Source organism: Balaenoptera acutorostrata, chromosome 14, assembly GCF_949987535.1.
Source record: "Balaenoptera acutorostrata chromosome 14, mBalAcu1.1, whole genome shotgun sequence".
NCBI lineage: Eukaryota > Metazoa > Chordata > Mammalia > Artiodactyla > Balaenopteridae > Balaenoptera > Balaenoptera acutorostrata.
In genome coordinates, this window is record NC_080077.1 from 816968 (window position 1) to 889056 (window position 72089).

Below are 72089 nucleotides of genomic sequence, written 5' to 3' on the forward strand. Positions count from 1 at the left end.
CTCCTTGTTCTGGTGGAAATGGCAACGCGAGAACAGAAAGTGAGACGGGAGCGCATCTCAGCACATTCACACAGCACACCCAGCACACGTGCAGCCGCAGAGGGGCTCGAGAAGGAGGATTCAAGACAAGTCGTACTCGGTGTGTGCAGGTCAGAGCAAGCCTGTCCTTCCTCTTTCTTTTGCCCCAACTCGACTCGAGTCCGCACTCAGCCCCTTGGAAGATTGTCCCCTTACCCCATGGATTGCTTTCCACAATTTACACCCTCAGCAAGTGTTTTTTGAATGATGGACATTCAGTTGGATTCAGCATTAGTAAATGCTCTGTGTCAAGCGTTGCTGTGTGATGATGTCACCCTGTAGCTTTTTGACCCAAATCTCCTTCCTGGGAGTCACCCCTCACATACTGATGTGTTGTCACTGGTTTTCCTGCTTCATCTGCCCTTGGGTCATTGGTGGGTTGGCAAACACTGGCCCTTTCAGTGTCTCCCTGCTCTCAGCCCCTCCAGCCGCTCAGCATCGACAATACCCCTTTCATCCCAGAAGGTCATCTCTGTGCCAAACACGCAGGAGGCCCGGACGTGGCATCGTTCTCTATCTGTCAGAGGACATCCACGTACCCAGAGAAATATTCCTTTTCTTCTGACAGAGAAGCGGGCAGGGTGAACCCTCCAACTTGGCGTGATACAGCTGTGAGGGGTCATGGGAACGGGCAAGGAACGTGTGTATCTCACAACCTGCTTTTTGCCACTCACAAGCTTTGAGACGTTCCATGAGGTAATACCCCTGCCTTAACTGCAGCTGTGCACATTCCTGTGTTGTGGGAACAGAGTCAAGACGTTTTGAGACACTGAAAGGCATTCTCTGTCTCTCGAGGTGGAAGGCAAGTAGGGAAGTACATGGAGACTTCTGGTGTCCTAGGAAATGGAGCTGGGAGCCTTTCAGACTTGTTTAGCAGAACAGAGTGGATTTTGAGGTCAAGAAAATGATCTTGTGTTTTGCCAGAAAAATCTCAATTACATGTGAGGAACCACCTTTTTCTTGCTCTAATGGAATTTTTTCAAGATGAAGTTAGTGATGAAACTGGCTAATTTGCATATTTGCAGGGAATAAAAATTGAGTCAAGAATTTTTCATTGGGTGGTTCACTTTAGCAACTTTAAAAAAAACTTCACTTAAAAGGAATCCAATGCTTCTTTCTTGTGATTATAGAAAGCTTTATTATTAAAAAGTTCTACCACTCTCTATCACATCTGGTTTTTTTGCATGAATTGACTTTTTTTTTTTTAACATCTGTATTGGTCTATATTGGTCAGTCTATTTATCTCTTGTAAAAATAAAATACAGTGTGTGTGTGTGAAAAAAATAAAATAAAATGTTCAAAAAAAAAAAAAGAATATGGACATTCGCCTACATAAAGCCCAAACTAGTATCCCTCCCAAGCAGTTTAACAATGATAGAGTAATTTAGTCAACATAGAGTTCCTATTCAAATTTCCCAAAACTTCCCCAAATACACTTTACAGATTTTTGTTTCTGGCCCAGGATCCAATCAAGGATCATTTACTACATTTGATTGTCATGAGTCTTTAACTTCTTTTAATCTAGAAAATTCCCACCAACACTTTTTGTCTTTTATGACAGTGATATTTTGAAGAGACCAGGTCAATTGTCTTGTAGAATGCCCCACATTTTGATTTATCCAAATGTTTCCTAATGATTACATGCATGTTAAATATTGTTTTATAAGAATTCTATAAATGTGCACTTCTTAGAGTGTTTCAGAAAACATGTAATGTCAGTTTGTCCCATGATGGGTATCCTAGTTTGAAGACTGAATTAAGATGGTGTTTTCTAGCTCTCTTTGTTGTAGAGGTATTTTTATCCATTGTAAGTAATAGCAACTGTGGCTTCATACTGTGAGACCGTATTAATGTCCTGTCCTCCTAAAACATTTCACCTAGTGGTTTTAGCATCTGTGGATGATTCTCACCTAATCAATAGTTGTATTAGTGGTTGCAAAGGTCATTGGTAGATTTCTAATTGTATTGTTACATACAAATGTATTAGCTAGTGTTTTTCTACAAGAAACAGCTTTCCCTTATGTCCTTTTTGTTTTTGAGTATTACTGTGGACTCAGTGATTTTTTTTTTATGCAATATAATATGAACCATTATCATTAATATGTATTTTGGGTTTTTTTAGTATCCAGTTTCCTTTTATCCTTTTTTTTTTAAACATCTTTATTGGAGTATAATTGCTTTACAATGGTGTGTTAGTTTCTGCTTTATAACAAAGTGAATCAGTTATACATATACATATGTCCCCATATCTCTTCCCTCTTGAATCTCCCTCCCTCCCACCCTCCCTATCCCACCCCTCTAGGTGGTCACAAAGCACAGAGCTGATCTCCCTGTGCTATGCGGCTGCTTCCCACTAGCTATCTATTTTACGTTTGGTAGTGTATATATGTCCATGCCACTCTCTCACTTTGTCACATCTTACCCTTCCCCCTCTCCATATCCTCAAGTCCATTCTCTAGTAGGTCTGTGTCTTTATTCCCGTCTTGCCCCTAGGTTCTTCATGAACTTTTTTCTTTTTTTTCCCTTAGATTCCATATATATGTGTTAGCATACTGTATTTGTTTTTCTCTTTCTGACTTACTTCACTCTGTATGACAGACTCTGGGTCCATCCACCTCACTACAGATAACTCAATTTCATTTCTTTTTATGGCTGAGTAATATTCCACTGTATACATGTGCCACATCTTCTTTATCCATTCATCCAATGATGGACACTTAGGTTGCTTCCATGTCCTGGCTATTGTAAATAGAGCTGCAATGAACATTTTGGTACATGACTCTTTTTGAATTATGGTTTTCTCAGGGTATATGCCCAGTAGTGGGACTGCTGGGTCATATGGTAGTTCTATTTTTAGTTTTTTAAGGAACCTCCATACTGTTCTCCATAGTGGCTGTATCAATTTACATTCCCACCAACAGTGCAAGAGTGTTCCCTTTTCTCCACACCCTCTCCAGCATTTATTGTTTCTAGATTTTTTGATGATGGCCATTCTGACCAGTGTGAGATGATATTTCATTGTAGTTTAGATTTGCATTTCTCTAATGATTAATGATGTTGAGCATTCTTTCATGTGTTTGCTGGCAATCTGTATATCTTCTTTGGAGAAATGTCTATTTAGGTCTTCTGCCCATTTTTGGACTGGGTTGTTTGTTTTTTTGTTATTGAGCTGCATGAGCTGCTTGTAAATTTTGGAGATTAATCCTTTGTCAGTTGCTTCATTTGCAAATATTTTCTCCCATTCTGAGGGTTGTCTTTTCGTCTTGTTTATGGTTTCCTTTGCTGTGCAAAAGCTTTTAAGTTTCTTTAGGTCCCATTTGTTTATTTCTTTTTTATTTCCATTTCTCTAGGAGGTGGGTCACAAAGGATCTTGCTGTGATTTATGTCATAAAGTGTTCCGCCTATGTTTTCCTCTAAGAGTTTGATAGTGTTTGGCCTTACATTTAGGTCTTTAATCCATTTTGAGTTTATTTTTGTGTATGGTGTTAGGGAGTGTTCTAATTTCATACTTTTACATGTACCTGTCCAGTTTTCCCAGCACCACTTTTTGAAGAGGCTGTCTTTTCTCCACTGTATATGCTTGCCTCCTTTATCAAAGATAAGGTGACCATATGTGTGTGGGTTTATTTCTGGGCTTTCTATCCTGTTCCATTGATCTATATTTCTGTTTTTGTGCCAGTACCATACTGTGTTGATTACTGTAACTTTGTAGTATAGTCTGAAGTCAGGGAGCCAGATTCCCCCAGCTCCATTTTTCGTTCTCAAGATTGCTTTGGCTATTCGGGGTCTTTTGTGTTTCCATACAAATTGTGAAATTTTTTGTTCTAGTTCTGTGAAAAATGCCAGTGGTAGTTTGATAGGGATTGCATTGAATCTGTAGATTGCTTTGGGTAGTAGAGTCATTTTCACAATGTTGATTCTTCCAATCCAGGAACATGGTATATCTCTCCATCTATTTGTATTATCTTTAATTTCTTTCATCAGTGTCTTATAATTTTCTGCATACAGGTCTTTTGTCTCCTTAGGTAGGTTTATTCCTAGATATTTTATTCTTTTTGTTGCAGTGGTAAATGGGAGTGTTTTCTTAATTTCACTTTCAGATTTTTCATCATCAGTGTATAGAAATGCAAGAGATTTCTGTGCATTAATTTTGTATCCTGCTACTTTACCAAATTCATTGATTAGCTTTAGTAGTTTTCTGGTAGCATCTTTAGGATTCTCTATGTATAGTATCATGTCATCTGCAAACAGTGACAGCTTTACTTCTACTTTTCCCATTTGGATTCCTTTTATTTCTTTTTCTTCTCTGATTGCTGTGGCTAAAACTTCCAAAACTATGTTGAATAATAGTGGTGACAGTGGGCAACCTTGTCTTGTTCCTGATGTTAGTGGAAATGGTTTCAGTTTTTCACCATTGAGAGCGATGTTGGCTGTGGGTTTGCCATATATGCCCTTTATTATGTTGAGGAAAGTTCCCTCTATGCCTACTTTCTGCAGGGCTTTTATCATACATGGGTGTTGAATTTTGTCGAAAGCTTTCTCTGCATCTATTGAGATGATCATATGGTTTTTCTCCTTCAATTTGTTAATATGGTGTATCACATTGATTGATTTGCGTATATTGAAGAATCCTTGCATTCCTGGAATAAACCCCACTTGATCATGGTGTATGATCCTTTTAATGTGCTGTTGGATTCTGTTTGCTAGTATTTGGTTGAGGATTTTTGCATCTATGTTCATCAGTGATATTGGCCTATAGTTTTCTTTCTTTATGACATCTTTGTCTGGTTTTGGTATCAGGGTGATGGTGGCCTTGTAGAATTAGTTGGGGAGTGTTCCTCCTTCTGCAATATTTTGGAAGAGTTTGAGAAGGATAGGTGTTAGCTCTTCTCTAAATGTTTGATAGAATTCGCCTGTGAAGCCATCTGGTCCTGGGCTTTTGTTTGTTGGAAGATTTTTAATCACAGTTTCAATTTCATTACTTGTGATTGGTCTGTTCATATTTTCTATTTCTTCCTGGTTCAGTCTCGGCAGGTTGTGCATTTCTAAGAATTTGTCCATTTCTTCCAGGTTGTCCATTTTATTGGCATAGAGTTGCTTGTAGTAATCTCTCATGATTGTTTGTATTTCTGCAGTGTCAGTTGTTACTTCTCCTTTTTCATTTCTAATTCTATTGATTTGAGTCTTCTCCCTTTTTTTCTTGATGAGTCTGGCTAATGGTTTATCAATTTTGTTTATCTTCTCAAAGAACCAGCTTTTAGTATTATTGATCTTTGCTATTGTTTCCTTCATATCTTTTTCATTTACTTCTGACCTGATCTTTATGATTTCTTTCCTTCTGCTAACTTTGGGGTTTTTTTGTTCCTCTTTCTCTAATTGCTTTTGCAAGGTTAGGTTGTTTATTCGAGATGTTTCCTGTTTCTTGAGGTAGGCTTGTATTGCTATAAACTTCCCTCTTAGCACTGCTTTTGCTGCGTCCCATAGGTTTTGGGTCGTCGTGTCTCCATTGTCATTTGTTTCTAGGTATTTTTTGATTTCCCCTTTGATTTCTTCAGTGATCACTTCGTTATTAAGTAGTGTATTGTGTAGCCTCCATGTGTTTGTATTTTTTACAGATCTTTTCCTGTAATTGATATCTAGTCTCATAGCGTTGTGGTCGGAAAAGATACTTGATACGATTTCAATTTTCTTAAATTTACCAAGGCTTGATTTGTGACCCAAGATATGATCTATCCTGGAGAGTGTTCCATGAGCACTTGAGAAGAATGTGTATTCTGTTGTTTTTGGGTGGAATGTCCTATAAATATCAACTAAGTCCATCTTGTTTAATGTATCATTTAAAGCTCGTGTTTCTTTATTTATTTTCATTTTGGATGATCTGTCCATTGGTGAAAGTGGGGTGTTAAAGTCCCCTACTATGATTGTGTTACTGTCGATTTCCCCTTTTATGGCTGTTAGTATTTGCCTTATGTATTGAGGCGCTCCTATGTTGGGTGCATAAATATTTACAATTGTTATATCTTCTTCTTGAATCGATCCCTTGATCATTATATAGTGTCCTTCTTTGTCTCTTGTAATAGACTTTATTTTAAAGTCTATTTTGTCTGATACGAGAATTGCTACTCCAGCTTTCTTTTGATTTCCATTTGCATGGAATAGCTTTTTCCATCCCCTCACTTTCAGTCTGTATGTGTCCCTAGGTCTGAAGTGGGTTTCTTGTAGACAGCATATATACGGGTCTTGTTTTTGTATCCATTCAGCCCGTCTGTGTCTTTTGGTGGGATCATTTAATCCATTTACATTTAAGGTAGTTATCGATATGTATGTTCCTATTCCCATTTTCTTAAATGTTTTGGGTTTGTTATTGTAGGTGTTTTCCTTCTCTTGTGTTTCTTGCCTAGAGAAGTTCCTTTAGCATTTGTTGTAAAGCTGGTTTGGTGGTGCTGAACTCTCTTAGCTTTTGCTTGTCTGTAAAGGTTTTAATTTCTCCATCAAATCTGAATGAGATCCTTGTTAATTAGAGTAATCTTGGTTGTAGGTTTTTCTCCTTCATCACTTTAAATATGTCCTGCCACTCCCTTCTGGCTTGCAGAGTTTCTGCTGAAAGATCAGCTGTTAACCTTATGGGGATTCCCTTGTGTGTTATTTGTTTTTTTTCCCTTGCTGCTTTTAATACGTTTTCTTTATATTTAATTTTTGATAGTTTGATTAATATGTGTCTTGGTGTGTTCCTCCTTGGATTTATCCTGTATGGGACTCTCTGTGCTTCCAGGACTTGATTAACTATTTCCTTTCCCATATTAGGGAAGTTTTCAACTATAATCTCTTCAAATATTTTCTTAGTCTCTTTCTTTTTCTCTTCTTCTTCTGGGACCCCTATAATTTGAATGTTGGTGTGTTTAATGTTGTCCCAGAGGTCTCTGAGACTGTCCTCAGTTCTTTTCATTCTTTTTTCTTTATTCTGCTCTGCGGTTGTTATTTCCACTATTTTATCTTCCAGGTCACTTATCCATTCTTCTACCTCAGTTATTCTGCTATTGATCCCGTCTAGATTATTTTTAATTTCATTTATTGTGTTTTTCATTGTTGCTTGGTTCCTCTTTAGTTCTTCTAGGTCCTTGTTAAATGTTTACTGCATTTTGTCTATTCTATTTCCAAGATTTTGGATCATCTTTACTATCATTATTCTGAATTGTTTTTCAGGTAGACTGCCTGTTTCCTCTTCATTTGTTAGGTCTGATGTGTTTTTACCTTGCTCCTTCATCTGCTGTGTGTATTTCTGTCTTCTCATTTTGCTTATCTTACTGTGTTTGGGGTTTCCTTTTCGGAGGCTGCAGGTTCGTAGTTCCCGTTGTTTTTGGTATCTGTCCCCAGTGGCTAAGGTTGGTTCAGTGGGTTGTGTAGGCTTCCTGGTGGAGGGGACTAGTGCCTGTGTTCTGGTGGATGAGGCTGGATCTTGTCTTTCTGGTGGGCAGGTCCACGTCTGGTGGTGTGTTTTGGGGTGTCTGTGGCCTTATTATGATATTAGGCAACCTCTCTGCTAATGGATGGGGCTGTGTTCCTGTCTTGCTAGTTGTTTGGCATAGGATGTCCAGCACTATAGCTTGCTGGTCATTGAGTGAAGCTGGGTCTTGGTGTTGAGATGGAGATCTCTGGGAGATTTTCGTCATTTGGTATTACGTGGAGCTGGGAGGTCTCTTGTGGACCAGTGTCCTGAAGTTGGCTCTCCCACCTCAGAGGCACAACGCTGACTCCTGGCTGGAGCACCAAGAGTCTTTCATCCACACGTCTCAGAATAAAAGGGAGAAAAAATAGAAAGAAAAAAAGAAAGAGGATAAAATAAAATAAAGTTAGGGGGGCTTCCCTGGTGGCGCAGTGGTTAAGAATCCGCCTGCCAATGCAGGGGACACGGGTTCGAGCCCTGGTCTGGGAAGATCCCACATGCCACGGAGCAGCTGGGCCCGTGAGCCACAATTACTGAGCCTGCGCGTCTGGAGCCTGTGCTCCGCAACAAGAGAGGCCACGGTAGTGAGAGGCCCGCGCACCGCGATGAAGAGTGGCCCCCGCTTGCCACAACTGGAGAAAGCCCTCGCACAGGAACTAAGACCCAACACAGCCATAAATAAAAATAAATAAATAAAAAAAAAAATAAAAATTAAAAAAAAAAATAAAGTAAGATCAAATAAAATAAAGTTATTAAAATAAAAACTAATTATTAAGAAAAAAAGAAAAAATTTTTCCAAGCTAAAAAAAAAAAAAAATGGACGGAGAGAACCCTAAGACAACTGGTGAAAGCAAAGCTATACAGACAAAATCTCACACAGAAGCATACACATACACACTCACAAAAAGAGGAAAAGGGGAAAAAATAATATACCTTGCTCCCAAAGTCCACCTCCTCAATTTGGGATGATTGGTTGTCTATTCAGGTATTCCACAGTTGCAGGGTACATCAAGTTGATAGTGGAGATTTAATCCGCTGCTCCTGAGGCCGCTGGGAGAGATTTCCCTTTCTCTTCTTTGTTCACACAGCTCCCGGGGTTCAGCTTTGGATTTGGACCCGCCTCTGCGTGTAGGTCGCCTGAGGGCGTCTGTTCCCCACCCAGACAGGACGGGGTTAAAGGAGCAGCTGCTTCGGGGGCTCTGGCTCACTCAGGCGGGGGGAGGGAGCGGTACGGAGGAGGCGGGGCGCGCCTGCGGCGTCAGAGGCGTCGTGACATTGCACCAGCCTGAGGCGCTCCGTGCGTTCTCCCGGGGAAGTTGTCCCGGGATCACGGGAGCCTGGTGGTGGTGGGCTGCACAGGCTCCCGGGAGGGGCGGTGTGGAGAGTGAGCTGTGCTCGCACACAGGCTTCCTGGTGGCGGCAGCAGCAGCCTTAGCGTCTCATGCCCGTCTCTGGGGTCCGCGCTGATAGCCGCGGCTTGCGCCTGTCTTTGGGCCTCCTTTAAGAGGTGGTCTTAATCCCCTCTCCTCGCGCACCAGGAAACAAAGAGGCAAGAAAAAGTCTCTTGCCTCTTCGGCAGCTGCAGACTTTTTCCTGGACTCCCTCCCGGCTAGCCATGGCACACTAACCCCTTCAGGCTGTGTTCACGCCGCCAACCCCAGTCCTCTCCCTGCGATCCGACTGAAGCCGGAGCCTCAGCTCCCAGCCCCACCTGCCCCGGCGGGGGAGCAGACAAGCCTCTCGGGCTGCTGAGTGCTGGTTGGCGCCGATCCTCTGTGCGGGAATCTCTCCGCTTTGTCCTCCGCACCCCTGTTGCTGTGCCCTCCTCCGCGGCCCCGAAGCTTCCCCCCTCCGCCACCCACAGTCTCCGCCCGCGAAGGGGCTCCTAGTGTGTGGACACCTTTCCTCCTTCACAGCTCCCTCCCGCTGGTGCAGGTCCCGTCCCTATTCTTTTGTCTGTTATTTCTTTTTTCTTTTGCCCTCCCCAGGTACGTGGGGAGTTTCTTGCCTTTTGCGAGGTCTGATGTCTTCTGCCAGCGTTCAGTGGGTGTTCTATAGGAGCAGTTCCACGTGTAGATGTATTTCTGATGTATCTGTGGGGAGGAAGGTGACCTCCGCGTCTTACTCTTCCGCCATCTTCTCCTTTCTTGTATGTTTTTTTTGATGTTCAGATCCCAAGTTGACCAGTAGGAGCCCTGTCAAGGCATCTCTTGTCCCTTTTGGTGTGACATAATGGAGTGTTTAAAATTTTAATGTAAAACTTTATTTGTTTTAAAACACTAAGATATACATTTTATTATACTAGTGACAAAAACTTGTCTGTTCCTTTCATATTTCCTCTAATAACTTAGAAATGATCATTTTAAGCCTATTTCTCCATTTTTTGCAATAGAATGAATAGAGTGAAAAAAATTGTTGAATCACTTCATGAGTGATGAACTACACCCAAGAAACTGAACATAAAACACCTGTATCACAGCTGTTCTCAGCTGCATTTGTGTCATCACTGATCGTTCTGAGGAAAACAAAAAAAACCCTGCAACCTTTTAATGAGGGTTAATTATAGAGCAAAAATTTCACAGAGTTCTCAGGAAGCTTACTAGTGTTCTTGAGTAGTATTAGTGATGGGTAATGATGATTTATCACTGTGCCTAGTTGCTGATAAAGCAATTCTCAGTAAAGTCTTCACAATTTGTTAAAAAAAAAAACTTTATTGGAGTATAATTGCTTTACAATGGTGTGTTAGTTTCTGCTTTATAACAAAGTGAATCAGCTATACATATACATATGTCCCCATATCTTTTCCCTCTTGAATCTCCCTCCCTCCCATCCTCCCTATCCCACCTCTCTAGGTGGTCACAAAGCACTGAGCTGATCTCCCTGTGCTATGCAGCTGCTTCCCACTAGCTAGCTGTTTTACATTTGGTAGTGTATATATGTCAATGCCACTTTCTCACTTCATCCCAGCTTATCCTTCCCGCTCCCCATGTCCTCAAGTCCATTCTCTACATCAGTGTCTTTATTCCTGTCCTGCCCCTAAGTTCTTCAGAACTTTTTGTTTTTTTAGATTCCATATATACATATATATGTGTTAGCATACGGTATTTGTTTTTCTCTTTCTGACTTACTTCAATCTCTATGACAGACTCTAGGTCCATCCAGCAGAACATCTAGTTTATCACCTGTTGAGCTCAGAGGCCCTTTTGCTTTGCTTTGGGTGAAGCCTGTCTGTCTGTAGAAGCAGGTTCCCACGGTCGCATCCCTGTGCATCCCCTGACTTCCGTCAGTTCTGCTCTTCTCCCTTGTTGACCCTGAGTTACGTTTCCCACAATAACTTTCAGTTCCAGGTATTCACCCAATTTTCCTTTCCCAAGTTTCATAAGGCAGGCTCTCGGAGTTTATGAGAACTTTGAGCCCATCCATATCAAGTCAAATGCTGTCTCCCTCCCAAGCCCTGGGGTCTAGAACCTGTCACTCTCATTGTGCCTTGTTCTTGCCTCCCAGCTGAGTATGTTCATGTCTGCTGACCTGCCTGGTTTCAGGGGGATCAAAGGCAACGACCTGTCTTAAGGTGTGGTCTCTCTCCCTGTCAGTGCTTTGCGAGGGGGGAGGGGCAGGCACCATTCATTCATGGGCTCACCATCCGCAAGTATTTCCTGAGTGCCTCCTGTGTGCTCTGTTCTAAGTGCTGCGAGTTCAACAGTGAACAGAACTCATGGAGAGAGAACATTAAACAAGACAAGTAAATGTGAAGTTAGGAGTCTTCGGAGAAAAGACAGGAGAAGGGGTCTACTCAGGGTTACTAGGCAAGCTTCACAGGCAGGGGCATCTGAAGAGCTGAGGGTGGGCTGTTGGGACGTCTGGGGGGAGAGCAGAGGAATTGGGTGCAGAGGTCCTGAGGCAGGACCTCGCTCAGTGTGGTCAGTGAGCAGCCGGAAGGCCCCGGGGCTGGAGCGGAGAGGGGGGAGGGGTGGTGATGGCCTCAGAGAAGACCTGTCGGCAAGGGAGTGGCACAGACTTATGATGAGGCCTCTGAGAGGACATTGGGTGACATGGGAGACCCTTGAGGGTTTAGAGCAGAGAAGTGATGCAATTTGACTTAGTTTTCCAAAACCTTACCCTGATGCTAAGGGCTCAGACAACCAGGAGGTCATAGGGCACAGTCCCCTCACTTCTGCAACTTCAGGGGCCTGCAAACCTCCATCACGTTTGGCAGTGAGTCCCAGAAGGACTCACTGAGAATTGTATACTCACGGTTGTGGTTTAATTCAAGGAAAAGGCACAGACTAAAGTCAGTCAAGGGTAGATGTGTGTAGCACAGGGTCTGGGAGATGCACCACAAGTGGGGCCTCTGATGGCCCTCTCTCTGTGGAGTCAGGACTCTGCCGGCATGTGTGTGATGGCCAGTCAACCAGAAGTCACCCCAGCCTCGGTGTGCGGAATTGTTACTGGGGCTTTATTATGTAGGCATGAGTAACTGCCCTCGTGGCTTATCTGTCCATAAGTTCCCTGCCCCTGAAGGCTCCAGGGCCCACACCCTACATCACATTGTTGCTGCCCGACCGGCCCAAGGCTCCAGACAAACACAGATCCCTCCCAGGAGCTGAGGACCAAGACCAGACCTCTTTGGGGACAAAGTTAGATTCTTTACTGTTCATCTGTCTACTGTGTTAATTAGTGACCACTGAGTCTCAGGGAGTGCTGTCAGCTTTGACCCAAATATATCTTCTCAACCAGAGCAAGAACTGTAAACATAATTAATATTTCAACCTCTTGAAGAAAAGTGGATTCTTATACATCAATAATATGACTGTATACTCTGATTGGAGAAACACTAAGCAAAGCGTTGAAGGTTTAGGCAGTTCCTAAAGAATTAATTTTAACTCAGGCTTTGGCAGTATTATCACTTAGGAAAAATATTAATTCTCTTGATGCCCCATCACTTCTTTGGTTCAGGGGAAGATACAGAGGAACGTTTGTGTGATTGATCATTCAGTGAGTGGACACCCGCCTGCACTCACCACATTGTGTGTCTTCCAAACGCTTGGGTTATAAATAGCAGATATTTGCAAACTATTGGAGTTGCTGGGGCACCAAAGCCTTCAAAAGACCTTCAAACATTGCTGATGTCCAGGAGCTCACAGACCAGGGAGGACTTCTAAGAACAAAGCTGGAAGAAGCGTTTTTCATTGTTGTTGAGCATCAGCTGTGAGTGATGGGTGTTTCTGGAGAAGTCTCCTGTCCCAGGACACAGAGGGTAATTGTGAGGGAGAGAAGCACAGGGGGGCCCTGTGTACTAGGGAGAGTCATTGGAGGGACCCCCATGAAGAAGAGGTTAAGCATGCACATACTGAGAACTCAGAACTGGCCATAGGCCGTGGTGTACACTGAGTGGGGACCTCAGATGGTGAAAAGGGGACTCTTGCCTGGTAGAGTCCAGAGGATAAGAGTTTGCTGGGTTCATCCTGAAATGAGAGCTAAAACAAAAGTCATAGGTACTATAAAAGTTGTGGCGACTTCTGCTGAGGTAGTTCACAAATCGGTTTTCCTGAGAGGAACACGTGGATGATTTGGAACAGTGCGTTAAGAGCAATCTTCCTTTCCCTTAGAAGCTGAACAGTAAGAACTCCCCTCCTCTCTTCCTTTTCCCTCCCGTGGTTGCTCTTTCTTGCCTAATTTCCTAGTTTATTGTATTTCACACCGAATCTTAAAAAACTGTTGAACAATAAAACGACCAACCAAGCTGGCTGAGGTTGTCCTCTGTCCTCCTGCAGGTGGGACGGCTGACTCAGCCACTCCCAGGTGTCCTCGGACGAGCTGCTGTTGATGAAAGCAGAGGGCGATCCATGTGCAGTGCTGGAGAGGATGAGATATTTATGGTGGGGATTCCACACCAGATGGAAGAATTGGGAATGATCCCTCACTTTCCTGGGAAAGCAAGCCCACAATCTCTAAATCCCATAACCTGAGCACAAATGGCTCTTGGCTCACGGACCCCAGCCGGGCCTTCCCACCTCCCCTGTGTGGGGACGGATGGTCAGGAGGAGAGTCCGGCCGTGACTCACGTGTGACAGTAGTGCTCAGTCATGCCTCGGAAAGCTGCAGCCTTTGGGACCGCACTCAAATCCCTGCTAGGGATCTTTAGAGCAAAACCATATTGCTAGAAGGGGTTCCTCTGTGGGCCATGAATTATGAGGCTTGTCGTACGAAACAGTCCTCAGGGGCACCGACTTGGTTGGTTCTAATTTGTCCTGTACTTTTACAGCTGGTTTGTTTCCTGGACTTCCAAGATTTACAGATTGCAAGTATGCTTGTGAAGTGGTGGAATGTACTTGCACATTTGTTTCTAACTACTGATTGTCGGGGGATAGTAGAATTCAAATATTTGCATAAACTTTGGAAACCAAGGGTCAGTTTGGTGAACATTTCTAGGTGTTATTCCCATAAGACTTGAAAGTTGAGCACATCCATGGTTTTCTTCCCTGATTTCTTGTTATCACATTCCTATGTACGTGTGAGGATAAAATGGTTTCCAATAAGTGTTTCTCGGTACCTACTAATTATGTCTGATGTTAGCAGTTCGGTTGATTTGTTCAGTTTTAAATTATTTTGTATTTTCTAAACAGCTAAACAGTTTTTTTTTCTCTTGTAAAGTATTTATAGGTACTTTTACATGTGATAATATGCCATATTTTCTTCCAACAGCCTGGACCCCAGGCCTGTTCTTTGCTAAAACAACACAAGGTTTAATCCTATTAATCCATGGCATCATGACAAGAAAAATGCCATATGTGTACTTTTATTTTCCTCAAGCATTCTAGATATTTTACAGATGGTGGCAAAGGAGTGTATTAGCTCTTTGGAAGCAGAGCTTAGAGTCAGTGTGATTTTATTAGAGTTAGCAACGGAGGAAACAAGGAAATCATTCCCTAAACACAATGTCAGTCACCATTTCTCATGCAAAAATCATTTAGGTTGTTCTTTTGTCAAAGTTACATCTGTATCGAATGATTTATTTATACTTGTTCATACAATTTTTATAATCTTTTCCAGGGAAGAGGAAACTTGGGGCTTGAGTTATATCTATAATATTTTATTTTTCAATAATAAAACCCCAAAGCAATATTATAAAATGACATTCAGTGGAGGTGGGTGGAATGGTGGGTACATAGGTTTTTGTTATATTTATTCTTATTAAATTTATGTTTAGATTATTTGCAGGATGGCTTCTGGCTTATGCATGTTTGTAGAGGCAGAAATTTTCTATACTTTCTAATCTGTTCATAATCAACTATAAATATAATCTTGGCTTTACTGTGAGCAGTTAGCATGTTTTTGGATACAGAAAAGCCAACTGAAAATGACTTAAAGAAAATATCAAAGTCACTATTTCACATGACCAGAAGCCCAGTGGTAGAGTGGCTTTAAGTTGAGTTGACAGAGCTGCCAGCCACCTGATTACTGCCCGCGGTCTTTCCAGCTTCCTGCTCGGCCGTTACCAGCCTGCCTTCGTGTCCTTCATCTCCCACGGCCACAAATTGCAGTTTCTGGCATCACATGCCAGCATGAGAGCAGGAAGGTGTGAGAGCACGCAGCACGGGGGCTTGCAGCCACGACAAGATACGGGCCTGAGAATACTGAGCAGAGGAGAAAAAAGTGTTTCTTTCTGTTTGTGTTTCTCCCCTGAAGCCCCCCAGCGGGACTTCTCCCTCATGACTCATTGGCTGAACTTGGGCCACAGGCTCCTGCCCACAACAGCGATTGCCAGGGGAGAGAGATTCTGGCTGGCAGAGCCTCACCGTGTGCCCCTGAGGCTGGGGCGTGAGGCTGCCACCTCTGCGGTGTGGGCAGAAGGGAGAAGGGAAGACATAAACCTGATGATCTCTCTGTGGTCCAGAAGAACCGGGGGTGGGGAGGGTCTTGGCGGGCTGCCAGCAGCACTCCCCACCTTTGCTGTGCTGGCTCCGCACAGGGCAGAAGGCAGGCGGCTGCGGGCCTCCAGAGTTAAGACCTCTGTCCACCCTTCCTCCCAGTGACTCAAGGCGCACGTGGCCCTGCCTGAATGTGGAGCCCATATGTAAGCATGTCCTCTGGGGGACTTAGAACATTCGAACTCATGAAATCAGAAATGAAAGGCACAAGGCTTGTAATTCCATTTATTTACTTTCCATGGGCTTTTGTAACTGTTTAATAGTCATCCTGTGTATTTTAAAATATTAAGTTTGTGTCTTTTTGGCTCTTAGTCCTTTCATTCTAGGTCAAGGGATATTCCAGGCAGGTGCTTGTTGCATTTGTAATTAGGTTGGGGTGTGTGGGTACCAGATGTTGGGAAAGTGAAAATTTTCTGTGTGCATGGCCGACCCAGTATGCTGGAAGTACCTCCTTTTACCCAGGTTGGGAAGACGTTTCCTCTCCTGGCTCCGCTGCCCACTGCACATCCCAAATTGAGAGCGTCCTGCACTGATGGGGTGACTTTGCTCCTCATGGCATCTGAACTGCCATTTATAGTCACCGAACATTTAAAGACGACCTCTTACATATGGTTGTCACACACCCTCCTAAGTGAGCTGGGTGGGTTCTATTCCGCTCATTGCATAGATGAGAGAGTCTCCTGAGAAGGGGAGAGAGTCACCCAAGGTTGCAGAGCTAGGATGTGGTCCAGGGAGGAATTTTACTCAGAATTTCTCTTTGTGCCTTGATCCTTCAACTCCAAACACTTAGGTACGTGATTCTCGTTTTGCATTATTTGAAAGAAGAGAGGAAGGGGAGGTTTCAACAAGAATGGTGAAAGGGGTTACTTGCTAAATTAAGCAATGGCCTGGGTGCAATTAGGAAAGAGAACGGGCTGAGGTGCTTTCAGTTTGCACCAGCTCATTGTCTGCCCTGTGGGGTGAATGTAACACTTATGAACTTAAACTTTGGGACCAGATGGACTTGTGTTGAATGTCTGCTTCTGTCGTTTGCCTGATGTGCAACCTTGAAAACCTTCTTAAGAACGTTTCAAAGTTTATGACTAGCCCCAAATTCTTCATTTACTAAGTGGGAACAATAAGGCTTATCTGGTAGATTGTAAGGATTAAATAAAATAAACAGGTAATGATCTAGCATAGCACCTAAAACACAGGAAACAGCCAAAGATGGTGGTAGGTAATTACTCCTACTAAAGGAGGGACTAGGCAGTAAATGCAGAACTACCTAGTTACGCTGCTTCCAAATCTGCACGAAGGTCAATGGCAAAACCAAAAGCACTTTATGAAGAACTGTTACTACTTATGGTTCCTTCACTTTGTGACACTCTCAGGGCCAAGTCCAGTGTTTTGCGGGTCTGTCCTGCTGCCTTTCCTCAAAAACTCTCATGAGTAGAGAAAACTGATGCCTGTTGATCCTTTCACTGTGTCTAAATGTTTGTGTGTGTGCATCTTGGGCCAAGCATGCCTTGTCCCCAAGCCTCCTTAACATAAAGGGAGAGCTATTTCTCTTAACATATCGACAGAGCCCTGGATGGCAAAATGACTGGAGTGGAAGAGAGGCACCCAAGGTTAGTCTTTGTTGACATGTGGATTAGGCATCGGCTGTGGATTCCTTAGGGAGGAATCCTAAGCACACATTTTTCTATTTTTTTAACATCTTTATTGGAGTATAATTGCTTTACAGTGTTGTGTTAGTTTCTGCTGTATAACGAAGTGAATCAGCTATTTGTATACATATATCCCCATATCGCCTCCCTCTTGCGTCTCCTCCCACCCTCGCTATCCCACCCCTCTAGGTGGTCACAAAGCACCGAGCTGATCTCCCTGTGCTATGCGGCTGCTTCCCACTAGCTATCTGTTTTACATTTGGTAGTGTATATATGTCCATGCCACTCTCTCACTTCATCCCAGCTTACCCTTCCCCCTCCCCGTGTCCTCAAGTCCATTCTCTACATCAATGTCTTTATTCCTGTCCTGCCCCTAAGTTCTTCAGAACCTTTTTTTTTTTTTTTTAGATTCCATATATATGTGTTAGCATACGGTATTTGTTTTTCTCTTTCTCACTTACTTCACTCTGTATTACAGACTCTAGGTCCATCCACCTCTCTACAAATAACTCAATTTCGTTTCTTTTTATGGCTGAGTAATATTCCATTGTGTATATGTGCCACATCTTCTTTATCCATTCATCTGTCGATGGACATTTAGGTTGCTTCCATGTTCTGGCTATTGTAAATAGTGCTGCAGTGAACATTTTGGTACACAACTCTTTTTGAATTACGGTTTTCTCAGGGTATATGCCCAGTAGTGGGATTGCTGGGTCGTTTGGTAGTTCTAGTTTTTTTTAAGGAACCTCCGTACTGTTCTCCATAGTGGCTGTATCAATTTACATTACCACACATTTATTAACAGTGCCAGCAGGGGTTCACTGAGATGTAAATCAGCAGGCAGATGCCTGTGCCTGGCATGGACACCACCCTGGGGACCATGGGTTCCCTGGGAGAAAGAAGTTTTAGAAGTAACAGGGAAGATCACATATAATCGGGACAAAGGGCATCCTGATGTCCGTAAGTGGCCTGATTAATTTTTATAACATTATACTTTCTGGCACAAAACTAAGAGAGAAAAGGAGATTCTAAAATTGGTGCCAACAAACCACTAATTCAAGTTACTCAGTGGTGTATTCCTGCCTACAGGGTTTGTTTATTTTGTGCTCTGTGGACTTTATTTACTTCCAACTCAATGCATCCTGTTACTTTCTCTTTCCTGAATAGAAAATTCTCTTTCCCTGAGTTTCTAAACTTAGTTATTTTAATAATATATACACAGAAAGAAATACCAAAGTTTAATTTGTAAGTTTTTCCTCTATATCAGAAATACTGAATATCTAAGAACATAGATTTTCAGTCAGATTTTTCTGTATCTATTTTTATTATTTCTTAATTTCCAGAGTGCATTTTATAATCTTGAGACATAAACTCAACTTCAAATATTTATCTTCTAAGGGCTCTTTCAACCTAGAGACTTAGAATGGCACTGCCTGTTCAGAATTCATTCTCCTGAACGTGATCTTATTAGTAGTCATTAGGCAGTGATGGTCGCCCAAGTGAATTATAAGATTATTTTTTCTATTTCTGTTAAAATGCCGTTGGGATTGTGATAGGGATTTCATTGAATTCGTAGATCATTTTCGGTTGTATGGACATTTAAAACTACGAATTCTTCCAATCCATGTAAGTGGGACGTATTTCCATTTATTTTTGTCTGCTTTAATTTCTTCCATCAATGTTTTATAATTTTCAGCGTGTAAGTCTTTTGTCTCCTTGCTTCAGTTGATTTCGGGTATTTTATTCTTTTTGAAGCTATTATTAATGGAATTGTTTTCTTAATTTCCTCTTTAGCTAGTTCATTGTTGGTGTATAGAAATGCAACTGATTTTTGCATGTTAATTTTGTATCCTGCAACTATGTAGAATTCATTTATTAGTTATAACAGTTTGTGTGTGTGTGTGTGTAGTATTTGTAGTTTTCTACATATAAGAGATGTCATATACAAATGCAGATGATTTTACTTCTTCTTTTCTGATTTGGATGCCTTTTATTTCTTTTTCTTACCTAATTGCTCTGGCCAGGGCTTCCAGTACTGTGTTTAGTATAAGTGGTGAGGGTGGGCATACTTGCCTTGATCTTAAAGGAAAAGCTTTCAGTTTTTTTACCATTGAGTATGATGTTAGCTGTGGGATTTTCACATATGTCCTTTATTATATTAAGGTAAGTTTCTTCTATATTTAATTTGTCGAGAGTTGTTAATCATGAAAGCATTTTGAATTTTTTTAAATGCTTTTTCTACATCTATTGAGATGATCATGTGATTTTTATTCTGTTAATGTTGTGTATCATGTTTATTGATTTGTGGATGTTGAACCATCCTTGCATCCCAGGAATAAATTTCACTTGATCCTTTTAATCTGCTGTTGGATTTGGTTTGCTAACATTTTGTTGAGGATTTTTGCATTGATGTTCGTCATGGATGTTGGCCTGTAGCTTTCTTTTCTTGTGGTGTCATTGTCTGGCTTTGGTGTCAGTGTGATGCTGGTCTTATAAAATTAGTTTGTAAGTGTTCTTTCTGTTTTTTGAGAAAGTCTAAGGATTGCTATTAATTTTTCTTTAAAGGCTTGTAGAGTTCATCTGTGAAGACATCTAGTTCTGGGTTTTTCTTTGCTTGGAGGTTTTTGATTGCTGATTCAATCTTCTTATTTGTTATCAGTCTTTTCAGGATTTCTATTTCTTTTTTTAAAAAATATTTATTTATTTATTTATTTATTTTTATGGCTGCACCGGGTCTTATTTGTGGCATATGGGATCTTCGTTGCGGCATGCGGGAACTTTCATTGTGGCGCATGGGCTCTTTGTTGTGGTGTGCGGGCTTCTCTAGTTGTGGCGCACAGTTTTTCTATTCTCTAGTTGTGGCGCATGGGCGCCAGAGCAGGTGGGCTCTGTAGTTTGTGGCATGCGAGCTCAGTAGTTGTGGCATGCAGGCTTAATTGCCCCGCAGCATGTGGGATCTTAATTCCCCGACCAGGGATCGAACCTGCGTCCCTTGCATTGGAAGGTGGATTCTTTACCACTGGACCACCAGGGAAGTCCCTTTCTGTTTCTTTTTGATTCAGCTTTGGTGGCTGTATGTTTATATAAATTTATCTATTTCTTCTAACTTGTCTAATTCATTGGCATATAATTGTTCATAATAGTCCCTTATGATCTTTTTTATTTCTGTGGCATCAGTTGTAATGTCTCCTCTTCCATTTTTGGATTTTATTATTTGAGTTTTCTCTCTTTTATCCTTGGTTAGCCTCACTAAGAGTTGGCTGATTTTATTTAGTTTTTCAAAAGACAACTCATTTCATCAATTTCTTCTATTGTTTTTCTACTCTCTATTTTATTTATTTCTGCTGTAGTCATTATATTTCCTTCCTTCTACTAGCTTTGGGCTTTGTTCTTCTATTTCTAGTTCTTTGATATGTAAAGTGAGGTTATTTATTTGAGATCTTTCTTCTTTTTAAATGTAGTCATCTATCTTACACACTTCCTGTTGGTACTGCTTTTGCTGTATCCCATAAGTTGTGGTATGTTATGTGTTTATTTTTGTTTGTTTCAAGATATTTTCTAATTTTCCTTTTTATTTGTTCTTTGATTCAGTAGTTTTTCAATAATGTGTTATTTAATTTCCATGTATTTGTGAGTTTTCCCATTTTCTTTAGTTTTATTCCTGTGTTTGAAAAAGATACTTGGAATGATTTAATCTTTGTAGATTTGTTAAGACTTGTTTAGTGATCTAGCATGTGATCTATCCTAGAGAAAGTTCCATGTGCATTTGAGAAGAATGTATATTCTTCTGCTGTTGGGTGAAAAGTTGTCTATGTCTGTTAGGTCAGTTTGGTCTATAGCTTTTTATTTCTGCTGTTTCAGTGGGAGTAGGACTGATGAAGTATCAGTACAACTTCCTGGCTGTTTCAACCCATATTGTATAAATTTTAGGCATGCAATAGAACACTTTCTTTTAGAAAGCCATTAAATCTCAGAGCATTTCCTATCATGAACAACATGAGCTGAAATACTTTATGCAGAAAATTGCCCTGGTGGTATGGGACAGTTCAAGTACTGATACCCTAATTCCATAAATTATATTTTATTTTCCAGATATAGTTCATAAGATAAAACTAAAGAGGAAAAACCCACTCAATTTATATAGAAAGGTTAAGGTTAAGAGAAGGTTGTAGATAAAGCTAAGAAAATAAATAAATTAACACCAAGAATGTATTTTACATCTTTGTTAATAATTAACAGACTATATTTACTTATATGTTAATCTGCTCTTCCTCATATACCACTGATAAACAGCTTGAGTTACAATACTATCTAAAATTTCTGAGTGATATGTATTTAATTAAAGAATAGTAAAATCAAATTTTAGAAATTTAGGAGATTTATTTATTTTGGTATCCTTTAAGCAGAGCTCTATGGGTTAGAAAAAAAGATCAATGAGTGGTCTTGGGTTTTAATATTGACTGTGGTGCAAACTAGACTCTTTGAGCTTAATGATCTCCTCTATGACACCAGAATCCTTTCTTTTCTTTCTTTGCATGGTTGTTGTATAGCTCTGAATAGATCATTATATGAAAGTGCTTTGTAAACCATGATATGCTATATATTCAAATAAACAAGTCAGGTTTGGAAATCACTGAATATCATCAAAAGCTAAAGCCCTTTAAGAATATAGAACTCAAATGGGTAATGTCATTTGGCCCACTTTTAATTAATGATTTAATCTTGTGCAGTACCATTCATATTTTTTTTAAAGCTAAAATTTACATCAGCCTAGTACGCACTTGGAGAATTCAAAATCCGTAAAAGAAAAGGATGGTTTCTTATGATTGGGAACAGAGCTAGCAGTGTTTTTTCCCCTCTTTTCTGGAAACATAATTGCAGCATTGCTTTCTGGAAGCTTGGCCAGTGTATCTGTTCAGTGTCAGAATCTCTCAGGCACACGGCACTCCCATGCGAGCTGGTGAGGGGCCATGCAAAGAACCATCGCAGGTGCCTGCATTCCATGTCTGGAATCCACTCTGCACCCTCATCCCACTTCACTCATCGGTTCATCTGATCCTTGCCCATTTAGCTTCATCACCATGGCTTCTGCTCTCCATCAGGCCCCTGAATGGACAACACAGTGTGTTTCTGCCCCACTCTGACTTTGTTGTCCTTCAGAACATTGACATCTGACCTTTGCCAAAAGGCTCCATGCCTGGCTTTTCTGGATAAGCATTAGTTAGTCCTATGTCTTGTCCTGCATGCACCTCTAGGACATTGCCCCACAGGGGCTGCCATTTGCTCAGCTGTTTAACAGGAGAGTTGGTGCAGGTAGAATTTTACACTTTGCCATTTAAATTTAGGTCAATGTATTAATATAACGTTCTTTGCTGGACTCACCATAAAAGTAGTACTAGATTATCATCTAGTCTTTGGCAATTGCAGGTCTGACAGTGAGTGAAATAAGTGGAACCTTTGGTTATGGCTCAGGGAATCCCATTATAAGTGATTATTTCTTGTGAGCACTCCTCACAGCTAACCCTCTCGTGGATGATTCCTTTCCTCTGCATGTGATGAAGAGTAACTGAGTAATTACCAATGAAAGAGACTTTGGGCCAGTCCCATAGAAGCCCTCATGAACTAGTTGGGGGTTAAGGACAGTCACCAAATGTGCAGATAACCAGGGCTCTGTGTATTCCCTGAAGATGCACCAAGAGACAAAGCATTCCAGGCTGCACACTCTCACCTCTTCTGGGTCTTCTAGTGAAATTATCATGGTAAAGCTCTGAAAAATCTTCCCAGAAATGAATTAATACATTTTTGTTGTTGTTGTTGAACCAGCATTTCCCATACACATTTGGCCATTGGACCAATTATTTTCGGGTAATGTGGTAATGTCACCCAGAATTAGTCTCCATGGAACACATTTTGACAGTCACTACCCTAACCTAGTAACTTGCTTGTGAACCAAACCCTAAACCTTTGACAACTTAGTCTGTTCTTGTTTATCTCAGAAGCTGGCTGAACCGAGAGTAGCATGTCTCCATGGCCCCCACTGTTTCCAGCTGGAATCGACTAAGATTAAAAGGTCAGAAAACAAGTTTGTACATTTACACTCACGGCTGACCCCCCACCATTCCGAATGACCTCCCCATGACCTTGGATGAGCTGCAGCTTGGGGAATATTTGCCAGCATGAGGTCCCCCTGGTTCTTGAACCCCATCAGTGATGGCAAAGGTGGCCCTTCATCTAGAGGAAGGGCTTGGAGCCAGTGCACTGGGGCGACTGAGTGGTGTGTCTACATCCAGGCTTCTGGGGGCTCAGAAATGAGCCCATTTTCCTACATCACCCATGGCAGTATGTTCCTCTTCCACCTGGGTGGTTCTGTTTGGTCCAAGGATCATAATCACATGTCTGTTTCTCTGTAATCCACATCCCGAGGCTTGGTGGCAGTCATATCCAGGTGCCATAGTCATTTATTATATGTTTTCATGATTAATCCTGTGGGTTTTTTGACCAAGGGATATTTTTCTAGCACATTTTCTATTACCTGCCCATTTTAAATCCACAAATTTATGGTTTTTCACAAATGTTTAATTGAGTGTAGCCATTTGTTTCCCTCAAATCATTTGAGGGGGCCTCGACAAGGTGATGTCTTCATTAGCATCTCCAGACTTATTGAAAGTGTCCCCTCAACACCACCACCACCAACAAAAGCAAAAGTAACGAAAGGTTGTTTAGAGTCATCTTGCATTGTCCTGCTCAACGTTAGGAACCAGCCACTCCTTGAGAGGCCCTATTGGGTAATTTAAGAATAATGTGAGACACCAAATCTGCATACTAGGAGCACATGGTATGTAAGGGGAGTGAAAGGAGCAAGAGAGAAGTTAATAGCCACTTGCTTAACAGAGCAGAAAACCTTCCTTCTTAAGAAAGGTCATACTTTCGGTCAACATTTCTGATTTTGCTTCTGTCTTTACCCAGATACTTTTACTTTTTTTTAAAATTAGGGTATAGTTGATTTACAGTGTTGTGTTATACAGCAAAGTGACTGAGTTATACATAACTATACATTCTTTTTTAAAAAATATTCTTTTTCCTTATGGTTTATCACAGAGTATTGAATATAGTTCCCCGTGCTATACACTAGGACCTTGTTGTTTATCCATTCCGTATATAGTAGTTTGCATCTGCTAACCACAAACTCCCACTCCATTCTTCTCCTACCCCACTTTTACCTTGTTCTAATGACAGTTTGTTAATCCAATTTCCCCTATTATTCTTGAGTTGCCACTTTTTCTTTACTAACTTTGATGTACCATGATTTATAATGTCACTAAAACATTTAATTTAGTTACAAGTTTTCCCAGTATCTAGAATCCTACATTTTTTTCCTTATCAGACTTTAGCTCAAACATCCTGGAATTAGCTACAGAGTCTGCAAGTTGGGTCACTAGTGCATCAGCTGTCTGAGAGGAGAAAGCAATGCCAACCTCCTTCCTTGAGAACATGAAGGAACAGTCATGCATAGGAGCCTGTGTGTCAGGTAGAATCTCAGGTGATTAATAGACAACAGGTACTTGCAAACACAAACAAAAAGATATTTTTATAATGCATTGACTTCTGCTCTTTATGATTTCCTTTATCTTTTCCTCAGTTTCATTTGGTGTTCCTTTTCTAGTTCTTGGCATGGAGGCTTAGACAATTATTTCTCAGCTTTCCCCCCAGTGTATGTATTATAGATATAAATTTCTCTCCTACCACTCTTTAGCTGCAACAAATGAGTTTGACTATGTTTTCAATAGCCTTATTTAGGTAAAATTGATATACAATAAACTGCACTAAGTATATTTATTGATATACAATAAACATACAATAAATATTGTATATTGTATAACAATAAATATACTTAGTGAAGTAAGGATAGAAGAATAGAAATACTGTAGGAAGTTCCTAAAGAATATCTTTTTAAAAATCTACACCAAATCTGGTACTTAGAGGTGAATTATAGAAAGCCCATTTCCTCCTCTGAGATAATGACAAGCCTTTCCCACTGTCCCTGAACAAAATGTCAACTTTTTGCAAAAGCCAGAGTCCCTTGGACGCAGTTAATTCAGGTCAAAATACTAACATATATTTTATTTATTTATTTATTTATTTATTTGAAGTATAGTTGATTTACAATAGTAGTTTTAGATGTACAATATAATGATTCAATATTGTACTCCATTTAAAGTTATTATAAAATAATGGCTCTATTCTCTGTGCTATACAACATATCCTTGTTGCTTATCTATTTTATACATAGTAGTTTTTGTATCTCTTAATCCCATCTCCCCAGCTTGCCCCTCCTCTCTGCCGCCCCTGCACTGGTAACCACTAGTTTGTTCTCTATATCTGTGTGTCTGTTTCTGTTTTGTTATATTCATTTGTTTTATTTTTAAGATTTCACATATAGGTGATATCATACAGTATTTGTCTTTCTTTGTCTGACATTTCATTTAGCACAGTATCCTCCAGGTCCATCCATGTGGTTGCAAATGGCATTATTTCATTCTTTTTTATGGCTGAGTACTATTCCATTGTATATATGTACCACATCTTCTTTATTCATCTGTTGATGGACACTTAGGTTGCTTCCATATCTTGGCTATTGCAAATAGTGCTGCTATGAATATCGGGGTGCATGTATCTTTTCGAATTAGTGTTTCATTTTCTTTGGATATATACCCAGGAGTGGAATTGCTCAATCATATGGTAGTTCTATTTTTAGTCTTTTGAGGAACCTACATACTGTTTTTCATAGCGGCTGCACCAATTTACATTCTCACCAACAGCATACAAGGATTCCCTTTTCTCCACATCCTTACCAGCATTTGTTATTTGTGGTCTTTTGATGACAGCCATTCTGACAGGTGTGAGGTTATATCTTATTGTGTTTTTTATTTGTATTTTCCTGACGAATAGAGATGTTGAGCATCTTTTCATGTGCCTGTTGGCCACCTGTATGTCTTCTTTGGAAAAATGTCTATTCAAGCTTCTGCTCATTTTTTAATCAGGTTGTTTATTTTTTTGATATTGAGTTGATTGAGTTGTATGAACCATTTGTATAGTTTGGATATTAACCCCTTATCTGTCATATTACTTGCAAGTATTTTCACCTACTCGGTATGTTGTCTTTTCATTTTGTCAGTGGTTTCCTTTGCTGTGCAAATTTTTTAAAGTTTAATTAGGTCTCATTTGTTTATTTTTGATCTTGTTTCCTTTGCCTTAGGAGAGATCCAAAAAGAAATATTACTACAATTTATGTCAAAAAGCGTTCTACCTTGTTTTCTTCTAAGGCATTTTAAGGTTTCCAGTCTTACATTTAGGTCTTTAATCCGTTTTGAGTTTATTTTTGTGTATGGTGTTAGGAAGTGTTCTAATTTCTTTCTTTTACATGTAGCTGTCCAGCTTTCCCAGCACCACTTGTTGAAGAGACTGTCTTTTCCGCATTGTATGTTCTTGCCTCCTTTGTCATAGATTGATTCCAAAGACTGACTTTATGGGCCAAGTGATCATCAGTGTTGTGTGCTCACCTTTCCTAGCAAATTCTTCATGTGTTCACTTACATTGGATGTATGGACTTAGACCTAAGTTCCCCTTACCGGAATATATAAAAATAAATATTACTTGAACAAAATGTCATAAGACTGGGTGGCTGGAAATATAAATTTTCAAGTTCTTTACTACTCATTATTTAACCTTGCTCAAAAGTTTCCTAGAAAATAAATATCAGTTTTGAAGCCTGTCTTTTGCAAAATCATATTTAGTAGAATTTTCCTCCCCACCTACCTTGATCCACCACTTTCTACATCAGTTTGCTGTCATCTGGCAAAGCAGTTGTAAAGAACCATTTCTCAAATCAGACCTTTTGAAACAGTATTCCCTCCTCAAAGTAAAATAATATTAATAAAGACTGTATCAAAACCTGAATTAATATACCATTATCTTCAATTTCTATTTTCTTTGTTGCAAACTGTCAAGTCAGATGGGCTAAACAAACATGTGAGCGACCTCTGGAAAAATAAAATTATACTTTTAATGGCCAAAAAGTAAATTAAACAAATTAAAACTTAGCATGATGAAGTAAAGAATTTAAGGGCAGTTTTAGTAATCCTGCCAAGTTTTAATTCAGTTGGAAAGCAATTGGAAATGATGAAAATTGCATTCAGACCCTGAGTTTTAATAGATCATTAGTCAAGATCATCTAATCCACCATTTTATTAACAATTCTTAGAAGTGTTATTGAACTACTTGAGATAAAAGGGAAAAATATTCACAGAGCTTTGGCTGTAAGAGTTTTTGATTTTTTTTCTTGGTGCTGGTAAAGAAGTCTACAGAAGCAAGCCCTGTGTCTGAGAGCCCCGAAGTGGCAATTATCATGCTTGGTTTCAGTTCCTGAATGACTTTCCATCCTCCTCCTGTTTCTCAGTAGGGAGAAACATTAATTTACATTTTTTCTACTTCTTATTTCTACTAAAAGACACAACATTTTGGGGAAGATAATGGAATGCAGAGCAATAGGTATCACTATAATAAAGATGGGGAGATATTTTCCTCAAAATATTAACAAAGAAATACATACACATTTCTGTTTTTATGTGGTCAAATTGCAAACCTTAAACCCCCTAAGCTCACACCGATTTAAGAGGTTACCACATTCAGAAAAATAAATGAACACCAAACATGATAGCAGTGTCTTTCATTCTCTCTAGTTTGATAGTCCAAGGAAGCAAAATATTTTCCACTTTATAAAATCTTTAAAACTGCCAGGGGAGATATGCTGGCCTTCTCAGTGTTGGAGCAGAGAAAGCTTCAGCTAACCACATGGAAAACACATAAGGAGACCAGATTTTTCCAGTCCATAATTCAGTGAGAGTTAGGGTCTTACTTCCAACACCAGAAGTCTTAGGAGGTGACTGGTAACTTCACACACTGCCAAGTTTTTGAAATCGGATAAAGGATGAAGGTAAAGATGGCTACCTCTGTACACATAAAACTCGTTTACAGTAGTGATTATGCATTTTCCTTTTGTTTTTTCCCCCGTCTTAAAATGGCACTAACATGATATTTGTGTTGACTAAGAAAAATAAACAAAGCAGCTTTGCTCTGTAGGCACCACTTATTAGGATAAGAACCTTCCAAAGAAAAAAGATAGTGCTCCATAATTTGAATCAGATTTTGTTAAAGAAAATCTAGGTCCATCCATTCATTAAAGCATTCATGAATTTGTTAATTAAGTGAACAAATACTGATCATGTACCTGTTCCTATGTTCCTGACTGAGGCAAAAACTCATAGCAAGTTAGGAGCATGCATTCTGCAGTATGACTTCCTGGGTTCAAATCTGAGTACCACCAGCTAGCAAGGGCCACACTGGGGCCATCGCTTAGCTTCTCCAAGTATCTGCCTTCATTGGTATGGTAAGCATATTGATGGGAGGCATGTTGTGGATTTGTTGTTGCCTACACTATCAGGTGGAAGACACAAGGATAAGTGATTCTCTTCACTAACAGCTCCTCTTGTTGCTAAAATTCCTGGCTTTGTTAAAGAATGTACACAGTGAAGTCCCTAATCCAGGGGAGTTACCACTATTTCAAACATCTTTTTCTCTGTTTCATGATATTATTGTAATTTTATTGCATTTATATCAACTGTAATATCTATTTTAGCTAAATAAAAACGTTAAACAGGCTAACCTTCTTTTTTAATTCAGCAGAACGTTTGAGGATACTTGCTGTGTTTGCCATCATACCTAAGTCAAATATGCCTTTATCATATTTGGGATTTTTCTACCTATGGGATTACATATGAATAAATAAAAGCAAAACTCACCCCTCGATTATGTGGATACTTTTAACCATTGCTTTCTAGAATAAACACACACATGATTTATATACGTAATTCCAATTCTGTTTATTCCTTAGAAAGGACATTTAGTTCAAAAGCACATTCAAGATAGAAGAAGTGCAAGTGTCTTAAAGTTTGGTCTGTTTAACAAGTTTCAGTGCAAAACTTTATATCCAACATCACAACAAATACAAGTGAAGACAGAGAAATTTTCAAAATTAAAAATTTCAACCAATAGACCATCTAATACCAGAACCTTTCAGTGATAGATACTAGGAGTAACGAAGATGGATCAAGAAGTCGACCAAGGCTTGGTCTTCTTCGTGAGAGACCCCAGTTTTATTTCTTGGCAGTAGTATCTGAAAAATGGTAGAAAGTACTGTCCTGTCTCTTTCTCCACATGTTCACTGCCTGTGACCAACCATGAAGGCAGGTGACCACCTGCAGCCATCCTCTGGGATGGACCCTGGTGACCCCTGCCTCTGGGCGGTCTTCTCCCCCGACTGTGAGTGCCGCCAGTGACTCACTGCTAAAGGGGGGACAAGGCAGAAGAGAAGACCTCATGAGACATCACTCTCGATATTCAGTTTTAAAAAGACCCTGACTCCCATCCTGGGGGCTTCCCTTGCTCTCTCTCACTTGTGCTCTCTCAGATCGCTTGTGCTGGGGAAGCAGATTTCCACACTGGAAGCAGTCTTATGGAGAGGCCCATGTGGCTCAGCAAGCACGGAAGCCCTCATCCCCACCGTCCATGAGGAACTGGAGCCTGCTAAGGCCACGTGAGTGCAAGGGGACCCCTCCCCGTCCAGCTTTCAGATGAGACCACAGCCCTGGCTGGCTGTTTGACTACAACCTCATGAAAGACCTTGAACCAGAGGCCTCCAGATAAACTCTGCACAGATTCCTGACACACAGAAACTGTGAGGTAACTAATGTCTGCTGTTTAGGTCACTAAGCTTTAGGGTAGTTTGTTGTGTAGCAGTAGATAGTAATTCACACCCTTAATGCTTTTTTTTTTTTTTTAACAAGGACATTTTAATTAATTAATTTATTTATTTTTGGCTGTGTTGGGTCTTCGTTTCTGTGTGAGGGCTTTCTCTAGTTGTGGCGAGCGGGGGCCACTCTTCATTGTGGTGCACGGGCCTCTCACTGTCGCGGCCTCTCTTGTTGCAGAGCACAGGCTCCAGACGCGCAGGCTCAGTAGTTGTGGCTCACGGGCCTAGTTGCTCCACGGCATGTGGGATCTTCCCAGACCAGGGCTCGAACCCGTGTTCCCTGCATTGGCAGGCAGACTCTCAACCACTGCACCACCAGGGAAGCCCCTTAATGCCTTTAAAACTGCTTGTGAGGCAGAATTCTGAAGTGCATATGACTTTCTTCTCTTCCCTTTCTTTTATAATTTTCTTAAAATGATACACTACTACAGATATTAGGAAATAAGTTGAGGTAAACTACAGGAAAACCAACGGTGACCCACTATATTCTGGGAGGTAAAGGTATAGGCGTGAATTGGTGGAAGGCATCTGGGTGTACATCCTGGGTAATGTTTTCAATGTACAAAGTAAGCTAAGAACTGTAAAGGATCATAAAGAATTGCAAAGACTAGTGGCTGGATACCTTACTTTCTCTTGTTATTTTTGAAAAATGATTTTAGTCATTATATCAATGGACAGAGAGACCAAGAGAGATTTACTTATTCTTTCTGTGACAGCATGAGTTGCAAACAGTTATCTTGTTCATAAAGGTATAAAGAGGAAAAAAAAAAATACCCAGTAGAATGTGGAGCCTATTATTAAAAAGTCTAAATAAAAATAGAAAATATTTTTACAGCTAAAATATTTAAGGCATAAAGGGAAAGTATGATTTTGATGTTCTCCAAAATGCAGAAAATTATTTCAAAGGAGTATTTCAAATTATTAATAAAATATAAAAAGATACGTCAGCTAAAAACAAAGAAACGTACTGAGATGTAAATGGAACTAAATAATAAAAGGGAGGTTTAGAATAAAACTAATATTGGCCTGATTTATAATTCAAATGGGGGGCAGTACAATCATAATTAATGATGTCGAGAACCAGTGATGTGGGAGATGCACTGGAGCATCTCCTTCAGGCTGAACCGGAGGACAAACACCAGAGGGGACGGGAGACCCAGAGGTGAGGGATGCTGAGCCCAGCACGGGACATGGTGACAGAGGGAGAGCTCAGGTGCTGTTCCTGGATGGAGAAGAAGCTTCTCCAAAAGTGATAAAAGAACACTTACAGTAAACATACATGGCAAAAGATTTTTAAAACAAGAAAAAAAATGTTTTCAGCATTCTGACAGAAAGCAAGCTAATTAAAAACAGATTACAGAAATCTGGCAGACCTCTCTGCAACAGTAAATTCTAGGAGATAAAGGAATGACGTGGTCAGCTAACGACAGAAGCATGTTCTGACTGTGGGCCTGCCCACCCAGCTGCTCTTCGGTGGGAAGACAGCAGAGATACTAATACATAAATCCAGTTTATCTATATTAATAAATAAACATTATACATTAAGACAAAGCTGGTCTTATTCCAGGAAAAAAGGTGTCTGTTATTTAAAAATGTATTTATAGAATTCACAACCTATGATTATCTTGACAGCAACCAAAGGAACATTTAATAAAATTGAAACTCATAATTCATTAAAATTATAAAGACAGCTTTCCATCTTGATAGGGAACATTAGTTTGAACCCCACAGATGATGTCATAGTCGCCGTTTTGGCCCTGGAAGCAGTGAACTCGGAATAATGGCAGGACTGGTTTAGAGAAAGCGAGAGGCAAGAGAAGAAAGCAGGTGGTGTGTGTGTACAGGGAAGGAGAGAAACAGGGCTGTCAACATTGAAAACAATACTAGCTGCTTGAAAACTGAAGAGACTTGTGTGACCATAAGATATAATAAAAACGATCATATTCACAGTAACAGTGAAAAATCCCTAGGGATAACAGTGCTAGGGTGAAGTTCCTTTATAAAGAAAATATAAAAATTGTCATCAAGAAGATCTGGATAAATGGAGAAGACATAAAATATTTTGAAGACTTACATTTTTAAAAGGAACCTGTAACATTTTTATACAGTTCAAAGAAAATCCCTAATGCAATTTTAGGAGACGGTGACAAAATTAATCTACAGCTCATTGGGAAGAATAAACATGCTAACCTTCTCAAAAGTAACCTGAAATGGAAGGGTGTGAGGGCCATGCTACACTGTCACACACTTTAAGAAGGGTTTAATTAAAGCTGTAAGGTCCCACCGAAGCAACAGAGACTGAAGGAATAGAATACAAGTCTAGAAGGATACTCCAGAATATGTGGGGATTTGGTGTAGAATTAAAGTGACACCTCAGCTCAGTGAATGAAGAAGCGTTTATTTTCACACATAGCACAGCAGGAAATGGCCGAATAGTTGGTAGTAAAATAAAACTAGAATTGTGCTTTAAACCTTATATCTAGACTAAATTCCATGGGGATCAGGAATGTAAATGTTAGCACATAAATCATGAAGTAGAGAAGAAAGTACAGGTTAACGTTCATACGATTGTGGGTGGGAAAGGCTGTGCTATGTCTGACACGGTCAGTCATGTGATCAAGGGAAAGATTTAGGCTTGAATATGTACAAATCCCAAGTTTTCACGTGAAACAGTGAAACACCAAGGACAGGCTGGTAAGAGTATTTATAGGGAGAAGTTTAACAAAGAAGGCAGAAAACAACTGACATCTCGATAAAAAGATCAAACTTGACCCTGGACGAGGTCATCGCTAGAGAAGACACACGAGAGAAAGAACACGAAGGAACACGTGGCAACACGTTTAACTCAGGATGAACCGCACGCAGCACGTGGTGGGTGCCTCATCCTTCCCCAGTCACGAGGGCTGAGTCGGATGCAGGGGCTGAACACGCACGTGGGGCATAGCCTGGTGCAGCATGCTTTCAGAGTGACGGGCCCTCAAGCTTCATAACAACCCCTCAGCAGGCCTTGTGCCGTGGACAGAAGGGCCCGTGGCTGGTGGCTGGTCACAGACACGGCCCCGGGGACAGAGCGCCCTCGGCCTGAGCCCCACACATTTGACCTGAAACCTCTGGCTGAGCAGCCCTGCCTCCAGGAGTGAGAGGACACAGAATGGAACTGCATCTTGTTACCCCGCTGACCGGGAGGTGGGAGTCCGAGAATGGGGCTGGGTTCCGTTCTTGTCCGCCTTCAGGTCACGACCCCAGTGGGCCTGCCCTGTGGGAGCCAGCATCCAGGTTCCCATGGGACGGGACAGCCACCGTCCAGCGCTGCGAACTTGGCCCGTGGCCTGATGGAAGGCTGGGTTTGGCCTGCTCCCGGCCGTCGGTCACCACACAGCCTGTCCCAGTCGTTTGACATCGATTCAGCACAGGCTGGTCCCCAAAGCAAACATGCAAGATAGTTTTATGAACAGATGACACAATCGGAGTGGCCACACATTTGGGATAAAGGTTTACACACAGGACTTTTAGGTGAATTGTTTCTCCTGCTCGTCATACTGATTCCCTGCTGGAAAGAAAAATACCTCTAAACAGGGAAAATATTTTAAAAAGAGCAACTCTCAATTTTCCCCTCAAGAGTAAAATGCTGTGTGCTCCTCACTCCGTGTGGCAGCCTCTACAGGAGGATTTCTTGGGCCTGTGAGCTCCACGGTTCTGGGAACTTCCCACCTCAGGCACAGGGTTGGTCCCCCTCCCCTGGGCTACAGCTGGTTGGATGAACCATGACCTTCTGACCTAAGTGGGCCCATCAGATCACACGTCCTGGAAACCGGGAACGGACGCTCAGGGCTGACGAGGAACCTTGGAGCAGTGGCAGCTGACAATTCCCACATGGGCAAGAGAAGCAAATGATGGAGTCTGCTTGTGCGGGGAACAGAGTGGTCCGTGCGGGGAAGGGAACAGAGTGGTCCATGCAGGGAACAGAGCAGTGTGTGCATGGAACAGAGTGGTCCGTGCAGGGAACAGAGTGGTCCGTGCAGGGAACAGAGCGGTGTGTGCATGGAACAGAGTGGTCTGTGCAGGGAACAGAGTGGTCCGTGCAGGGAATGGAGCTGTGTGTGCATGGAACAGAGTGGTGTGTGCACATGGCCCAGCTCCACTCCTCCTTTGATGTCAGGCATCACCTCATATCCTTATAATAAAGGCCCCCTTTTTTTATGCCAGGACAAGTGGGTTGCTACTTCTTACAACCAATGCCCCTACCTGCTGTGACCTTTACACTTTTTGGTAAGTATGGGATGTTAGAAATTCACAGGAACGTTCCTGTGGACTGGGTTTGGGCTCACAGTTGATAAAATCTGGACCCCCTGCAGCACTCTCCTCACACTCCGAGCACCCCCTTTCATTCTGGGGGGTGGGATGAGGTGATGCATGGTGGGAGGGTCTCCGAGCCTCATGTGGGACCCCAGGAGGGCCCAGGCTTCCATTGCACTTGGGGGAGAGGTGGGGTGGTCATCACTCTGCCTCTCTCTTTCTCTCAAAAATTAAAAAATATAAAATGGTATCATCTGTCTCTTTGCGTTTTGGAAGCTCTTAGATGCATGAAGGAAAGACTCCATGAGGCTTTGGTTGAGAAGAATGCGCTCACCTCGTGTCCCGTGTCCCACAGCCGTGATTCACCCCAGGGACCACCCTGTTCTCAGTTGCCAGTGTGTCAGTGGCGTCCTGGCTGAAATTTCCCTCAGGGAGATTTAGGGCTGTAAGAGACCTTGGGGACTGTATGCATTGGCCTCTGCATTTTAGGTGAGGAAGCCAAGGCTTTGAAAGAGAAGTTAATTCCCTAAGTTACAGAACTCATTAAAAGCAGATTCTGGGGCTAAAACTCAAATTTCCCGAGTTCCAGTCCAAACTCTTCATGGTCTTAACTATTTTAAATTACTTTTTAATCATATATCTTAGCCTTCACCAGAAGGCCTCTTTCCAACTCATCCTGAATCATTGCTTTGAGTTGCATGCTTAACTGAGTTGTCTGTATCTTTAGGACAGCTTAGAGTCAAAAGCCCTTTCTGGCAGAATAAATCCAGTTTTCAGAAGTTTCTCTCCAACTCAGCCATAGGCAATTTCTTCCTCCTAGACCGTAGGAAATAATTTTAAATTTCCTGTTCCTTTTGTGTTTTCTTTTCTCCTCTCTGATCCAAAGAAAACCATAAAAGATATTACAACTAATCATGACTAGAAGCATTTCTACATTAGCAACATGAATCTTCGGGTTTGTCTAATCAGAAGAAATTGTCTTAATATTTATCTTTTATGTATGTATTTATCTATTGTTTGTTTGGCAAAGCCTGTGCTTGAACAACATTGATAAAGTGCTGAGTTTGGGCTTGGAGTGTTTGCCCAAATATGCCACGTGTTGCAAATGCTTTCCGTACCCAAATATTCTTGGGCGAGTTTCCACGAGCTGCTCAGCTGCAGCCGTAGGCTAACGTGAGAACAACTAGTTGGTAGTCCATCCACACTGTGTTTCTTCCGTACTTGAGAGAAGATGTCTGCTCACCATCAGAAACCAGGACGACTCCTGAGAGCAGGTCGTGTGATGCTGCGTGTCGGCACCACCTTCTGGGTGACAGGGGGCTCTTCCTGCCACCGCCCCTTGCCTTCCTCCCTTCCTTCCTGGAGACAGTTACCCCAGGAAACACCAAGTAATCGAGTGTGTGCATCTGTGAACGTGTGCATGTGTGAACATGTATGTGCCCGCGTGAGCCTGCATATGTGTTTGAGTGTTTTGGATGCTCTGGTGTGATAATTGACTTATAGATCAATAGGAAAGGATACACAATCTTAAAATTGCCCTAAACAGACTTAAGAACTTAATTTATAATAATGGCAGCATCATGCTCTAGTGTGGGAAAAGGTGAATGTTGCAAAAGCTGGGGTTTGGGAAAGTCAAGTTTTGTTTGTATCAGGTTGGAATATTATCTCTATTATATACCAAAATAATCTCCAGATGTGTTGAGTTGTATGTAAAAGTTTGAATTTGGAAGGAACTTAGCAATTTATAGCTTAGAGGTGATTTGTTGTAAATGCATATCATCTCACATCTCATTCTCTTGTGAAAATACACCAAACTAAGACAAGGGAATTCTGTTAAAAAAGCCACAAGGATGAGATATAGAGGAGTGGAATAAAATAGCAATAAAGTTTTGGAAGATGGAGAGAAGTTGGACTATTGCTAACTGATTTAGCAGATACAAAAGAATCGCAAGGCAGCAGTGGGAGAAGCTGAGACCAACCTGAGTTATGCGACGGAATCCTCAAAACTCTCAGGCAGGGCAGCATCAAACACCTCTGGAATCGGGGACTAAGGGTGGAGCTAGAACAAAGCAAGAAGGGGAAGATTGTTTGAAAAGAAATTCAAAGGGTGCTCTACATCCCTCTCTCCAGTCTGTGTATTTGGGCATCTGCCCCAACCTTCCCTTTGCAGAAACCTGTGATGTTTAAGGGATTCCAGGTTCTACTGAGGGCACGATTGCTGTTCTGTAAACATAATTCAGTTCTCACTTGCATATTGAGGGTTGCGGGCAGGGATTTCTCCTCCCCCAGCCCTTCACCATTTAGCTCCCCAGGTTGGCAACCAGTATGTACAAGCAGGAAATTAGAAGACTTCCTACCCACCAGCCTCTACAGAACTGGAATTATAGATATCAGGTGCTTCTTGACAACTGGCTCAACCAGATAACCCACAATAAATTCAGACATAACAACTGCCAGTCATCCCCTCTGAGCTTCCAATCAGATTTTCCATCCCCTGGTCCTCATTATGAACAGACAACAAGGATGGAATGGCACTGAGGGGAAGCCTTAGCATGAGAGACAAGACCTAAAAGCACAGGTAGAGAAACACAACCTGGAAGGAGCAGGAATTATGCTGATAGAAGAAAAGGAAACTTGTCATTAACATCCTCAGAGAGAAAAGAAAACATTGAACCAAGAACAAGGTATTATAGAAAAGGAGCATTCAGAAAAAAGAACAACTCAGGAAAATCTCTTTATTGCTAGCAGAAATTAAAAACTCACTAGAAGATTTGAAAGATTAAAAAAATCACAAAAGATAGAGTATATAAAAGAAAATATTAGAATATTACAAGATCAGCCCGGAAGATTCAACATCCAAACCAAAAGACTTATAGAAAGGGAAAATAAGGAAAACAAACAAACAAAAAATAACAACAAAATAATTTTCCAGGCCAGTGAGATGTGAGTTGCCAGATGTAAAGATTTCACCAAGGGCCCAGCACAATGGATGGAAACAGAACCACACTGATGCACGTACAGTGAAACTTCAGAACACCTGGGAACAAGAGGAAGACACTGGATCACGAAGAAAAAACAGGCAGGCACAAAGGTTTTGGGCTTCGCAGAAGAAACACCTGGAATTAAGAAGAAAATGAGGAAACGGCTTCATGATTCTGAAGGAAATTAATTTCTAACATGAAATTCCACACCCAATAAAATTATCCATCAAATGTCAGGATAGAAGAAAAACATTTTAAGACATGCAAGTCTTAAAAACTTTGTTGCCCAGGCACCATTTCTCAAGAAGCTAGTGGATATTATGCTCCAGTAAAATGAATGGATAAACAAAAAATACGCAAGGGAAAGAAAATGGGGTACACTGCGTGGGGGAGGTGTGCAGGGGACCCCAGATGACAGCTGAGCACCCACTCTGGATCCCTGCAGCCCTGATTCTACCCTTTCCACCCCTCTGACAGAGCACTGGGCTAGAACTTTGTCTGGTTTGCTTGACTGGGAGATGAGGGCTCTGCTCTTCCCCACATACCACACTCTGGATTGGCAGACGACACTTGCTCACCCTAAAAGGTGATCTGCTTCGACCTGCAGCTTGAGGAAGGTCAGCTTGAGCAGAGGACACAGCTCGGCCCACATTCTGCCTGGTCATAAAACAGCCTAGCAAGGGTAGGCATCCTTGTCTTGTTCCTGAATTTAGCAGAAAATCTTTCAGCTTTTCACCATTGAGTATGATGTTGTCTGTGGGTTTGTTGATGTTGAGATATGTTCCCTCTGTATCCACTTTGATGAGAGTTTTAAATCATGAATGGATGTTGAATTTTTGTCAGATGATTTTCTGAGACTATTGAGATGATCATGTGATTTTTTACCTTTCCTTTTGTTAATGTGGTGTATCATATTGATTGATTTGTGAATATTGAACCATCTTTGAATCCCTGGAATAAATGCCACTTGATCAGGTTGCATGATTCTTTTTATATATTGTTGAATTCAGTTTGCTAATATTTTGTTGAAGATTTTTGCATCTATATTCCTCAGAGATATTGGCCTGTAATTTAATTTTTTTTGGAGTGTCTTTGTTTTGTTTTGGTATCAGGGTAATTGTGGACTCATAGAATGAATTTGGGAGTGTTCCATCCTCTTCAATTTTTTGGAATAGTTTGAGGATAGGTATTAGCTCTTCTTTATACGTTTGGTAGAGTTCCCCTGTGAAGCTGTTTGGTTCTGGACTTCTGTTTGCAGGGTTTTTTTTTTTTTTCTATTATAACAAATTCATTTCACTACTAGTGATTCATCTGTTCAGATGGTCAGTTTCTTCCTGATTTAGTTTTGGAAGGTTATATGATTCTAGAAATTTGTCCATTTCTTCCAGGCTGTTCAATTTGTTGGCAGATAACTCTTTGTAGAATTCTCTTATGATTTTTCTACCTTTGTGATATTGGTTTTTATTTCACCTCTTTTATTTCTTATTTTGTTTATTCGGGTCCTCTCTTTTCTTCTTCATGAGCCTGGCTACAGGTTTATCAATTTTATTTATCTTTTCAAAAAAACAGCTCTTGGTTTCATCGACCCTTCTATTTTTTTGTCTCTATTTTATCTCTTTCCTCTCTGATCTTTATTATTTCCTTCCTTCTGCTGATTTTGGGGTTTGTTTGCTCTTCTTTTTCTTGGAAGTCCTAGCCACAGTAATCAGACAAGAAAAGGAAGTAGAAGGCATCCAGATTGGAAGGAAAGAAATAAAACTGTCACTATTTTCAGATGACATGATACTATATACAGAAAACCCTAAAGTCTTCACCAGAAAACTATTACAACTAATAAAAGAATTCAGAAAACTATTAGAACTAATAAAAGAATTCAGTAAAGTTCAGTAAAGTAAAGATTAATGCATAGTAATCTGTTGCTTTCCTATGTACTAATAGTAAACTATCAGAAAGAGAAATCAAGAAAACAATCCCATCTAAAATTGCATCACACAGGAAGCAATACAAAACTGGAGCCCACTCGGCTCTTTGGTGGGACTAATGCCAGGCTCTGGGAGGGCTCACGCAAAGGAGTACTTCCCAGAACTTCTGCTGCCAGTGTCTTTGTCCTCACGGTGGGCCACAGCCACCCCCGCCTCTGCAGGAGACCCTCCAACACTAGCAGGAAACCAAGGCGCCCTCAGTGTGATGTTCTACTGGATAATACCTCAGTGATCCGGAGGTGTCAGTGAAGTTTGAGGGACCAGGACCCCTAACCATGCAGAACCTAGGATTGTGAAGATGTGAGTTCCTCCTCGTTGGAAGTGATGATTATATCTTTGGACCAGTCTCTCCCATCAGGAAACTTGCACAAGCCTCTTAGATAGCCTCATCCACCAGAGGGCAGACAGCAGAAGCAAGAAGAACTACAGTCCTGCAGCCTGTGGAACAAAAACCACATTCACAGAAAGATAGACAAGATGAAAAAGCAGAGGGCTATGTATCAGATGAAGGAACAAGATAAAACCTCAGAACAACAACTAAATGAAGTGGGGATAGGCAACCTTCCAGAAAAAGAATTCAGAATAATGATAGTGAAGATGATCCAGGACCTTGGAAAAAGAATGGAGGCAAAGATCAAGAAGATGCAAGAAATGTTTAACAAAGACCTAGAAGAATTAAAGAACAAACAAACAGAGATGAACAATACAATAACTGAAATGAAAACTATTCTAGAAGGAATCAATAGCAGAATAACTGAAGCAGAAGAACGGATAAGTGACCTGGAAGACAGAATGGTGGAATTCACTGCTGCAGAACAGAATAAAGAAAAAAGAATGAAAAGAAATGAAGACAGCCTAAGAGACCTCTGGGACAACATTAAACGCAACAACATTTGCATTATAGGGGTCCCAGAAGGAGAAGAGAGAGAGAAAGGACCAGAGAAAATATTTGAAGAGATTATAGTCAAAAACTTCCCTAATATGGGAAAGGAAATAGCCACCCAAGTCCAGGAAGCGCAGTGAGTCCCATACAGGATAAACACAAGGAGAAACATGCCGAGACACATAGTAATCAAATTGGCAAAAATTAAAGACAAAGAAAAATTATTGAAAGCAGCAAGGGATAAAGACAAATAACATACAAGGGAACTCCCATAAGGTTAACAGCTGATTTCTCAGCAGAAAGTCTACCAGCCAGAAGGGAGTGGCATGATATACTTAAAGTGATGAGAGGGAAGAACCTACATCCAAGATTACTCTACCTGGCAAGGATCTCATTCAGATTTGATGGAGAAATCAAAAGCTTTACACACAAGCAAAAGCTAAGAGAATTCAGCACCACCAAACCAGCTCTACAACAAATGCTAAAGGAACTTCTCTAAGTGGGAAACACAAGAGAAGAAAAGGACCTACAAAAACAAACCCAAAACAATTAAGAAAATGGTCATAGGAACATACATATCGATAATTACCTTAAACGTGAATGGATTAAATGCTCCAACCAAAAGACAGAGGCTTGCTGAATGGATACAAAAGCAAGACTCATATATATGCTGTCTACAAGAGACCCACATCAGACCTAGGGACACATACAGACTGAAAGTGAGGGGATGGAAAAAGATATTCCATGAAAATAGAAATCAAAAGAAAGCTGGAGTAACAATACTCATATCAGATAAAATAGACTTTAAAATAAAGAATGTTACAAGAGATAAGGAAGGACACTAAATAATGATCAAGTGATCAATCCAAGAAGAAGATATGACAATTAGAAATACATATGCACCCAACATAGGAGCACCTCAATACATAAGGCAACTGCTAACAGCTATAAAAGAGGAAATTGACAGTAACACAGTAATAGTGGGGGACTTTAACACCTCACTTACACCAATGGACAGATCATCCAAAATGAAAATAAATAAGGAAACAGAAGCTTTAAATACACAATAGACCAGATAGATTTAATTGATATTTATAGGCCATTCCATCCAAAAACAGCAGATTACACTTTCTTCTCAAGTGCGCACGGAACATTCTCCAGGATAGATCACATCTTGGGTCACAAATCAAGCCTTGGTAAATTGAAGAAAATTGAAATCATATCAAGCATCTTTTCTGACCACAACGCTATGAGATTAGAAATCAATTACAGGGAAAAAAACGTAAAAAACACAAACACATGGAGGCTAAACAATACGTTACTAAATAACCAGGAGATCACTGAAGAAGTCAAGGAGGAAATCAAAAAATACCTAGAGACAAATGACAATGAAAATACGATGATCCAAAACCTATGGGATGCAGCAAAAGCAGTTCTAAGAGGGAAGTTTATAGCTATACAAGCCTACCTCAAGAAACAAGAAAAATCTCAAACAATCTAACCTTACACCTAAAGGAACTAGAGAAAGAAGAACAAACAAAACCCAAAGTTAGCAGAAGGAAAGAAATCATAAAGATCAAAGCAGAAATAAATGAAATAGAAACAAAGAAAACAATAGCAAAGATCAATAAAACTAAAAGCTGGTTCTTTGAGAAGATAAACAAATTGATAAACCATTAGCCAGACTCATCAAGAAAAAGAGGGAAAGGACTCAAATCAATAAAATTAGAAATGTAAAAGGAGAAGTTACAACAGACACCATGGAAATACAAGGCATCCTAAGAGACTACTACAAGCAATGCTATGCCAATAAAATGGACAACCTGGAAGAAATTATTAGAAAGTTATAACCTTCTAAGACTGAACCAGGAAGAAATAGAAAATATGAACAGACCAATCACAAGTAATGAATTGAAACTGTGATGAAAAATATTCCAACAAACAAAAGTCCAGGACCAGATGGCTTCACAGGTGAATGCTATCAAACATTTAGAGAAGAGCTAACACCCATCCTTCTCAAACTCTTCCAAAAAATCGCAGAGGAAGGAACACTCCCAAACTCATTCTATGAGGCCACCATCACCCTGATACCAAAACCAGACAAAGATACTACAAAAAAAGAAAATTACAGACCAATATCTCTGATGAATATAGGTGCAAAAATCCTCAACAAAATACTAGCAAACAGAATCCAACAACACATTAAAAGGAACATACACCATGATCAAGTGGGATTTATCCGAGGGATGCAAGAATTCTTCAGTATACACAAATCAATCAATGTGATACACCATATTAACAAATTGAAGAATAAAAACCATATGATCATCTCAATAGATGCAGAAAAAGCTTTTGACAAAATTCAACACCCATTTATGATAAAAACTCTCCAGAAAGTGGGCATAGAGGGAACCTACCTCAACATAATAAAGGCCATATATGACAAACCCACAGCAAACATCATTCTCAATGGTGAAAAACTGAAAGCATTTCCTCTAAGATCAGGAACAAGACAAGGACGTCCACTCTCACCACTATTATTCAACATAGTCTTGGAAGTCCTAGCCATGGCAATCAGAGAAGGAAAAGAAATAAAAGGAATACAATTCGAAAAAGAAGTAAAACTGTCACTGTTTGCAGATGACATGATACTATACATAGAGAATCCTAAAGATGCCACCAGAAAACTAGTAGAGCTAATCAATGAATTTGGTAAAGTTGCAGGATACAAAATTAATGCACAGAAATCTCTGGCATTCCTATACAATAATGATGAAAAATCTGAAAGAGAAATTAAGGAAACACTCCCATTTACCATTGCAACAAAAAGAATAAAATACCTAGGAATAAACCTACCTAGGGAGACAAAAGACCTGTATGCAGAAAACTATAAGACACTGATGAAAGAAATTAAAGATGATACCAACAGATGGAGAGATATACCATGTTCTTGGATTGGAAGAATCAACATTGTGAAAATGACTATACTACCCAAAGCAATCTACAGATTCAATGCAATCCCTATCAAATTACCAATGGCTTTTTTTACTGAAGTAGAACAAAAAATCTCAAAATTCGTATGGAGACAAAAAAGACCCTGAATAGCCAAAGCAGTCTTGAGGGGAAAAAACAGAGCTGGAGGAATCAGACTCCCTGACTTCAGACTATACTACAAAGCCACAGTAATCAAGACAATATGGTACTGGCACAGAAACAGAAACATAGATCAGTGGAACAAGATAGAAAGCCCAGAGATAAACCCACGCACCTATGGTCAACTAATCTATGACAAAGGAGGCAAGGATATACAATGGAGAAAAGACAGTCTTTTCAATAAGTGGTGCTGGGAAAACTGGGCAGCTACATGTAAAAGAATGAAATTAGAACACTCCCTAACACCATACACAAAAATAAACTCAAAATGGATTACAGACCTAAATGTAAGACCAGACACTATAAAACTCTTAGAGGAAAACATAGGAAGAACACTCTTTGACATGAATTACAGCAAGATATTTTTTGATCCACCTCCTAGAGTGATGGGAATAAAAACAAAAATAAACAAATGGGACCTAATGAAACTTAAAAGCTTTTGCACAGCAAAGGAAACCATAAACAAGATGAAAAGAGAACCCTCAGAATGGGAGAAAATATTTAAAAACGAATCAACGGACAAAGGATTCATCTCCAAAATATATAAACAGCTCATGCAGCTCAATATTAAAAAAACAAACAACCCAATCCAAAAATGGGCAGAAGACCTAAATAGACATTTCTCCAAAGAAGACATACAGATGGCCAAGAAGCACATGAAAAGCTGTTCAAGATCACTAATTATTAGAGAAATGCAAATCAAAACTACAATGAGGTATCACCTCACACCAGTTAGAATGGGCATCATCAGAGAATCTACAAACAACAAATGATGGAGAGGGTGTGGAGAAAAGGGAACACTCTTGCACTGTTGGTGGGAATGTAAATTGATACAGCCAGTATGGAGAACAGTATGGAGATTCCTCAAAAAACTAAAAATAGAATTACCATATGATCCAGCAATCCCACTACTGGACATATACCCAGAGAAAACCATAATTCAAAAAGACACAGGCACCCGAATGTTTATTGCAGCACTATTTACAATAGCCAGGTCATGGAAGCAACCTAAATGCCCATCGACAGATGAATGGATAAAGAAGATGTGGTACATATATACAATGGAATATTACTCAGCCATAAAAAGGAACGAAATTGGGTCATTTGTTGAGATGTGGATGGATCTAGAGACTGTCATACAGAGTGAAGTAAGTCAGAAAGAGAAAAACAAATATCGTATATTAACGCATGTATGTGGAACCTAGAAAAATGGTACAGATGAACCAGTTTGCAGGGCAGAAGTTGAGACACAGATGTAGAGAACAAACGTATGGACACCAAGTGGGGAAACCCACGGGGGGGTGGTGGGGATGATGGTGTGATGGATTCGGCCATTGGGATTGACATGTATACCCTGATGTGTATAAAATTGATGACTAATAAGACCCTGCTGTATAAAAAAATAAATAAAATTCAAAAAAGAATTGCATCACACAGAATAAAACACCAAAGAATAACCTTAACCAAGGGCATGAAATACCTATTCTCTGAAAACTGTAAATCACTGATGAAGGGATTTGAAAATAATATAACAAAATGGAAAGATATCCCATGTTCTTGGATTGAAAGAAATAATACTGTTAAACTGTCCATACTACCCAAAGCAATCTACAGATTTAATGCAATCCCTATCAAAATATCCTTGGCATTTTTCACAGAACTGTAACAAATAATCCTAAAACTTATATGCAACCACAAAAGGCCCTGAATTATGAAAGCAGTCTTGAAAAAAAAAAAGAACAAAGCTGGAAGCATCATCCTCCCTGACTTCAGACTATACTACAAAGCTACAGTAATCAAAACACTAAGGTACTGGCCCTAAAATAGACACATAGATCAATGTAGAGAGCCCAGAAGAGAGAGCCCAGAAATAAATCCATGCATTTATGGTCAGTTAATCTACAATGAAGCAGGCAAGAATATACAATGGAGGAAAGACAGTCTCTTCAATAAGTGGTTTTGGGAAAACTTGACAGCTACGTGTAAAAGAATGAAATTAGAACATTCTCTAACACCATATACAGAAGTAAACTCAAAATGGATTAAAGACCTAAATGTAAGACCTGAAACCATAAAAATCCTAGAAGAAAACATAGGCAGAACACTCACTGAATAAATTGTAGCAATTTTTTTTGGATATGTCTCCTAAGGCAAAGGAAACAAAAGCAAAAATATACAAATGGGACCTAATTAAACTTAAGAGTTTTTGCACAGCAAAGGGAACTATTGACAAAAAGCAAAGACAACCTACTGAATGAGAGAAAATATTTGCAAATGATATGACTGATAAGAGGTTAATATCCAAAATATATAAACACCTCATATAACTCAACATCAAAAAAAAGAAACAATCTGATTTAAATTGGGCAGAAGACCTGAATAGACATTGTTCCAAAGAAGACACACAGATGGCCAACAGGCAAATGAAAAGATGCTCAACATCACTAATCATCAGAGAAATGCAGATCAAAACCACAATGAGATACCACCTCACACCTGTCAGAATGGCCATCATCAAAAAGACCACAAATAACAAATGTTGGTGAGGGTGTGGAGAAAAGGGAACCCTCATAAATTGTTAGTGGGAATGTAAATTTGTGCAGCCACTGTGGAAAATAGTATAGAGTTTTCTCAAAAAATGAAAAATAGAACCACCATATGATCCAGCAATTCCACTCCTGGTTATGTATCCAAAAGAAACAAAAACACTAATTCGAAAAGATATATGCACCCCAATGTTCATAGCAGCATTATTTGCAATTGCCAAGACATGGAAGCAACCTAAATGTCCATCAACAGATGAATAGATAAAGAAGATGTGGTACATATATGCAATGGAATATTACTCAGCCATAAAAAAGAAAAAAATTCTTCCATTTGCAACATGGATAGACTTAGAGGATATTTCGCTTAGTGAAATAAATCTGAGAAAGACAAATACTGTATAATATCACTTATATGTGGAATCTAAAAAATAAAGCAAAAAATGTATATAACAAAACAGAAATGGACTCACAGATGTAGAGAACAAACTAGTGGTTACCAGTGGGGAGAGGGAGAGGGAGAGGGGCAAGTTGGGAGGATGGGATTAAGAGGTGCAAACTACTAGATATAAAATAGATAAGCAACAAGGATATATTGTATAGCACAAGGAAATATAGCCATTATTTAGTAATAACTTTAAGTGGAGTATAATCTATAAAAGTGTTGAATCACTGTGTTGTACACCTGAAACTAATACAATATTGTAAATTAACTATACTTCAATTAAGAAAAAAGAAAAAAGTGAAACAGCCTAGCAAACACTGCAGAGCCCAGAGGCCTTGCTTACTGCTCTCCTCATGGGGCCCTTGTGCATCTCAGGAAAGCTGAGGTCACCATAACCCAGAGACTTGATCTTTCCTGGGAGCTTTCAGTGGGGTAGGGGGGAGGTGCCGTCACCCCTCTGCACACACCAGTGGGTACTGGCTGCTGAGCTTCCTGTGGCTAAGCTGGACATGCTCACATATACGTGTATGTGTGTAGAGGATATGCATACAGGCACACACCCACATACATTTTAGGATACCTCCACAAACACATGCATATACACACACTGTGTATGTGTCCATCTACGTGTGTACAAATAGATGGATACACCATCCAGCCATCCATACTTCCATATGTAACTGGTAAGTTTATATGGAAGTTACCATTTAGACATGGACCCAGATATTGACCACACCTGGGTACAAGGTGGAAGATTGTCTGCAGAAGGAGTTTTTTCCTATCAATTTCAGTAAATTTAAATTTATAATTGATTACAAAATAATACTTGAAAATCCTCCTTTAAAAATTAGAACCTTAAATATAAGTTCCAATAACAGATTTTCCTTCACTCCCTCCCATCAAATCTGGTGTTTTTTTCAGTTTGTTTCAAAGCATAAATAGATAGATCATCTCTCTCTGTCTCTATCTATCTATCTATCTATCTATCTATCTATCTATCTATCTGTCTATCTATCTGGGTCTTACTGTTTTTGATCCAAAATACAGCAAGTCCCCTCCATACGAACGAGTTCCATTCTGAGAGCATGTTCATAAGTCCAGTTCACTTGTAAATCCAACAAAGTTAGCCTAGGTACCCAACTAGCACGATTGTCTACATAGTACTGTAATGTAATAGGTTTACAATACTTTTCACACACAACATAATAAAACAAACACAAAAAATAAGAAAACATTTTTAAACTTACAGTACAGTACCTTGAAAAGTACAGTAGTACAGTACACCAGCTGGCAAACAGGGGCTGGCATCAAGTGAACAGGCAAGAAGAGTTACTGACTGGAGGAGGGAGAGGAGGTGGGAGATGGTAGAGCTGAAGGATCGTCAGCAATAGGAGACGGAGGGCAAGCTGCAATGTCACTCACGCCTGACGTTGATGGCACAGGTTCTGGTTCCTTGCTGGAACCAGATGCATATGCGCATCTTTGAAAATTCCCAACTTGAAGGTTCATATGTCGGGGACTGACTGTAAAATGTGACTATGAAGTAAGACACTGACTTGTTTTACAACAAATTTCACTCAAAATCCAACATAATAATTTATTTCTCAGACAGGGATAGACTCCCACACTGAGTGCAGTGACAGCCAATTCTCACCAGAATATTCTGTACTATAGTTAAAATTCTGTATTGTGATTAAAACTTAACAATGGTGTTATTGTTTTAATAGTTATACCTAGAATGTAACCTTATCATCTTTCTGATCATCATAAGTATGTAATAAACTAAATACAAAAATAGAAAATCCTTGTTGACTATTGAATGTGTTATCTCTGAAGTTACTTAATTGTAAAAGAAAATGTGAAAGAAAAGGATAAGGTTTGACAAAAGTATTGTTCGAAATTCTTAACGTCCATGGAATTTTGATCACTACAGGATGACAGCAATGCTGTTCAGGTTTGTGTGAGAATAGCTCTGATTAGTCTGGTTGAGATGGGTGGGCTGAGAGAATTTTTTGGATTCAGAAAACATTTCTAATTAAACACAAACCATTTGAAAAGTAATTTCAGTAGTCTTGCCAGGCATTTTTCTGCTTAGTTTTAGAAGCATGGTAATTCTAAGGAAAATTTGATCCATATGTTTGGATAACTTAAATCTGTGGCATTGGATGACTATTTTAAACATTATTTAATGTGTAAGAGGCTTTATTCCCTAAACCGAGAAGCCACACTGTTCCATCCACACATCTGCCAAATGAATCTGAATTTCCCAGATTCCGGTTTTCGTTGGCTTTAGGAGGCTTTCAACGTGGCTGTGGAGGGAGAACAACTTGCAGCCTGGTTGGCTCCTTACGTTGCATCTACACAGCGAGCCCTGCATGGACAGGGGTCCCTGCCCGGTGGGTTTAAGGTGAGGTGGCCATGGTGTTTCCAAGGCCATCCTCCCTCTGCTTGGCTGGAGCTCTTTTCCAGCCCATGTGTCACCTTGCTTGCGTGTCACCTTTGGTCAATAAAAGAGTTCAGATTGAAGGTCCAGGTTCAAAGCTATTCTGATATCACTCTGCTCCAGCCGGGCTCAAGGGGCCCCGCTGTTGGGCCAGAGCCGGCTGGTAGAGCCTGGGTGTGAGCACTTGGCTGGGAGGAGAGGGATGGCCCGGCCTCACTTAGGTGCCGGGGAGAGGCTGTAACCCTCTCCAGGACAGTCCTGCTTCTTGGGCCAGCGTCCAGGCCTCTCACCGGGCCCGGCTGAGAGGTGGGCTCCCCGTGGGGTGGGCTCTGCCAGCCCCTCCACCGGGCAGCTCCGTGGCACCAGACCCCTCTCTGCTCTGGCTGCTCACTCACCTCTGGTTCTCACCATCAGCAGACGTCCTACGTCTTAGTGCTGAGGCCTCTCACCTGGCAGCCGGCCTCTGGGTGCTGCTTGCAAAGTGTTCTGGGCTGTGATCTTGCCCGTGAACAGGGCCCAACATCACCTGATTTTCCCCAGGAAAGGAGACAGTTCAGACTGCTGTCCTTCCCCTGCATCGCAGCTCAGAAGAATTGGGTGTGTGAGGCCAGCCTCAACCCACACGGGGCACCAAGGCTGTGACCCCACTTCTGGGCCTCGGCTCCACGCCCAGCAGCCTTGGGGGTCCCTGCTCATTTCTACTGGGTCCTACCAGCCTGCCACCACAGCAGCAGTGTGAGGTCCTTCTGGACACACTTGCATTTTCATTATTGTGGTTTATCCAGTGGTCCTCATAAAAGTGCTCATCTCTACTTTTTGCAACATAGGCAGCTGTTGTGTGAATACTGTTTGTGTTGTCCTTTTCCCTCAGATGAGGAAGGCATTTCCTGGTCTCACTGACAGAGGGGATGAAACACAGGCATTTTCCAGGCAGCCTGTCATCACTCCCCTAAAAAAATCTAAGATTGCAGATGGTGAAAGTGGGGAGATGGACCACAGCACAGCAAGGGAAAGTGCGCTGAAAGTTCTGTTTTGTCCTGAGTCATAGTCTCTCTTGTTTTCTGTTTTCTGTGATGTCTCTTTTCCATTGTGGTCCTGAAGTGAATCTATGTAGGACAGTTGTGGTTATCTTTTGTTTTTGTTTTGTTTTGCTAGAAGCTTTCTTCTATTTTAGAAGAAAATCCAGTCCATTTTGATTCTCAAGAAAGATTTGGGAGAACGTATTTTACTCATCACCAAGTAGATGGTGTTTAAATTGCAGGCTGGATGAGACCCCTGGGCGGGTTCAGAGGGACAAGGGCGCAGGCAATGATGGAGCTAAAAGTCCTTGAAAAAGGAAAATGAGCCTTTAGAAAAGCTGGGGAAACAAATGAACAAAACGCCAACCAGATAAGTAGAAGGAGAGCCACACAGATAAGCAGAAGGAAAGAAGGAAAGTAGAAGGTGGGGCGCCAAATGCCGAGGGGCAGGGGGTCCCGAGAAACAAAGAGGCCAGCAGTGGGATGCATGCCACTGACACGGGCACCGGGGATTTAGAAATACGGAGAAGAATGCATGTTGACCGGAGCTACCTGTGGCTAGTTGTGGGGAGAAGTGGGGTTGAGGCCTGAGGCATCATCAGGGGGCAAGGGGCACAGCTGGGTGAGCAGGTGCCCACGTCGCAGACGGGAACTCGGTTGGGGGTCAGATGGCGACGTGGGAGCTGGGTGCTGAGAAGGGGCCTCTGTGATTGCACTTGGCTCCGGAGGAGGTGAGGGGGGTCGCAGCACGCAGAGCAGAGGGGGGTGAGAACTGTAGACCTGCAGGGCAGAGAGCAGCCTGCTGCTGTGAGGGTGGCGACGGGCCTGGAAGGTGCGAATGAGGTCACGGAGACTCAGTGAGCACGCTGGGGCCTGGTGCTCATGGTCTCCGCCGTGCTGTGCATTTTCCCCAGAAGTGCCGGTTTGCTCAGATGCAGGCAAAAAAGAAAGTGAATAGTTGGGTTCACCTAGGGGTGCATTTTCTCCAAGTGGGTGAGAGGAAAGGCAGGGGAAACCTTATTTAGGGCATTGGAAGGAGGGGTAGGACCTCGATTTTAAGCTGGATGGTAACTGGCGAGAACCCGGCATGGGTGTGATGGTGAATTTTAGGGCCCACTTGGCTGGGCCATGGTGTCCAGCCTGTGGCCAAGCCCACATCTAGGGGTAGCTGGGAAGATACTGTTATATGAGATTGGCATTTAAATCAGCCCACTTTGAGTCAAGCAGATGACCCTGCACAATGTGGGTGGGCCTCTCCAAGAAGCTGAAGACGCTAAACGAAAAGTCTGAGATCCGCCAAAGAAGGAGGGATCCTGCCTCCAGATGGTGAAGGGAAACCTTGCCTGAGTTTCCAGGACTCAAGACTTGAGCACAATACGTCTCTGGGTCTTTAGTCCATAGGTCTTCCCCGGAGATTTCAGACCTGCCAACCCTCACAGTCTTGTGAACCAATTCCTTAAAATAAATCTCTCTGGATAGACTGATAGATGGATAGATAGATAGATAGATAGATAGATAGATAGATAGATAGATAGATATATGATAGATAAAGATGATAGATTGATAATAGATAGATGATAGATAAATAGATGATAGATTGATAATAGATGATAGATGGATAGACAGGTAGGTAGATAGATAGATAGATAGATGATAGATGGCTAGATCAATCTCCTATTGGTTCTGCTTCTCTGGAGAGCCCTCACTATACAGCTCGTCCATGGTGAGCATTCTTAGGAGCCAATGAAACCAGAGCCGTCAGACAGTTCGGGAGGAAGGAGGGAAGTTGTGACCAGTTGGCCAACTCTTCAGCTCGTGACCACACAGGTGAAACTTTGGGTGACCCCAGGGACCACACGTGTCTGGAAGAGTAGAGGCTGAGGGCTGCTGGGGGCTGGCAGGGCAGCTCAGCTGAGGCGAGCGGGCTTGGGCTGCCTGTCCCTGTGGACACTGATTTATCCAGGAAGGGGGCAGAGGTTGTGGCCGAGAGGGCGGCGGTGAGCAGACAGCAGTGGCTCTGATGAGCGGGTGAGGGCAGCGGGAGGCTCCAGGTGCAGCGGCCAAGGCTCCCCTGGGGACCGTCTTCTTGTTGGCACACAGGGGGCCAGATGGGAAGAGGGAAGCGAGGCACGTTTGACAGAAGAGCAGCGCAGAGGCTCACGATCAGGCCAGTGACGTGTGAAGGTTAGTGAAGCACCGTCAGGAAGCCTGTGACTCACCTACAGACACAGACTCGGGAACGTGCCACGTCATGGGATTCGCTCAAGTTACTGCCGCGAGAATGAGTGACAGAGTCAGCAGAATTAAAACCAGGTTTGTTTAACGGAAAAAAGAGTGAGAAGAAAGTCCTAATCGTAAAAAGTGGGGACATCGGTGAGAAGTGACAGCAGGAAAGAGGGAGGTTAAGAACATCTTACAATTATATCTTTGTTGTAATCTAACATGATATGAAAAAAATAATCTTTTTTTTTAATTTAAAAGGTGGGGATGCATTGATAGTATGCGTTTTGAATATATAAAAAGATGTTTTAATGTCATAGTGAGACTTCCTTTTCTGAAGTGTTTTTCTAATAAATGCTATTAGTGAAAAATAAGGAAAAAGAAAAAAAGCAGTTTTGATTCGAAGTGCCTTGCATCTCCCCAAAGACAATATTAAAATGCCCTAAGATCTCTTCATACATTTATCTTTGGTTTTTGGTGAGGAAGGATCTGACAACAGGGACAGTTTGATGTTGATTTAATGAAAAGAACAATCACTCGCTCTCTCTGCGCTGGAATGTGGGCTGTGATCAGAGCAGAAACTTTTTAGTAACATTAACTGCCTGTTCAGATTTTCCTCACCAGAAATCCAAGTCATTCCTTTTACAACAAAACAATCATAGTAGAATGCATTCTCCGGGATTTGGAGAGAAAAGAAAGTCCAGAGGCAGAATTTGGTATAAATCCTGAAGCTGGGCTGATCACCATGACTCGTCCACATCGGAATGTCACGGCCTGGGCTGGCCGAGCTTCCTTGGCGGGAGGCGTGGTTGTTTATGCCAGGCTGGAGAAGTCACTTGAACTCATGTCCTTCGATTGAGCATTTTTTTATAAGACCTGCATAAATCATTTCCTTAAAATTGGCATCCTGGGCATGGAGACAGTCTGTTTTCCTGGGAATTTTTATGTGCAGGGTACTTCTCTTTCTTAGATGAGAGAGATTCTGCTTTTAATTCCCTTGGCCCCCTTCCCCTGTGCAAAATCTGTGTTCTCCTAAACATTCTGGTTTTTAAGAGTGTTTAGGAGTGTGGTTATCTTTTAGACCAATATTTCCTCCTGTGATTAATTAATTGGAAGAGTGAGAAAGTAAATAAGTAAAGTGAAAAGAAGACGTCTTACTCATTTTGTCTCCCGCTGATTCCTCCCATCTTTGTCAAGTCAAATTTAACCACCTTCTTCTAGAAATTCTTCTTGTAAATATCTTCATGGTCTTCAGGAGGCAAATATCTCTTAGGAGCCCACAAAAATACTAAAAAGAATTAAAAATATAAAAATAATTTTAAAACTGGACATCATCAAAATTAAGGACCTCTATTCATCAGGTGACAGCATTAAGAAAGTGAAAACATGGGAGCCCTTCATTTGTATCCACAGTAAAGAACCCCTACAACTCAATCAGCAAAAAACAAGCCAATTTAAAATCTGAGAGTTGATTGCAGAGGGATTTCACAGAAGAGGATCCCCAAAGCCTCTGAGCACGAGGAGGTGGTCAAGATCACTAGTTATTGAGAAGATGTGAATTAAGCCCACAACGAAGGAGAACTCACACTCACCAGAGTGTCTGAGACCCAGGAGACTGAAAATTCTGCTTCCTGGCAGGGATGTGGCAGCACCTCCCACCCTTCACTGTGGCAATAGAAAGTGGTTCAACCTTCACTGGGAACATTCTTCAGCCATAATTACTAAATTTACAATATGCCCATCCTATGATCCCACAATTGCATTCCTAAGTATGACTATGAGAAATGAGTAAACGGGTCCACAAAAGACACGCACGAGAATGTTCATAGCGGCTTTCTTCATAACAGGCTCAGACTGGTGACCACCCGATGCCCGTAACTGAGGGGATGGATGGACACGTGGTGCGTAGTCAGGCAGAGAAAAGCGCAGTGTGGCATTAGCCACAGCCAGGGGCTGACCCCCACCGGCCGATACCACGTTGTGTGGAAGAAGCAGGTTCATTCACGGACAGAGCGTGTGATCCCCACTCTGGGAGGCCCAGGTCAGAGGCCAGGAGCCAGACGGCGCCGAGCCCCAGAGGGAAGACCCATGTGCAGTATGTGTGGCCAAGTGTGACCAAGGGCACACAGGCGTCCTGGGACTCAGTGATAGAAGCTGAGTGAATAAATAAACAAAGGGTTTTTGTGTGCATACAACACGTCAGGTGGTGAAACTCCAGGCCAGCGCTCCGTCCCCAACCTTTTTGGCACCAGGGACCAGTTTCATGGGAGACAATTTTTCCACGGACGGGGTCGGGGCGGGGGGGAGTGGCTCAGGCTGTAACGCGAGCGATGGGAGGTTCAGTTCAGGCGGTCACGCGAGCCATGGGGAGCGATGGGGAGCGGCAGATGACGCTTAGCTCGCTTGTCTGCTGCTCACCTCCTGCCGTGCGGCCCGGGGGTTGGGCCCCTGCTCTAAGCGCTTCCGAGGGGTTGCTTCATTTAATCCACACAAAAACCATGGTTAGTCATTACACTGCTCCGTGCCTGTTTCCTCACCTGTTAGAGGGGTCATGGCGTATCTGCCATGGGGCTACTATCGTGGTCTTTCATGTTTCCTCTTTTGTCAATATCCTGCTCATGTTTTTATTTTCCCTCCATTTTTCTATTGGAGTGTTCACTTTTCTTTTTTATTTGTAAAAGCCCTTTGCATATGACGGGTGCTGGTTCTCTGTCTTGTATGTGTTTTGTGTCCATTCTTTAACACGTGTGAGCCTGGACGATGCTTTGCAGTGTCTCTGAAACTGCTTTGGCAAAGCTCACCGGGTCTCCTAATTGCCGAATCCAGTGGATCCTTCAGACTCTAACTTACTCCCTGTAACTTTGGCCCCGTTACTTCTCCGTCTGCCTTTAAATATCTTCCTGCCTTGTCTGACAGTACAGGACTCTCGGTATCCCTGCTGCCTTCCTGTTTCTCACTCTTTTACGGACTCCTTTTCCTCAAATCGAGCATCCTTTCTAGGTTTTTCAAAATTCCCAAGAATGACATTCCACGGTGCAAGGGCATGGAGGACACAAGTCACAGATCCCAGGGGTGGTGGCCTGGACATCTGGGGGAGACAGAGGCAGTGTCCAGGGAAGGAGGGGGCATCAACGGCTGGCTCTAACCCACACCCTGTCGACAGCAAGGCACCCCAGGGCCGGACCTCATGGAGCGGGAGGGGAGGTCGCAGCTCCGGCTTCCCCAGAGGCCACCGTGGGCACTCAGGCCAGGCTGTGCCCCTCCTGGTGGTGGGAGGGAGCCCCGTGACTGTCCTTGAGTGTGGCCAGGCCTCTCAGGGTTCTTCAGGGGTCTCACGGCTCATCATCTGGGGAGCTGAGGAGTAGCGTTCTTCCTTCCCTTCAGGACACAGCAGGTCCCTGAGTCCGGATTCTGGACCTTCAAACCCCATGGACCTAAGGCACTGCCATTGGCCTCCTCCTCCTGCTTGGGCTGTGCTATGGGTGCAGGATTCCAGCTGGGCCTCCTGACTGCATCCTCTGCTCTGTCCTGGCACAGTGGCGGGCGGAGTCCTCACAGGCTGAGGGGCTTGGGGCACAGATTCTCATCAGACACTTCATCCTCTGAGACCCAGCTCCAAAGCGCATCAGGGCTCCACCCCACCCCCACCCCCAACACTCGTGTGGGGAGACCTGCAGTGGCCAGGCGCTAAGGTCCGGGGGCTCCTGGGAATCAAGGGCTCTTCAGGGTATCTGTCCCTGTGTCTGCTCCCCCATGATGGGCACAGGCCCGTCCCCACACCTGCCTTCTCTGGGCAGCTGGGTCACAGGGCTGGTCTCGGCCATGGCCTCATCTCCCCCAGGACTCCATCACCTCCAGCGCAGTGACCCTGGCCCTTGCTCTGCCTGGTGCACTTGATGCATCCTGTCTGCTGGGAGACACCAACCCCTCCTCCTGACCCATCTGGTCTCCTGCCCGAGACCTTCCCCAGGAACCCGGCTCCCTCTTTGTGCCTCCTGTTGACCCACGAGAACTGATTGAACCGTCTGTGTCCCTCTCTCTCCCCTGTCTCAGCAGGTGTTCCGCGTGGGTCTTCCCTGCTTTGCTACTGGCCCCCCAGCCAAGCAAGCAAGTGGAGTGCCCACCCTAGTCCTGAACCCAGGCCACCCACTAGAGCAGAAATAGAGAGGGGGAAGGGTCCCAGAGAGGGGGGAGGGTCCCAGAGAGGGGGAGGGTCCCAGAGAGGGGGAGGGTCCCAGAGAGGGGGGAGGGTCCCAGAGAGGGGGAGCGTCCCAGAGAAGGGGGAGGGTCCCAGGGAGGGGGGAGGGTCCCAGAGAGGGGGAGGGTCCCAGAGAGGGGGAAGGTCCCAGAGAGGGGGAGGGTCCCAGGGAGGGGAAGGGTCCCAGAGAGGGGGGAGGGTCCCAGAGAGGGGGAAGGTCCCAGAGAGGGGGGAGGGTCCCAGAGAGGGGGAGAGTCCCAGAGAAGGGGAGGGTCCCAGAGAGGGGGAGGGTCCCAGAGAGGGGGGAGGGTCCCAGAGAGGGGGAGGGTCCCAGAGAGGGGGGAGGGTCCCAGAGGGGGGGAGGGTCTAAGGGAGCAGCAGGCTGGTGACTCCTCCGTGTGGGGACACCTCTTCCCCCCAGTTTAAAGGGGTGGCTAGAAATAGCCTTGACCACTTTAGAGGGCTGTGAGGACCTTTTCACTGTTTGTCTTTTTCGAGTGGACAGAGACCAGGAAGGCATAGGAGGAAAGCATCTGCTGAGGCCCAGGTAAAGCTCGTAGACACGGAAAGCCCACGTGTCCAGCAGGAGCCAGCAGGGCTGGTTCTCGGACCGGGGCTCAGGGCCGGGGGCGCCGGCTGGTCCAAGCCTGGGGGCTGGCGCAGGCGGTGGAGCTGAGGAAGGGCACTGACCAGCCCATGCTTCATTCAATAAACGTTTTCCTTCTTAGTCTCTACAGAGAGGAGTCTCCTTTTTGTCAGCGGTGGGGCCTGAGCTGAGCCTTAGGTGAGACCCTGCTTCCTCCGTGGCCTCCTCTTGCCCCAAAGGCACCTGGACAGACGCAGGGTCAGGCACCAACAGCTCAGCTCCTCAGATCCATGTGCGGGAGAGAAAGGACCACAGGTTACAAAGGGATCCCAACCCTAGGAACCCGGGCTGCGGGGGGCCGGCCCCTCCTTCCCAGCGCCTGGACTTACCTGCTGTCCAGTCCGGGCCCTTGAGGTCAGAGGAGGCCCAGTTCACAGAGGTGGAAAGGTGATCACCTCGGCCTGGGGACCCAAGACCTCTGCTCCTTCCTGAGCCCAGGACAGGATGTGAATGGCTGGGCAGGGCCGACAGCAGAGACAGAGATGGGCATCCAGGTGAGACGGGGCGTGGGGAGTGTTAAATCACCAGTATCGGCTCCCACCCCACTACCCTGCATTCATGCGTGAGCAGGGCCCACGTGTCTGCACTGTAAATGACCCCTGGTTGATTCAAGGCATGGACTAAATGGAACTGGAGGCCGAGAGGGATCCTGGTAAAATTCACTTGAAAGGACAGAGGATTGTCTACAGAGAGAGCTTATGAAGGACAGGCCGCTTAGCCGCGCGTGTGGACAGGCAGGGTCCCACCGGCTGCAGCCCTGAGATATCACAGCAGGTCTCTGTGAACAGTTACAGGAGACAGGAAGGAACATTATCATAGATGCTATCTGATTTGACTAAATTCACATTTTTTCCTACATTGACCTTTACTTAGTAACCAAAGAATACAGTTTTCCCTCTTGTATTGCGTTAATTAGCAGGGTGCTAGACAGGGACTTGATGGGTTAGGTCTCAGCTTCCTCAGCAACATTAATTCAGTTGGCAGCAGATTGTCTAGCTGTGGGGCTGTGAGTCCTAAATCCTGGTTTCTCACTGGTTTGTCCCTGTTGACTGTGGACCGTTCCCCAACGCCGGGCTGCAGGCTTAGACCCCAGCTCTCAGAGCGAGAGACTCCCAGGAGACACTCGGCCGAAACCCGCCACAGGCTAGGTGTGCCCCAAACACTTCCCCGAGAGGAGGTGGGACGGACGTGCCTTGGGGTCAGTCCTGGGTAGGGGGTCCTGCCCTCGGGGAGCAGCTTGTGGGGTGTGGCGTCACGCCTAACGCTTCACATGGTAAACGTGTGTGTGTGTGTGTGGGAGCAGAGGCAGAGAGAGAAAAAGAGAGACAGAGAGAGAGAGAAATGGAGACAGAGAGACACAGAGACACAGAGAGACAGAGACAGAGAGAGAGAGAGGGAGGGAGAGAGAAGTAGGCGATTTCCAGGAGAATCTCCCCCTCCCCGTCCGTCTCCTTCTAGAAATCTTCACAGAAAACCAGAAGCCAGTTCACTTGCCAGACCTCATTTCACAGGACAGCGTCTAACAGGCCCTGTTTGATCGTCTCCCTGTTCTGTGCGTCCACCGTCGTCAGCAGGTGTTGTTGGAACCTCCAGGTGTGTGAGGCTGGATGGGTGGTGGGCGCTCAGATTGCGGATCTTGTCCTCTGTGCTCCAGGAAGCGACCATCCACTTGGGTGGGCGACTTTGTGGTCACTAAACTGTAAGTAGAGGTTTCCCCAGGCCCAATGTCCGGGGGATGGGTGTGAGGGGCCCCGGCAGGCGTCCACCCCACAGAGGGCCCGGCTGGGAGACGCCGGGGCAGGACCTGGTGGGGACGCGACCTGCATGAAGGCCGCCTGCCTGCTCCGCTGGGACAGCGACCTCCACAGGCCTACCAGCGCCTCTCAGCCGCGACAGCAGCTCCTAGTGAGTATCCCGGCCCCTGCGGTGCTCCTGGGGATGCTGCCGTTACCTTGGCTCCGGCATCCCCAGGGCTCCCGGGGTCTGATCGGCCTGCCTGTTTTTTGGATGCTGTGAACTGCCTCATAGCTTTCCAAAACAGTCCATGTCTGGTTTGCCGTCGGCAGAGAAAACGCGAGTGAATGAGAGCGTGGAGACAGGAGGCCAGCGGTCAGGGCCTTGGAGGTCGCGGGCTGGCGCTGCAGCCAGTGTCCTGAAACGCTCTCACGTGACGTCCGGCTGGGATGGGCCAGGGCTGCCACCCACTGCTCTTCCGCAAGCCCGCGGCCAGGCCGCCTGTGTCTGCGGCAGAACGGAAGGCGGTGTCCCAGCCGCGGGGCAGAGAAGCCCGGGCTCCGGGTGGCAGGGGCTCTGGGAGGGCCTGGCATGGCGTCCCGTCCCGGCTGCAGCATGTCATCCGGTTGGCTGAATGGGGCCGGTTGTCCCCAGAGCGTGGTCCCCGGGCTGGCGGCATCAGCATCTCCGGGGCTTGTCAGAGACACGGGCCCCGCACTGCGTTAGAAGGTGGGGGCCTTGGTCTGTTCAAGGAGACCCTGAGGCCTCGCATCTGCTCAAGGCTGAGAACCACCGGGGGAGGCGACTCTCCCAGGTTTCGGGGTCGAGAGGAACCTGCAGGTCCCTTTTCTGCTGAGAAGTGACCAGAGGGGAAGAGTGTCCTCCCCGGGACTTGAGACTTGAAGTCGTGAGCGGATAACGTAATTCCTGGTACGTTACGTGTGGTCACTCAGGAAGCAGGAGGAGCCGGAAAAACTCAAGCCTGAATCGCAGCATCACGTGTCCTGCCGCCCTGCGTCCGGGGGAGCCTGTGAGGCGACCCCCGAGGGCCCGGGCTCTGCACACCTCAGCTCCCGCCGTTCCTCCCCCGCCTCTGCGTGTGGGCTTACCGGTTCCCTCACACTGTGAACTTGAGTCCTACTGTTTCAGCTTCCATAGTCCATTTCTAAATAACTCGAATTTCTTGGTAACGGCAGTGTCAAATTCTGTCTAGGGAGATGTACTATCCAGAACACTTCCCTTAAGGATGCTAAAGAGTAATTAATTAAAAAACTTAAGCGTTTTGTTAGCCTTTTTGGCATTTACCATTCTGTAAGACTGATAGTGTTTCCCACCGACATCGTAATTTATTCAGAGCAAAGGTGGGATTTGGATACAGTTTTGGGAGAACAGGAAGCAGGGTCGAGCGTCACTGCTCTGCACCAGTGTTGACTGGATTTGGGTGTGTCTGGGATGTTCTGTGTTGGAGAAGTCATTGTGAGATGTCCTGCCTCTTTAGGGAGAGACTGAGGACAGTACTTTCTGGCGATAACAGAATATGGGGGTGTCTGGGGTGCTTCCCGCTGAAAGATCCTGACACATCCTGCACACAGATCTGTCACGGGCTTGGGGGGTGACAGTGAATGGGGTGGAGATGGGGTTCCCTCCACCTGTCAGGTTCAAGTCCAAGGCCATGCCTTCTCCAAGCCCTTCCCCTCTTCCTGGCATGAGCCCCTCCGTCCCTCCTACCCTCGGCTTCCCTGGCTTGTTTCTGAGACCCTCATTTTAGCACCTGAGGCTGGTTTGTTTTCTAGTTCTCTGGGTGGGAAGGTGGTTGTCTCCTGGGCTGGGTTGTGGGAACCTTCAGAGCCCAGGTTTTCCCTCTGCACGTCCCTGGCTTCTAACTTCATCAAGCATATAACAAAAGCTCCTTAAATTCTACTAAAGCGATGGGATTTCTCAAAGATGAAGGTGACTGGTGAGTAGGGTGTTGATCTTATTATAAATAATCCATGGGCATGTTTGACGCCTTGGTACCTTAGATAGATTCTAAGATGTTGCGTCTAATGCTTAGCACTGTGAAATCTCAGAAAACTGTACATTGTGTCAGCGTAATTTTAAAGAGCTTTTACCTTAATTGTTGAAAAGCAGGGTACTTCTCCCAAATTCAGGCCTGGTCATTCTCTGGCCTGGAGGCTGGCGCTCTGTTTGCTCTGACCCCGGCTTCCTTATTCTGTCTCCACACCAGCCGTTTGCTCAGGGGACGCGAGACTGTTCTCCATCTCTGGAAGCCTTTCAGGGTCGTCCTCTTACCGTGCCCTTGATCTTTCTGTCCCCTTTTCCTGGTTTGCGCCTTGTGTTTGCTTGTTTGTTTTTCAGTTTTCAAGGCCCAGCTCAAAGCCAGTGTTTTCCTCGTGGCTTTGGGCGGGAGTGAGCGCTCTTCCCTGGACCCGTTCACTCGTCCTCTGTGGCTTGTGCCTGCACCCTGTCACCATTCACGCGCTCTGCTGGCCTGCGTCTCCTGTTAGATGTTTCTCATTCTTGGAAGAGAAAACCAGGCATTGGGATGGCATCCTGAACGATGAGAAGCATCAGATTCCCCTTGGAAACGAGAAGGAACTGGTGGTGTTGACCTTGTTAGAACAAACAACAACAACAAAACCAGACGATGCGGAGTGAGGTTTAAAGCGGGGAGGATGGGTAAGCGACAAGCAAGAAGTCGAGAGGAGAGGGTGTCTAGGTTTAGCTGCAGTTTCCACAGACCGTCGTGGTGCGAGGAGCAGCGCCTTGTGTTTCAACAGCACCTCTGAATTTTCAACGTATTTCACGTTAGCTGTCAGATTTTACCCTCAAATCAAGGACAGGCACGTGGAGGCCTCCCTGTGATGGATGAGGACACCTGGGGGGAGAAGTGTGGATGCTGTCCGTGGTCATGTGGCTGGTTGCTGACGGTCTTGGGGCAGAAGTGGACTTCGTGGTGGCCTGTCAGGGACTGTGAACTGGGGCCCTCGAACCACAGACACTTATTCCTCAGGGTTCTGGAGGTGGAAGCGCCAGACCCGGGCGGGGGCAGGGCTGGCGTCTCCGGAGGACTCTCCTGGGCTCGCAGGCGGCCACCTTCTCCTGCATCCTCGTGCAGTCTGTGTGCGCAAGCTGCCCTGGTGCCTCTCGGTGTCCAGCTGCCTCTTCTTACAAGGATGCCGGGAGGATTGGATTAGAGCCACCCTGATGGCCTCATTTCAGCCGAATCTTTAAAGTCCGCTCTCCAAACACGGTCAACCTGGGCGCTGGGCTCGGGGCGTGGACTTGTGAGCTTGAGGGCCACACGACCCGCCACCAGGCAGGCCTCCCGACCCCGTTCGGCGGGGCTCCCAGAGCTCTTCCCCGCACCAGGATGCCCCCGTGGGGGCTTTCTCGTCAACCTTCGACTGAGCACTTACTGTGCTTCTGTGGGGCCAGGACTGGCCTCAACACCGAGCCGCACAGCGGCTCCCAATCCCAGGGGTTCACGGGTCAGAGGGAGGTCATCAGGGGCTTGTGGTTTACACGGTGACCAGGTTACATTCTGCGCCGTGCGCCCCTAGCGCTCTTCTCCCCAGTGCTGGGGCCCCGGACGGACGCCTGCTGAGTGAAGCAAGCCTCTCCCGATCTCCCCTCCACCCCGTCCGTCTCTCATCCCTCTCTCTCTCTCTCTCACATACACACACACACACACACACACACACACACACACGCCCCTCAGGCTCTGTGAGGTCCTGCCCGCCTGCACTAAGCTCACCTGGGTCGGGCAGCCGCGTCTCCGGAATCGAGGGCCAGAAGGGTGAAGTGGCACAGCCGCAGGGGCCGGCCCTCCCTGGAGGCGTCCTGTGCCCGTGGCCCCGGGGACGGGCTCGGGCTGTAACTTCGGCGAGTCACTGCGGCCTCCCCGAGCCAGAGCACCCTTCACAGCTGAGAGAACGGGGGACCTGGAGCCCATCTGCGTTCGCGTCTCTTTATTCCTCTAGATCCGTGGGCAGTCGGCCCTCCACCGGGCTGGAGCGAGTGGGGTGTGTCTGCCGCTACGTGGACGAGCACGGTTTACAACAGGGGGACCTGTCTCAGGACGCGGGCTGTGCCGGTGCTGGGCAATGTGTGGCTTTTGCAGAAGAGGTTTCCCCGGGGGTCCATGTCCCCAAAGCCAACCAACAAACCATCTCCATCTCTGGAGTGAGGAGACTCTGTCTTACTAACTACGGAAGGCCACGCAGGCAGATAGACGGGGTGAGGACGTCGGTGCCGTCCTGTGGGGCGTGAGAGACTGTGATGAGGAGAGACAGGGTGTGACACGGCCTGGCTGCCACATGGCCCGGTGTGCTGTCACGTGCTGTGACACTTATGGTACCTGCTACTTCAGACCACTGGATTCAACATTCGTTTCTGCCCTTCAGAAGGTTGGATCTCCAGAAGCCATTTTTTGCATCCTCATAACTATGTGTTAGGTACAGAATTTGTGGTGCACAAGGGAAAGGCATCTGCTCTGTGGAAAATCCATTCTGACTTGACTTGTGCCCTGTCCCACACCCCACCTGCAATTCCTCCTTGGCCCCCTTCCTAGTGATTACTAGGTTCCCTAGTAGGTAAAAATAGTGAAAAGAACTTAGCACTTTCAAAACCCTATAAAGAAACCACCCCAGAGGCGAGAGGGCAAGATGCCCAAGACACAGAGTGGGCTTTCGTGTTGCCCTCTTTGTTTGAATTCCAGGTCAGAACTTTGCCCAAGCTCCATGGAAAGATTAATAATGTGGCATCCATCAAAGACTATTTTCCTACAGCAAAGGGATTTTCATTTTAAAAGGATCCATTTCCACTGAAGCTAGCATTTACTGGCGTTTAAGTTTTGCTCCTTATAGCTGTGGAACCTGGGAACATTTGACCACGTTGTATTTGTTTAAGCAGTTTGAAATGTGCCCACATAGCCGAGATCTCCTGAAGGAAAATATCGTTTTGTGATTTTGAATCTAGGGTGATTTGGCTGTAAAATGCTCAGATTTCCACAATGGGCCTAACTGATTCCATTCTTTGTGCTGTCATAGTTCTTATTAGTTGCCAGTAACATGTAACCTTGATTACGTTTATCGTTGTGAAAGACTATTTCTTACATCATGCATCACTAAACTTTGCCTTTCTTAGCCAGTCCTTGAAAAACTGCCTTCAACTTCTACAGCCTAATCAGCCCTCTTATTTCCTTCCACTGGGTGCACAAAACTATGTATTTGTCCAAAAATTTAGTTTTTACAGACTGCAATGACTCAAGAGTTAACATTTGCTTACCCAACCGACAGCCATTTTATTTCACTTTGGGGAGTATAAGGTCAGTCCTCAGATTCCCCCTCAAAGAACTGAATAATCTGGTCTGTGGTTTACTTTTAATAAATCAGGTCTGGGGACTCACTGCTCCTCCACGGAGGGACTGGGTAACATGTGGTAGGTATATAATACTGCCAATTGCTCTGGCAGTAATGGCAATATGAATAAATTTGCCTTATTACTTTATAACCAATTATTGAGATTTCATTTAATATTTTAAAACCCGTCATTTGTAATCATGGCATTTTACATTTTCAAGTGTATTAATGATGAGAAATAATTTTTCAATAATCATCACATATATGGGAGGGGAGTCTGGGGGAGAATGGATACATGTATATGTATGGCTGAGTCGCTTGGCTGTGCACCTGCGACTATCACAGCACTGTTAATCGGCTCTACTCCAACATAAAATGAAAAAAATTGATCATCACGTATAACATTCTAACAACTTAGAATTTTCTTTTACTTTTTGTTTTTGCTATAATTTTGCCTTGTATTTGGTTGAGGAAATCATCTGAAATGCAAGTGCTGTGCTAACCTCTTCATCCCGTCCCCTAACTCTTTCAGAACCAAACAGTGGCCAGGTACAAGCTAGTTCTTCTGACCCCTTTTCACCCATCTCTCCCATCTGCACCACCTGCCTCTGATAACCACCAGTCTATTCTCTGCATCTGTATCTGTGAGCCTTTTTTTTTAGATTCCACATGTAAGTGAAATCCTATAGTATTTGTCTTTCTCTGTCTGACGTACTTCACTTGGTATGATCATCTCCAGGTCCATCCATGTTGTTACGAATGGCAAGATTTCCTTCTTTTTTATGGCTGAGTAATATTCCTTTGTATATATATGTATACAAACATTTATCCATGTGTCCATCAACGGACACATAAGTTGTTTCCATTACTTGGCTATTGTAAATAATGCTGCAATAAACATGGGGGTGCAAATATCTTTACGATATATGTGTTTTTGTTTTCTTTGGTTAAATACCCAGAAGTGGGATTGCTGGATCATATGGTAGTTCTATTTTTAATTGTTGAGGAACCTCCATACTGTACTCCATAGTGGCTGCACCGATTTACATTCCCGCCAACAGTGCACGAGTCTTCCCTTTTCCCACACCCTCACCAACACTTACTGTCTATTTTCTTTTTGATAACAGCCATTCTGACAGGTGTAAGGTGATCTCTCATTGTGGTTTTGATTTAGTGATATTGATCAGTGATGTTGACCATCTGTTCATGTGCCTGTTGGCCGTCTATGCATCCTCATTGGAAAAATGTCTGTTCAGCTCCTCTGCCCATTTTTTAATTGGGTTGTTTGTTTTTTCTATTGTTGAATTGTATGAGTTCTTTATACATTTTGGTTATTAACCCCTTATAGGATCGTCTCAGTAGATGCAGAGTGAGATTCTTAATGCAGCAGTCGCACAAGAGCACGCAGCCACTGAAGGCTCTCTGCACGTGATCTTATTCCTGCTGAAGAAAAATATGACCAGAATCACAGGAACTGGATGATTACAAGTGGAAGGAAACTTACAGGCTATCATGACAACTTTTATCATTATGTAACACCCTTCTTAGTCTCTTATTATAGTCTTTATTTTAAACTATATTTTGTCTGATATAAGTATAGCTACTTATACTCTCTTTTCATTTCCATTTACATGAAACATTTTTTCTCTCCCCTCACTTTCAGTCTGTGTATGTCTTTATATCTAAAGTAAATTTCCTATAGGCAGCATATAGATGGGTCTTGTGCTTTTATCCATTTAGCCACTCTATGTCTTTTCATTGGAAAATTTAGTCAATTTACATTTAAAGTAATTAATGATAGGTACATGCTTATTGCCATTTTGTTCATTGTTTTCTGGTTGTTTTTGTAGTTTCTTGTTTCTGTTTCTTCTATTTCTTTCTTCTTCTCTTGCTCTCTTTCTTTGTGGTTTGATGACTTTCTTTAGCAGTATGCTTATATCCCTTTATCTTTTGTGTATTTACTGTAGGTTCTTGTTTTTGGTTACCATGAGGCTTACATATATAACAACTTATATCTATAACAGTCTATTTTAGGTTGATAGCTACTTAAGTTTGATCACATTATAAAGCTCAAGATATTTACTCTCCCTTCCCCATGTTTTATGTGTTTTTTGATGTTACATTTTACACATTTTAATCTTTTGTATCCCTTAACTTATTGCTGTAATGATAGGTATTTTTACTACTTTTTAATTTCAACCTTTATACTAGCTTCATGTGTTTTCTTTTTATTAGTTAGTGCCCTTTCTTTTCAGCTTAAAGAAGTCCCTTTACCATTTCTTGTAAGAATGGTTCGGTGGATATGAACTTCATAACTTTTGCTCCTTTGGAAAACTCTTTACCTTTCCTTTAATTCTGAATGATAACTTTTCTGAGAAGAGTATTCTTGGGTGGAAGTCCCCTCCACCCCCAGCAATTTGGCTATATTGTGGCACTCCATTTTGGACTGCAGAGCTTCAGCTAAAAAATATGCCGATAGCCTTATGGGGTTTTCCTTGTACATAACAAGTTGTTTTTCTCTTGCTGTTTTTAAGATTGTCTCATTGTCTTTAACTTGACGTTTTAATATAATTTGTCTTGGTGTGGGTCTCTTTGGGTTCATCTTATTTTTTTAAAAAACTTTTATTGGAGTATAGTTGATTTACAATGTTGTGTTAGTTTCAGGTGTACAGCAAAGTGAATCAGTTATACATATACATATATCCACACTTTTTTTAGATTCTTTTCCCATATAGGTCATTACAGGAGAGTTCCCTGTGCTATACAAGTTCTCGTTAGTTATCTATTTTATACACAGTAGTGTGTACATGTCAATCCCAATCTCCCACTTTATCCTTCCCCCCTTCTTTCCCCCTGGTAACTATAAGTTTGTTTTCTACATCTGTGACTGTATTTCTGTTTTATAAATAAGTTCATTTGTATCATTTTTTAGGTCCCACATGTAAGTGATATTTGTCTTTCTCTGTCTGACTTACTTCACTCAGTATGACAATCTCTAGGTCCATCCATGTTGCTGCAAATGGCATTGTTTTTGTTCCTTTTTATGGCTGAGTAATATTCCATTGTATATATGGACCACATCTTTTTTTATACATATATGTTTATTTAATGAATGAATGAATGAATTTTTTTTTACAGTAGGTCCTTGTTGGTTATCTATTTTAAATATAGCAGTGTGTACCTGTCAATCTCAAACTCCCAATCTATTCCTCCCCTCCACCCTTCCCCCCTGGTAACCATAAGTTCATTCTCTAAATCTGTTAGTCTGTTTCTGTTTTGTAAATAAGTTCATTTGTATCATATTTTTAAGATTCTGCATATAAACGATATCATATGATATTTGTCTTTCTCTGTCTGACTTACTTCACTTAGTATGGTGATCTCCAGGTTCATCCATGTTGCTGCAAATAGCATATTTCATTCTTTTTTATGGCTGAGTAATATTCCATTGTATATATGTACCACATCTTCTTTATCCATTCATCTGCTGATGGACATTTAGGTTGCTTCCATGTCTTGGCTATTGTGCATAGTGCTGCATGAACATTAGGGGAGCATGTATCCTTTCAAACCATGTTTTTCTCTGGATATATGCCCAAGAGTGGGATTGCAGGATCATATGGTAACTCTATTTTCAGTTTTTTGAGGAACCTCCATACTGTTCTCTATAGTGGCCGCACCAATTTACATTCCCACCAGCAGTGTGTAGGAGGGTTCCCTTTTCTCCACACCCTCTCCAGAATTTATTATTTGTAGACTTTTTGATGATGGCTATTCTGACTGGTGTGAGGTTTGGAACTCTATGGGCTTCCATGAGCTTGGTGTAGTATGAAGACTCTTGGAAAATTTATGATGGAAACAAGAAAGTAATGATCAAGGAGACTATTAACTGAATTCTAACGTTGTGAGCATCTCCAAATAGTTGGAAAAAAGAGCATAGCACGTTTTGACACCATGGAGAACTGCTATGGTAGAAATTGGCAAGGTGCTTACCAAGCTATTTCCAATTTCTGAGCACACAGAAGAACTATATTTCTCAGCCTCCCTGCAGTGAAATTGGGACGATGAGAAATATTTGTCCAATGGTATGTGGGTGGGAGCAATATTTGCCAATTCCAGGCCTGGCAGTAAATGCCCCACACAATCTTTCTACTTCTCTCTGCCCCATGCACAGAAGAAAGAAAAGAATTCAGAGATGGTGGAACCATATGATAGAAGGGTCAACATTCCAGAGTCGCCACTTGGTGTAGAACTCAGGTGAGTTACTAGTCACCCAATCCAGGGTCAGCGAAGTATGACCTGTGAGTAAAGTTTCCCAATCCCCACCTAGTCAACTGTGATGCAAGGGAGAAACAAACCTTTATGTTACTAAACCAGTAAGATATAACATAGATAACTATAAGATATAGTTGCACCTTATCCCGCCTACCATTAATTACCCTGGCTTATACCACTCTCAGTGCTCAAGAGTTTTCTCATATATATATATATATATATATGAGAAACTGTATATATACAGAACTATATATATATATATATATATATATATATATATATACAGTTGACCCTTGCACAACACGGTTTGAACTGTGCAGGTCCATTTATACATGGGGTTTTTCGATGGTAAGTACAAATACATGATGTGTTTGGTTGGATTTGCGGATGCAGAACCATGGATAGGGAGGAACCCTGTATACAGAGGGCCGACTATACGTTATACTGTTATATGCAGGTTTTAGACTGCACAGAGGCGCCCCAAGGCTCCTGTGTTGTTCAAGGGTCAACTGTGTGTGTGTATATAAATACATTTATATATATATATTCTCCATATATGAATGCTTATTCAAATATATCTCATTAATGTGATATAGTTGAGAGGTAAACACAGTACGCAGTAATGCAAATTCTGAGATATCAATTTTATTTTTAAAATACGTGTAAATTTATCACTTTTGTGAAATTTGAGGTCATTTTGTCTACACCTCTTGTTTTACAAATTAAGAGACTAGAAATGTGGGCTGATGAAGCTATTAAATTATGGTAAGTTTCATCACCATTAGTGAGAGCAACCGTGGTTCAGCTTTCTGGAAAGTGCACAGAACATGCCAGCTCCTACTCTGTGACTCAGCCTTCATGACCCTGATCCACATCCCAGAGCAGGTCTACAGGGGACATGAACAAGGGCACTCACAGAGGCATGTTTGTGGAAGTGACTAGAATTCATCCTTAGGGGAATGGTTTCGATGATGCTTTTAATGGATAACTACTTACAGACGTATAGAAAACATAATTGGGGTGGGTTTTCAAGTAGGGGGGACATGGGAGAAGGTATCAAATAGGATGGAAGAAAAAAAAGGAAAGATATTATTTCACTAAGATCAGAGACAGTAATTCACATAGTAAAATTTCCAAATTATTTTCAAGTAGAGAGTTTATTTTACTAAACATGTTGAATTAATTTAAATGTTGTTGGTCACTATGCTGCTGAAGAGAATTATTAAAACATAGAGATATTGGCTTTAACAGTTTTTACTGAACATTTCCTTTGCCATTTTAAAAATGATTATTTACTTAATAATTGCTCCCTTGATTTTTGACCCAAACTTGCTTCATTGTGTGCCTATCACAGAGCCCTACATATACTAAGTGCTCAAAGATTGATCATTATTGTATTTTTCCACTATGAATGTAGGTAATGGATGATTTCATAAAGATACTTTTGACATTTCTTTTAAATATAATGTTTGTATCAATTTTGTATTTTACTCTGTCTGGATTCCAGCCCTTTCCTCTCAGCTATGATTATGTTTTATTTCTAGGATCCTTTATTTATTTATTTTCCCACTTTTCTTAGTTTCAGTCCTTCCTTTGGCTCACTTTGTGGCTTTACGAAATGACGTGGTGTCAAGAAGCAGACGCTCAGCAGAGAACCCACGTGTGGTCTCTGGACAGTGTGCATTTGAATTAAGCCCTCAAGTCTGCTACTGACAGTACAGCAAACAGCAAAATCAGTTCAGTATTTACTGCTAACATTGCATCTGGTACAAATCACTCTAACTCTCCAAGGTATGATGTTGTCTGTCAATTGCTGCTTTGGTAGTTTTGTGAGGATTTTATGTAGTTTTGTTAGTTCTGAAAATTTGCATTTATTTTTTTAACCACATTCATTTTTAATGACCTAAGTTCTTGTCTCTAAACTAAGAATGTGTCAACTCTTCCTGCTGTTCTGACCTACACATCAGCACCCTAGTCTTGTAACACCCCGTGCCTGAGGCTTGGGTGATCAAAAGTAGAAGATGCCATGGTGTTGAAAAGATATTACAAGGAGGTCATATTTGAGACAGAGCAGTGACTCTACCATTTTTTTCTGATGTATGCCAAAACGGAATCTTTGTCTTCAGTGGGTTATTGGTGAACACAGATGGTATATGGCAGGTGCCTGGTCTAAAAAATTATACTTGATGTGGATTCTAAGCCTTCCATACTGGCTTATCTTCTTATCTTGTTCATACTTTCCTGCTTAGAATAGCATGGATGGAGTGTTTGTCCTTTTGTATTTAAAATTGTTTTCCTATTTTTGTGATCTCTGGCAACATAAATCTCCAGAATTAAATCTTGGCTCTATTAGTCAGCTGTAATTAACTTACTTGCTGTCAAGACACACAATAGCTCAGAATTCCTCAATGGTTTCTGACTTTACCTTTTCTCAAGATGAGTGATACTAGGGACCAAATGCCTCTTTCTACACAGAAGCAGAGTAAGGCTTTTCATGAAATCCACAACCCCGGGCACACGAGAGTGGAAATAATGTCTGAGAGCCTCTTCACCATGAGACCAGCTGGAGTCCTGGCTCTAGCACCAAAACTGTTGTATTTGATTACTTAAGACAGAGGATTCGGGGAAATTGGCAGAGCAGAAAGTAGAAAGCAGAAAGTACCTGGTAGATGAAATCTGTCACGAGGAACCCTCAATAAGACTATCGACAGATTTCTCATCAGAAACTTTGAGGCCAGAAGACTGGGCTGATCTGTTCAAAGTGCTAAAAGAAAAAACCGTCAACCAAGAATCCTGTATCCAGCAAAACTTTCCTTCAAAAGTGAGGGAGAAATTAAGACATCCCCAGATAAAAGCTAGGGAGTTTGTGACCACTATTTGCCCTGCAAGAAGTGTTCATGTGAGTCCCCTGCAAGATGAAATGAAAGGAAACTAGACAGTAATTCAAAATTGTGTGGAGAAATAAAGGTAAATACATAGGCAGTTATAAAGGCTTGTATTATTGTAACAACAGCTTATAACTGTACTTTTTGTTTTCTACATGGTTTAAGGGACTAATACACTTAAAGAAAAAACCAATTATTCGTATAATTGGTATATTTTGGTCACATATTCCAAAAATCTATTGCAAAATGTCTTAAGCAAAATAGGGACTAAATTGGTTCACATACTTAAAAACCATCAGAGCACTGTTGCCCCGGACCCAGCACTGTGGCTGGATCGAGACATCACTGGAGGGGCTGGGGACACAGTGGTCAACAAAATGGGAGAAGTTTGTGCATATTTTATAGAAAGAAAATGGAAGAAACATGTAACCTTGTTGACAGTTTATAGTTAGCTTTTAGAATTTAGATTAGGGGTTATATTTTCCTATAAATTTTGATCTATTAATGCAATGTGGCTACAAAATAAAATTCAAAAGGCCAATAGTCAATTGTTATTTAGTTTGATATCTCTCTCCATTACACTGAAGAAGAAAACCAAAGGAACTGATTTGGGGAGTAGTTAGGTAACTGGATTAGATGCTATTCCTTGCATTTTACTCGGGGTTATTTCATTACAAGAAAAAACAACACACTCTCTTAGCTATTTTAAGAAAAATAAGATTTTGCATAAAGATCCAGAAGTCTATCGCGGATACTCAGAACAGGAACCCTGCAGAACCTCAGAATGGCTCTCGCTGCGTGTGGTGAAGGATGAGCTCTAGGAGCTGGGAAGCTGTCTGAACGAGGCGGGCCCTCTGTCCCCTCTGTCCTGCCCCGCAGTGTCTCTCATTTCTCCTGCACGTGAACCTCAAAGAATTACCTGAGTCTTCACGACCTCCCAGCCGGATGCAGCCACCCACGGCCATAGCTGTCAATTGTGACAGCCTGGGCCAGTGGCACAGCCCCAGGCAAGTCTGCTGTGGCAGGTGCAGCAGGTGGGGGGCTGCGTCCCGCCCT

At 42.8% G+C, this 72089-nt stretch overlaps 1 long non-coding RNA gene across 3 annotated transcripts; it reads right to left on the bottom strand.

Moving 5' to 3' along the window:
- Positions 1 to 31314: 31314 nt before the first annotated feature.
- On the bottom strand, positions 31315 to 53592 carry LOC130704789 (uncharacterized). 3 transcript variants are annotated; one of them, XR_009005274.1, is made up of 5 exons: positions 53525 to 53592; positions 53091 to 53220; positions 37283 to 37379; positions 36243 to 36322; positions 31315 to 33514 (listed from the first exon to the last, which is right to left on the bottom strand). It is a non-coding gene; the product is annotated as an uncharacterized LOC130704789 (long non-coding RNA). The 3 variants fall into 3 exon arrangements; XR_009005273.1 differs by having other exon boundaries at positions 31315 to 33517; XR_009005275.1 differs by lacking the exon at positions 37283 to 37379 and having other exon boundaries at positions 31315 to 33517.
- Between the last annotated feature and the right edge of the window lie 18497 nt (positions 53593 to 72089).